Source organism: Lactuca saligna, chromosome 2 (genome assembly GCF_052625555.1).
Source record: "Lactuca saligna cultivar CGN05327 chromosome 2, ASM5262555v1, whole genome shotgun sequence".
NCBI lineage: Eukaryota > Viridiplantae > Streptophyta > Magnoliopsida > Asterales > Asteraceae > Lactuca > Lactuca saligna.
In genome coordinates this window covers 154201788-154273876 of record NC_136418.1, presented here as the reverse complement: position 1 = coordinate 154273876, position 72089 = coordinate 154201788, and the positions used below count along the sequence as shown (strand labels likewise).

At 36.4% G+C, this 72089-nt stretch overlaps 5 protein-coding genes across 12 annotated transcripts; 2 read left to right on the top strand and 3 right to left on the bottom strand.

Annotated features, from left to right (window-relative positions):
• The first annotated feature begins 15949 nt into the window (after positions 1–15949).
• BARD1 (breast cancer associated RING 1) lies at positions 15950–19428 on the top strand. Its single transcript, XM_078980948.1, has 12 exons — positions 15950–16198; positions 16299–16352; positions 16447–16517; positions 16855–16950; positions 17030–17538; positions 17634–17734; positions 17848–18034; positions 18124–18206; positions 18321–18411; positions 18501–18666; positions 18754–18872; positions 18945–19428. Exons 1-12 carry the CDS (start codon positions 16119–16121, stop codon positions 19296–19298), a joined length of 1911 nt encoding a protein of 636 aa, XP_078837074.1. The 5' UTR covers positions 15950–16118; the 3' UTR covers positions 19299–19428.
• Positions 19429–28311: 8883 nt separating this feature from the next.
• LOC145032214 (BRCA1-associated RING domain protein 1-like) lies at positions 28312–36663 on the top strand. 8 transcript variants are annotated; one of them, XM_078980950.1, is made up of 12 exons: positions 28312–28444; positions 28615–28682; positions 29141–29294; positions 29407–29595; positions 29868–30191; positions 30282–30382; positions 30465–30648; positions 30724–30815; positions 30879–30969; positions 31051–31216; positions 31288–31406; positions 36006–36663. In XM_078980950.1, exons 4-12 carry the CDS (start codon positions 29422–29424, stop codon positions 36375–36377), a joined length of 1623 nt encoding a protein of 540 aa, XP_078837076.1. In that variant the 5' UTR covers positions 28312–28444; positions 28615–28682; positions 29141–29294; positions 29407–29421; the 3' UTR covers positions 36378–36663. The 8 variants fall into 8 exon arrangements, with proteins under 8 accessions (XP_078837076.1, XP_078837079.1, XP_078837075.1 ...); XM_078980953.1 differs by lacking the exon at positions 29141–29294; XM_078980949.1 differs by having other exon boundaries at positions 29141–29595.
• A 2118-nt stretch (positions 36664–38781) lies between these two features.
• On the bottom strand, positions 38782–40885 carry LOC145032211 (UDP-glycosyltransferase 85C2-like). Its single transcript, XM_078980947.1, has 2 exons — positions 40323–40885; positions 38782–39852 (listed from the first exon to the last, which is right to left on the bottom strand). The coding sequence occupies exons 1-2, from the start codon at positions 40879–40881 to the stop codon at positions 38906–38908; spliced, it is 1506 nt and encodes a 501-aa protein (XP_078837073.1). The 5' UTR covers positions 40882–40885; the 3' UTR covers positions 38782–38905.
• A 12387-nt stretch (positions 40886–53272) lies between these two features.
• LOC145032210 (cyclin-B1-2-like) lies at positions 53273–55062 on the bottom strand. Its single transcript, XM_078980946.1, has 4 exons — positions 54848–55062; positions 54664–54764; positions 53639–53736; positions 53273–53552 (listed from the first exon to the last, which is right to left on the bottom strand). Exons 1-4 carry the CDS (start codon positions 54971–54973, stop codon positions 53452–53454), a joined length of 426 nt encoding a protein of 141 aa, XP_078837072.1. The 5' UTR covers positions 54974–55062; the 3' UTR covers positions 53273–53451.
• Positions 55063–56199: 1137 nt separating this feature from the next.
• GMII (golgi alpha-mannosidase II) lies at positions 56200–60620 on the bottom strand. Its single transcript, XM_078980945.1, has 4 exons — positions 59818–60620; positions 59554–59703; positions 59359–59391; positions 56200–59263 (listed from the first exon to the last, which is right to left on the bottom strand). The coding sequence occupies exons 1-4, from the start codon at positions 60424–60426 to the stop codon at positions 56531–56533; spliced, it is 3525 nt and encodes a 1174-aa protein (XP_078837071.1). The 5' UTR covers positions 60427–60620; the 3' UTR covers positions 56200–56530.
• Positions 60621–72089: the final 11469 nt, after the last annotated feature.

Genomic DNA, 72089 nt, shown 5'->3' with positions numbered 1-72089 from the left:
GTTTTTTGTTATAAGTTGAACATTTTGGAAAATTAAGTGTGGATAGTGGACCCGACGAGTCCCATGAGTGGACTCGGCGAGTAGGGTCATTTGGTGATGAACTCGACGAGTCCAATATCCAACTCGACGAGTTGGATCACTTGTTTGCAATTTTTTGGGTTATTTTTTTACTAGAATTGGATTAGGATCATTGCCTTAAACTATTTTGTATCATAAAATATGATTTTTCTGAAATGGTAGTGTTTATCCTCATCCAATTAAATAATAAATGTCAAATTTTAAGATAATTACTTTGATTTTGTGAAAAAAAAACTAATTGTTTGTAGAATTTGAATCATTTAGCTACATGAGTTAATATTAGGTCAAGTTGGTAAAAGATAAAGTTATATGATTATTTTATTAGTTTAAATTTGATCTAAATGTTTCCTTAAGAGTTTCATAATTTGTCCGAAATATGAAAAGTCTCATTCATGAAATATTAACTCCTTAAGTTATGGAATTCAAGAGGTTTTGAAGAGTTTCAAAACTTGACCTCAAGTTTTGGAATTTGAAATGTTTGATTAAAAGGTTTTAATTTAAAATATTAAATTCTAAAACCCTAGTAATTTGAAAAGGTTAAAAAATGCACGTCTTGGTTTTATAACTTAAAATTTAATTAAAAAGCTTTAATTGTGAAATATTAAATGTAGAACCTTGATGTTTTGAATAGTTTGAGTTACACCCTTATGGAGTTTATTAAACTAATTAAGTATTTAATTAAAAGAAATAATAAATAAACCCATAATAACATGGTTTAAATTTAATTAAATTAAAAGTCTAATTTATAGTTTAAACCACCTAGTATTTTAAATGTATAAAATACAACCTTATACTATATAAAATTAAAAGTCTAATATATTATATATGTATAAGTTAAAAGTCAGTCTTACCATTAGTAGACATCATTCATGAAGTTGGTCTGTAGGGGGTGTTTAAGGAAGCGGCATGTAAAATGACCGCCATTGGGTATCCATTCTTACCCACCGCACTTTTGACTAGTGGAGGGTCGTTAGTCGAACAGGTTTGATATGATATGTAAATCCTCATTAAAACTATAATGAACATATAAAGTAACTAAACCTTTTATAAATTCCCAATCTTAATTAATTTAGGTAAAATGTGAATTTGATGCTAACCCACGAAATTACACATTGCACCTTATTGGTCGTTAGTGGAGCGTGTGTGGATAACCGACACACTAATATGGGACTAATGTAGGATGGCAATGGAAAGCTCGGAGATTATCATATATCAATGAAACGTGAGTAGTTAACCGGCACATTGATTAGGTGATAGATGTCCTTGAGAGGACCAGGCTAATTTGCATGGTTATTCACACCTTGTTTGTGATCCTGGGTATCCCAGTCACAAACTTGAAGGTCATAATCAATATTAAACATGTCATTGAAAAGGTTCAATGAATCTCAAAAAATCTAGGAGTTTCATTTAAAAAAAAACCTAATTCATTAAAAAAATTATTTTTCGCGGTGAAAATTGGTAAATCGTCACTTACCTACCTTCGAATATTTTAAAATTGGATTACAACATCCATCTTCCGAATTGTAGAATATTGTGTTGGGTCCTAGCCTTAATATTTCATTTGGATGTTATATTAAGGACTTAAATCAACTAATTTGATTTTCTCCCTTGTAGATGTCTAATTCTGACAACTATGGTCTTCCCGAATCCTTTGAAAATAGTTTCCCTAATGAAGATGATGTTCCACGCTTCGATCATGAAAATGGAAATAATTATTCACTTCCTCCACCTCCTCCATTTATTCTCCCTAACCCATATGTTCGTCGACTTGAAAAGTTCAAGATCACTCAAGCCCTATTTGGCAAGCAAACATAAAGATGGAAAGTCTATATGTGCTCACATCTTGGACATAAAGTTGCATATTGACAGGCTGAGAATGTTGGGTGTCATGTTCCCAAGGAAGTTGGTTGTTGACTTGGTTCTTCATTCACTTCCTAAGTCATATAGTGAGTTCGTTAAATACTACTATGTGACAGACCACGATGTGACCTTTATCGATCTTACTTATTTGCTTATTGCTGCTGAATCTTCAATGATTTGACGCACTTGTAAAACAAACTCGATTGGAATATATCCTTCCCAATTTTCCATGGACATTGATAATGGCGACATTGGAAGTCCATAAAAGTTTTCTCTTCCCAGTGTAAAAGGATTGGCCAAGGTCAACCCGTTTGACCAAATGGTAAAGAGAAAGGCTAAGTATGTGAGTGTCTCGTGTACCATTCCAGGAGAGTCTGTTTGTTTCTATTGCCAAGACAAGGGGAATTGGTTGCAAAGCTGCCCTAACTACCTGAGAGAGCTAAGATATGGTAAAATCAAATTGTATGGTTCTATTTCAGGTAAGTTCACTATCTAACTATATTAAATTCCTACTTACAGATTCTTAATAACATTATGTGATAAGATTGCATTTTGATGTTTTGTAGGATCGAATAAGAGAAAGGAAACTTAAAGGAAGAGTAAGTTGAGTCTGATCATGAAGAGATGGATTTCGATCGCATGGTTCGATGATCAGATTTTTGAGCTGCTATGATGGATTGCTTATGAATAGATAGCAACACAATTTTCATTTGTAATTGCATTGTAAGGACAAGTTTTTCCGCACCTTTTATAAATAAATAAAATTTTATTTCATATTATTTTATGTTTCCTTGCAATGACATTTGTGAAATTTATTATTTATGTGTGTTTCCATTATTAGCAATGTTGAAAATGGTTTTATTCTTAGCTATATCAATTGTGGTAGTGTCATAATTTTATAAGTAGGAAAAGATTCTCATCGCCCAAGTTTCAATTTGACAGAAACCTGGAATCATATGACTTGAATCATGTGACGTATGAAAATCTTGATACTTAGGAAATTGGGACTAATACTTTGTTTACATAAGTATATAAGTCAAGTGAAAGATAAAAGGATCTAGTACATATTGATTTGAAGTGTTCAGATCCACCGCAAAGAATAATAAAGGCTATTCATCATGATTTTATAATGGTTAAGTAAATATGGTTATGCTTACAAGGTTAAGTGTAATTTTGATACATTGAAAAAAATTAAAAGTATAGCAGAATGAATAAGAAGAATCAAATTAGGAAGAAAGATAAAAAAAAACATTTCTCCAATTTGAAAGGAAAGGATAATACTTTAGTATCGTGTTTTATAATCATTCTATTGATTATGGAACCATGTCACAATTGATGCTCTAAGGACACCTTGGTGCATTTATATGGTTAAGAAGAGGAATCGTGAATTTTTGAAATGGTTAAATCAAATAGATGACTCATACTTCGTTCCAATATCAAGTTTTATAGTTATACCCCAAGACTATGCCTTGAGTGACATAATCTTAAGTAGGTTTATAACATATCATGAGATGTGAAGTTGAAATATTTCTTACTCTTTCACATTTGAAATTGGTAATTTGTGATGTTTTGGACAAAACAAAGATCAACTAAGACCAATTACATGAAGTGTTTTCTTGATAGGATCCCATACTAACTCTTGAATATTTGTTTGCCAACGAATGTTTCTTGACAAGAGAATCTTATATGCCAAGAGGTCAGTGGGGGTCTTAAAGATCTTGAAAAGTTGCAAGAAATAATCAAGAATAAAACCTATTGTTTATCACTAGCACACGACTTGAGGTTTATAACCTATCGTGTTGACAGATTCATGTTTATGTGCATATTCCAGGTAGCTTGACTATGCATGTGAGTTCTATGAGTTTTCATTTGAACACATAAGGAAAAGCACCTTGATCAATGGATAGTACATTGATATGTGGGGGTAAGCTGCTCAAATAACTTGGAAGCAATGGTAGGACCCTTCTGCTACCAGATAGCAAGAAATTAAGATTAAATAAGCTCAGTCCATATGAGTTTATATTTGTCATTAACATTGTCTTATGATAGTGGTTGGGAATGACAAATTTATATGGATAGGAACACATACACCATAAAATCTAAGTGGCAAAAGGGTTATCTCTGCTTCATGAAATGATTGTGAGGAAACGCTTTCACTAAGTAGATTTAAAGAGTTAGTAGTTGTGTTAATTACATTCTCAAACTCGATTATGATTACGACATCATTCTTCATAGTTTGAATTGTGAGAAATGACAAATGGTTTGAACATTCGGGACTTACTGATGTAAGTTCTAAAATTGTTAGACACACATATGAGTTTTCTAATGAAAGGTGTATGAGATTGAAAATCCTAGATAAGGTCTTATTAAAGCATCTTATATCAGAAATCTAAACTTTGGAAAGAAAGTCAATAAGTATTGATTTTTAGAAGTCCAATTGATTTTTGGGTACATATCAAAACTAGTGGGAGCATAAGTGTTGTACTTGTAAGAATGTAATTATTATGCTAGTGGGAGCACAATTATTAGATTAAGTATTGCGAGTTAGCAATGCTAATTATAGAAAACAAAAGTTTGCAAAGTTGCACGGTTTAAAAGAAAATTGTTTTGGTAAGGGAGAGGATGCTTATACTTTATTTCAAATCTAAATGTTTAGATTGAAGTATTAATCAAACTTAGTCATGAGTATATATGAATATCATGTTGAAATGTTTCAACATTGAAAATTCTATATGGAAATATTATAGCAAGGGACTGGTCAAATATCATATCTTTATGTAAGACATTATGAATCGTATCTCATATGTTTCGTGTATAGGATTGGTTGCATATGCTATAATATTCATGTGTTCTAATTTTCCAAACGCCTAAGGTATTAAGAGGGAAAAAGGACTATAACCGGATATGACTAAAGTGGTTAAACAACTGTCAAGGACGATCTAAGGTTCGCTGAGGATGGGTTGCTTATGGGCAGTTGAAAGTATAATAATGGATGGACCATATTGACATTATTACGAATAGATATGATTCTATGAGTTGTCATATGGCAAGTATGAAAATGTTTCAATAATGGGAGATGAATATTAAGAATCTATATGTAAGTTAGAAACTTTTATGCAAGAAGGATGTTCAAAGGAATGTACTATGAATGTGAGATTTCGCATCTATGGAATTGTCTTGTAACAATCTCTGATTTGTAATGTCGTTGGTAAAGTCTTTGTAACTTTGGTACCTCAACATTACAAAAAGGGTACATTGCATGACAGTTTGGAATCTTTCACTTGTGATAAAGATTTCGAATTGTGAAATAGGCATCATTGGAAATGTTTTCAATTGATCTATTTCACAAAGTAAGGACCATAGGTAAACATAGTGTGCATGCTTAGAGCATGGGATGACTAGTGTTTTAATTCAAGTGTTAAGTTGATTAGTCGAAAGATTATGAATGATGTGTAATCAATATGGTGATTAACTAATAAGTGTTTTATTTATATTCAATAGTTTTTGAAACCATATTAGATTCAATTATTCTTGTTTTTCACTTTGCATGTTTTACTTCCCGAATAACTAGGTTATTTAAACATCCATAGTCAATCACACTTTGGAAGTAAGTAATGAGGTAAGACTGTCGTGAACTCGACTGTAGATGGTCTAAGTGTTTAGACATAGCACAAGTTTGTTGCAGTGTTCATGAGTACTCCTGTAATAAGATTTGAGTATTGGATTAAACCCATGCTTATGTAAATCACTTCATGAATTTATCACAAGTGTTTGTGAGACGATAATATATTGTATTCTTGAAACAAAGAGATATGAGTTATGGTTTACAAGTCGGTTGCACATCGATGATGTGTAAATGCACCAGTAACTTGGTGTTATAAAACGTATTGTTATGTGTGGTTTGATGAGTAAATAGAGCAAACATATGAGTCGAAGTTTATCTGTTCCTTTTACCCTAAGAGGGTTAAAAGCGATATATGTGCGCCCCTCAATGATTTAGTGATGACACCCTAAGCGCTTGGCCAAGCCTGTGGATTTGATTTGTTCAATTAGTCAATCGTCATAAATCGGAAATCGGGAAACAACACATGAATAGAGAGAATGATTATAATCCATGTCTCAGTTCATACGATATCTTTTAGAATCGAGGAATATATGATCCTTTATCTAATGGACGCGTCAGAGTTCGACAACGGCTTTTGAAAGCTACGATTACTAATCGGATTATGAAGATACATTGGCAGTTATAGTTATTAGACTTATCCAAGTGGGAGACTATTGGATTAAGTGTCTAAGCCGATAATTATGATTGGTATGTACTTGACCCGATAGAAGCATGGTCCATTTTGGGTTGCCTTCACCAGAGTAATTTGATAGGAAGGATTTTTTAGAAAGAGTTATTTGTGATTTATTAATATATTATAAGTATAATATATTAATTGAAAAATCATATTATTTAATTAGTATTGATCAATAATCAATTTGGAATTAATTTACTTATCAAAAGAGACTGATTAAATTAACGACGACTGATTAGGTAAATCAGTAATATTTATAGTTTGGGCTAATGATCCATATTGACTAGGATGGACTAATTCGATGTGGGAATCCATGAAGAGTTAGTCCAAATGGATTATCATATGGATTACTGGATTAAAGGCCCAATGAAGTGAATTAGGGTTTACAAGTTAGACCCTAGGAATTCCACACTATAAAAGTAAACCCTAGACTCCCAAAAATCGGCACTTGTGATCATATATGAAACCCTAGCCGAATTTGGAGCTTCATAACCTCTCTCTCAAAGTCCTCCTCTTGCTTTTGGTGTCTGTGAACCATTTGAGGCATCACACTTGAGGTGCTGAGCTCTTGAAAGGCCAAGTTCAACAAGCTACATAAAAGAGGTATTCATCTAACTAGTTATTTTTTTGTTGTATATCTATAATTGCATGTTAGCTAGGGTATATGCTTTGGATAACATGAAGTTGCATGTATAATTAGAGAAGGCTTAGATCCAAGGCATTAGGGTTGTATGTGCACCATAGAAGTGTTATATTACATAAAACCCAGCAATTCCAACCTGATGGTTGATTGGACCCATAGTATGTTGTTATTTGTTGGTATATGTTATTTGTTTGTGTGGTGGTATTTTGGTGGAACTAACTAAGCTTCGTTCTTACAGTTTTGGTTTATGGTTTCAGGTACTTCAGTTGACCGTGGCAAGGAAAAGGCGTGACCGTACACATCATTGATTTACAACTGATTAGATACTGGAAGACTATGATTTTAATTAATGTTTTGGAAATAATAGTTTGTAAACACTTTTACTAAAAAATGGGTCATTTTTGAAAGGTTTAAATTTGTTTAAATTTATGGGATGTTACATTAGCCCAACCTAGTCGGAGAAAAGCTAAGTGGCACACGAGATAAACTAGTCACAAGAGTAATCCCGTGACATGTGGTATCAAGGGTTTCACAGACCAAGTTTTTGGAAGTCTTAACAACCATCTAGAGAACGCTGGAACAATAGAGAATACTTCATGAGTCTCCAGAGAGATCAACTATGCTCTACAAAATTTTAAAAGACGCGGGAATATTATAGAAGTATCTGGAATACGATGGAACGATACATAGTCATTGAGAAGACGCTAGATGAAGCTATAAAGACTTGGCGAGTTTGGAACGATCCGAAACACAGTATATCATGTTGGAACGTCCTTGAAATCTCTAGATCATCGAAGTTAGCATAACTTAGTCGGAGAAAAGCTAAATGACACATGAGATAGACTGGTTGTAGGGGTTATCTTGTGGCATTCATCTTAAAATTGTCAAAATCCATTTTAATGTTATTTTCGCAAGTAAAAAACTACAATATTGAACTTGTTTTTATTGTGAAAAAAAGTTTTGACCCAATAACTGATTCCTCATGGCCCACTAAGGCCCCAAAGCTAAAGAGTCCAAAGTTTGGCCTAAACCAAGGCCCAAAAGTCATGAAGTCCAACTTAGTGAGTACGCATGACGTACTCCTCGGTACGCTAAGCGTACAGGCTGTATGACTTGTACGCCTCATGTACTACCCTATTAAGCTATATTCCTTACAAGTGCTTAATCCTTCAACGCCTTACGTCCAAATTACAGATCTGAGTCCGATAACATTTATTAACTCATAAAGTCAATTACTTGGTGGCTTGCAACCCACCAAATGAGTCCAAACTTGGAATATAACAACTAACTTCCATGGAAATGACCAAAACTCATGCATGGTCACAAAAGGACCTTAAAGATCGAAACTTTACTGCTTATGGGACTCATACATCACTAAGGGTGACAACCCTAGGCTTAGAAACGAATTTGAGTCATAAAGATCCATTATTGGGACTAAAAAGGTCCAAAACATCATTACACTAGATATAAGGATACTTGAGGAAAGTTGTGAACTTTATACCTTCAAAGAGTCCTAAATGATGATGCTATCCCGGATCTATGAGCTTAAGATACTCAAGTTCCCCTTCACTAGCTTCTCCTTTCTTCTTTCAGGATTTTAAGCTCCAAAACAAGTTTCACAAGGCCAAACACACACAAGAATGAGAAAAGATAGGCTATCTAGGGTTTATGAGGCTAATGGGCTGATAAGGAGGCTAAGGTTTGAGCCATAATGTTGTATTTATATGACTTAAACCCTAACAATTAGGGTTTGGAGTCTGCTTGCGTAAGCTATGCGTACACCTTGGTACGTGTGCGTAAACACCCCCGCCCCCGCATCCAACGAAGCTCTACTCCCCTCGTACGCCAAGCTTAAGCCCAGAGTACGTATTCGGGTAGCCCAATCCTATCGGCCCACTTGCTTAATCCCATTCAATAATCCATTACTTATTCCATGGTCCAAACAAATAAACTGCAATTATTTTAATATATATATATATATATATATATATATATATATATATATATATATATATATATATATATATATATATATATATATATATATATATTACCTCAAATGACGGACGTTACATAGGGTCGTTAGGAGAAACTGATTAATTTATTTATTAGTTTCCTGTGATTTTTTTGTTAAAAAATTATGGGACTAAATCGTTAATTTTTTTTTTTTTTAAATATTGAAACATTTATGCAGAAAACCTTAATAATAATAATATATAACTTAAAAAATCTTAAATGAATGTAATAAAAAGTTTAGAGAAGGATTGTTGAGGTTTTAAAGTAATATGATACAACAATGATAAGTTTTTTTTAAGAAAAAACATCATAAATGGAATATGCTTTCAAAACTTTTGATGTTTAGTCCTTTTTGCTAACTCCGTTAGCTTTTCACGGTTAAATGAATGGTATTTTTATCATTTAACTATCAATGGACCTTTTATGAGGTTTTCTTTTCTTTTATTTTTTAAAATTAAATTTAATATCCAATCTCTCTCTCTCTCTCTCTCTCTCTCTCTCTCTTTCTCTCTCTTTCTTTCTTTCTCCTCTCTCTCTCTCTCTCTCTCTCTCTCTCTCTCTCTCTCTTTCTCTCTCTCTCTTTCTCGATAAACACATACATACACTAGATCCCCACTCCTATTCTTCCCCAACCTAACCATTCACCTTCATCGATCCTTGCTTCCTAATCTAATCATCCATTGATTGACTGTTGGTGAACCAAACCTCCCACCATTGGCGTTTCCGGTTCCCACCTCCTCCGATAACTCCATTTCCTTTGATGTCCGGTGGCCTCGTCTGAAAACATCACCACTTCCCCGTTATTGCTCGCTTGATATCATAGCATCACCAAAAATCTCTCTTCATCCTCACCACATTTCAATTCGAAAGCCTCTCGTCATTCCACTAGATTACAATCTGGAAACCATTTAAGCTTTCTTCATCCCCACTAGAAAAACCTCCTAAGATACCAATGTTGATGTGGCGGTTGTTCTTTCTGGTGGTGTTGTGAATTCGATGGCTAATGACATCGATGGTAGGGGGTTTATGGTTGTTCGATATGTGTAAATGTTGGAAACCCTAGCATTTTATTTCGGGAAAACTTCTTTGGCGGCTTCCAAACAGGTTTAATCGATTTCATTAACCGGGGTTTTTGCCTAATTTCGTTTTCGACTTGTTGAAGCAATGATCTCCGATTTCTTACTGTTTTTGCATCTGATAATTTTGAAGGTCCAAGTTTTAGTGTAGTTGATGGACTTTTGATTGGTTTAATGAGTGGGATGGTTGTTTTTGCTCATTATTGATTGGGTACTCACATGGGAGAAAAAATGAACAATTTTCAATGAAAAAGATGAAGAATACGATATTAGTAAAGATAATGGCGGTCGTCAAGGGTATGTGGTGGTTTGGTAGGTAGAAGTAACGATAGCTATGGTGTTTTGTAGTGCTATAATGGAGAAACAAGGGTGGTGATTTTGGTCTAATGATGGTAGTGGTGATTGTCACACCCCAAAACCGAGAATGACGAAAACCTTTTGGGGCGGAGGACGTCATGTAATGTATCACAACAATGTAAAGTAGTAAACTAGCAACAACATCATCCATTGCATTAATAGTATAATTTTAATTACAAGTGTATTCTTTCATAGTATAAGACAACATAATGAACAATCAAAATAAAAGAGGAGTCTTGATTTCTCCGTCTTCACAAAACCTGGTCGTCGTACCTGTCTATTTGTGACTTGAGAATACAAGTTATTTTGAAAGCGAGTATCAGCAATAAAACTGGTGAATTCATAAGTATTATTGTGTCTTTGATTTGTAAAACTGGAAAGTAAAGACTTGTAAACATTTGGAGAAAAGTTTGTATAAGTATGAACTGTTTGAAAGTAGTTGAAAACGTTTGAACACCCTATCAAATCTCTATGATTTCTATTAGTATAAAGAGTAGTATTCTACCAAGACCTAACTGTTTTGAAAGTAGCCTTCTACCAAGACTAGACTGTTTTGAAAGTAGCCTTCTATCAAGACTAGACTGTTTTGAAAGTAGCCTTCTACCAAGACTAGATTGTTTTGAAAGTAGCCTTCTACCAAGACTAGACTGTTTTGAAAGTAGCCTTCTACCAAGACTAGACTATTTTGAAAGTAGTCTTCTACCAAGACTAGACTGTACGCCTATTGATATTATTTTCTACCTCATCGATTATGCGAATGTGGCACATGGTAAAGGTATTAATAATATATTACTCGAATTGTTAACCCGTTTGCAATTATCATATACAAAGTGTAAGTACTGTAGTATTTGTAATAAGTGACTACTTTGTACTAATTTGCCTTAATTGAGGGTTAAGGTATAATGTGATGGCTAGAACGCGTACTATACGCTCTCTATCAGGAGATTATGGGAACTAAACACGAACCTGACTTTCTACAAGCCGTGAGCATCCACATTACTATGATCATGTATACCCAATATAATAATCACAATGCAGAGTGATTCATTGGTATAGTTAGATCATGTACTTGTTCCATGCTATAACACTATGTTATGTTCGATATGTTATTGTGTATTTGTAAGTGTAATCGTGTAAGCATATCTATGTAAGCGTATTCATGTAAGCGTATCTATGTAAACGTATTCATGTAGCGTATGTATGTAAACATATCCATGTAAGCGTATCTATGTAAACGTATTCATGTAAGCGTATCTATGCTAGTTTCCAAGGCTTAGAAGGGACTAGTGTAACATACACGTTCTGAAATTGTGTATTGTTATTATTAAAAGTGAATAAAATTGAGTGTTGAGTTCTAACAAGATGGTTTTTACTAGAAATGAAGTAAAACTATGTTTAGAATCACTCATAAAATATTGGAAGTCTTATGAGATCCCAATTAAAAGCCAAATAGTGAAATTTAGAGAAAATATAAAATTTTAAATAAGTAAACTTTTATTATTTGATGTTGTAAATCATCTCGTTAGAAACTTGTAGGCGAAAACCTCGTTGAAATCCGAGTTATAGCGAAGAAGTTATGACCAACCGAAGATCCGCGACAAAATCGGCACGGCGCCGAATGACGTAAAAAAAGTGAGTTTTCGATATACTACTTTTTAGACTTAGAAATCTAAATGAAAGTCTTAGTATTCGTTAAACCGAGAAATTCAATAAAAAGAACGCCAAAATCTGACTTCGTATGAGGAAGTTATGATTTTTCGAAGTTTCAACTTAGCAGTAGACAGCTAAAAACTCGAATTTTAGATCGAACGATATTTGACCAATACATCCTAAACGAGAATCTAAGGTCTCGTCAATTGTAGTACAACGGTAAAAAGTCTGACGAAAACGGATGTCGGATGAAGAAGTTATGAATTTTTAACGGATTTTCCTGTTCAGGTATGTTAAAATTAATAATATTAAAAATATAGTCAAAATTAGCTGAAGAAGTCTAAAAAAAAGTTGTAGAGCGTAATTTTAGCTACGCGTGCATATAAAGAACATAAAAAACGGAGCTCGTATGCGAAAGTTATGGATTTTAGAAGTTCGGAGCTCGAAATCCGAGAATTTCGCATGAACAATACTAACCACCGGAGACCCTCGTCGCTGCCACGTCACCTCGCACGGAGCAGGTGCGTCACCGAGTCATGTCATGTCCGAATTGCCGACACGCCTCGCGCTCCTGTCGCATTCCGAGTGGACCGAAGCACCGGGCCAATCCGAATCCGACGCGTGTAACTTCGCTGTCCGACGCGTGCTTACCTGCGAGCCGAGCCACCGAGCTGCTTCGTCACCGCTTCCTGTCCGAGCCTTGCATGCGCGCCGGCTCCCCTCTGCTCGCTTCGTGGCCTTCGCTCCAGCAGCCGTGTGTCCCTTCTGCCAGCACATCTCCGAACCTCGCCCCTATAAATAGGAGGGTGCAAACCCTCCCGGCTAAAATTTGAATTTTGCCATTTTTCACCCCTAAATCCATATTTTCACTATTTTGACTTTTCCCGAAGCCCCGATATCAATTTTAGCACCCGAAACACGCCCCGAGACCCCCGAGAAGCCCGGAAATTTTATCTTTTCGGTTTTGAAGCCCTACCTTCGTAGAGCCCGGTTTTCAGTTAAGCTCCCGGTTTTCAACATAGAAAGTCATATTTAAAGCCGAAGTGTTGTCCAAATTACTATTTTAACCCCCGGTTAACTTAAGGTGAGTTCAATATATAGGAACAATTATATGTTATGTGTTATATGTGTTGTGTGCTTCTCAGTGTTATTATTCTGAGTTATTTTCTTGTGTTATTTTATTCGCTATGTTTATAGCAAATGTAATACCTTTGACCATGTGATCAGTGAAAGGACTTAGATTCACATGGGTACTGGTACGTAGCCTCTGGCCATGTAGTGCATGTCTCAGTAAGAGAATAACTTCTATTCTATGGTATTGGCAGAAAGTTAGATAGGAATGGTATGTAGCCTCCGACCATGTAGAGCATAACTCCGTAAGGGAATGAACTCTATTCTATGATATTGGCAGATTGTTAAACAGGGCATGAAAACCTGAAATCTACCGAAATGCTAAACAGGGAGTGAAAACCTTAAATCTATAATATTGATAATCAGAAATTATATGTCTTATGTGCCATTTGGGCCAAAGCTTTATTGATGCATATCAAGTATTGAAATCGTTATGTCTCATTGAAAAGTATATAGTTGAATAAAGTCTTTGATTGATATGAACGTTTGTCACATGATCTCACATATGTCTTGTTACTCTTCTTTGCCTTTGCCACATTGAAGTATATATATGACATAACATTATATTGTATCTATTATTGAACTCACTAAGCGTCACCGCTTACCCTATCAATGTTTAACCATTGCAGGTGATAAGTAACTAGTATGTTCACATACTATTGCAAGATTTACAATAATTTGTAATAGTACTTTTGTACTACAGTTTATGTTCGTATAAATTACAATATCCTGGGTAGTTATGTAATATATATAACACTTTGTAATAGACGATTTGTATCAAATAGTTTGTAATTCCCTTTATCAATTGAAGATCATTGGGAGAGAAATCGGGTTTTCTCTAGTTGAAATGGGAGAAATGAAGGAAAAATGGCTAAGTGCCATATATATGTATATAGTCCATGGAGTTTACGGTCTAAATGCCATTTGGGCTGTAAACTCCAAACTCTTGGAGTTTTTGGAACATTATTGATGCACAACAACTCTAGAGTATATGCCCTATGTTTACCTCTTGAAGGGTTAAAGCTCATAATTGCTCAAACGGTCACCAAACGTGCTAAAAGATAACAGAAATGAATTTGACTTTCTTTGGAGTGTTTGACTGTACATGATAGAAAATTTCAGGTTGTCACAGTGATGGTGGACGGTGGTGTCGATGGTGGTGGTAATGGCAGACAAAGAGTAGGATAGGGGGAGTATGGCTATGGTGTGTGTGTGTGTGTGTGAGAGAGAGAGAGAAAGATTAAATTTAATTTAAAAAAATGATAAAAGAAAAGAAAACCTCATAAAAGATATCTGGATAATTAAATGACGGAAATACTATTCATTTAATGGTGGAAAGATAACAAAGTTAATGAAAAAGGACTAAACATAGTTTTTTTTTGAAAGTACAAGAACCATCTGTTAGGTTTTTAAACCACGAGGATTAAACTTCATATTTTAATACACAGGGACCATTTATGATGTTTTTTCTTTTTTAAATGAACTTATAAAAATAATTAAAATATTCAAATAATTATAAACATGGAAAAAAAGACAAAATAATATTTTCAAGACACAGAGCCACAAACAATTAGGGTGCGTTTAGTTGCGGAAAAATGAGTCGTTTTCTGGAAAAAATTTCCAAGAAAAATGAGAATTTTGAAAACACGTTTAGTTAGTCTATTTTTCTAAATTTTTCATTGAAAATGAAAATTTTCCGTTTTCTAAAATTACAAAGAAGTTGGAAAATTTTGGAAAACTGATAATCATTGTTTTCCACATTTTTCTAATTTCAAAATTTTTCTATAAACACACACCCACTCCACCTCATTCACCTATACCTACCCTACCTTAACATCCCCCCACACACACATACCCACCCGCACACACACACATACATACCCACTCACACACACACACACACCAACTCACACACACATACATACCCACACACACACACACCAACCCACCCACACACACATACATACCCATCCACACACACACACCCACAAACACACACATCCACACGCCCACCCACAAACACACACATATACACACACATACATACCCACCCTCGCACACACATACATACCCACCCATACACACACACCCCCACACACACATACACTAACCCACACACACACATACATACCCACCCACATACACACACACCCACACCTATCCCCACCTCCACCCTCACAAACACACACACCACATACACACAAACCTACACCTACCCCCACATACACACACTCACACCGCCACCAACCCAACACCACCATGACAATCACTGAACTACCATCACCACCACCACCACCATTAATTTGTCACTAGCACCACCACCACCGCTCCCGCCACCATCACCACCACTGACACAATTACCACCGCCACCACCACCATCGCCTGTCATCACCACCACCGCCGCCGACCTGCTACCGTCACTGCCCCCATCCACACCCTACCACCGCTACCGTTTTTTAAAAATGAAAATCGATAGAAAAATACACATCTAAACACGTTTTCTAATTTTCTAAAACTGAAAATAAAAAATGAATAAGTTTAACTAAACGCGTTTTCCAAATTTTTCAATGAAAAATGAAAACGGAAAACGAAAATCAAAAAGGAAAAACAAAAAACGGAAAATAAAAATTGTTTTTCCATAACTAAACGCAACCTTAAAGTTTCACTGTTTGAGGTTAAGGTGTAATTTGTTTGGATCGAATTTAGAAAAATAGAAACTGAAATACCATAAAAACCAAAATTCTAAATTATCAAGTTATTTTCACAAATTGGACTTGGGAGTACCTGGCGGGATTTTGGTATCTAAAAAGATGGTGGAACAAAAACTTGAAAATAGGCGCCTCGTTTCAACCCCTCGGCGGCAGCTATCCCGCTATTTTTCACCCCCAAAAAATCAGCTGATGCCACACCCTAAACCCCAATATATTTAAACTGCCCTAATTTTCTATCTCCTCCTCAAATCACATCACTATCATTACCTGCAGAAATTTACAGTAGAGCTATAGCAAGATGGAAGAAGCTCAGAGGTTGCTCAATCCATGGGTGCTTCATCTCCAAAAACTCGGCCTCGAGCTTAAATGCCCCCTTTGGTCCGTTTCATTTCCGTATACCTTAGTTAGATCGATGTTTCTTTAAGGCTACGGAATGCTAACTTTTGATACTGCAATGTCTGCGACTGTTGTTTTGCAGCCTTCAGTTGTTTAATCGACCGGTGTTACTACCTTGCAATCACATTTTCTGCAAGTTAGTTTACATTCTTTTTATTTTAACACTTGTTTCTCATAGCTCATAGGGCAAGACTACTAATTTTATTGGCTCATTGTCGTTTTGAAAACAGTTCGTGTATGCCGAAAGCAGTGGAGACTGGGTCCGAGTGTCCATCTTGTAAACATCAGTATATCGATCGAGGTATGTAGGGTAAAAAGGAAAACTTGGTCTGTCGCGTGCCTATTTCTGTTTTCTTCTTTTTTCCGTTTTAATCCCAAATCATGGACTGCAATTTTCTTAGAAAAAACCTTGTTGTTTATACACAAATCGAATTTGAAGCTGGATGGAGATTCTAAATGGACATCTCTCAAAATGCTTCATTAATACTGAACCGAATGCTGAACGTGCTAATTACTTTGATCTTTATAAAGCAAATCACAAAAAGTCAGCGCATTTGTTGACATTAGGATGAAAAAATTTAGTGCTTGTTTTCTGATTGGTTTAATATGATTGTCCCTTTCATTGTATCATCATGCAGAGGTAAAGCCTGCGTCTTTCATGGAGAACATTGTAAACATCTATAGGGATATTGATCGTACTTTCAATGCAAATCTTTTTCGTCCTGTTCAATCTGGTAAGAAAAAACCCTAGTAATTTACTTTTTTTCGTTCAATATTGAATTGGATTTACTTGATTTTTTTTTCTTCCTGCAGATGTTACTCGGGTATCAGCACAGTCCCCTGCTTCTGTTAAGATCGATGTTAACAGTGATTCAAGAAATGAGAATGTTGAGATTGTACAATCAGGGAATTCTAGCAATGGGCAATCTACAACTTCACAAACTGTTAAACCCACTTTATTAAATACTCCTGCTGAAGAATTGGCCACTAGGGTTTTTAAAAAATGTGTTACCCCAGAAAGTGGACAGAAACAAAAGTTCAACATCACTGTTGATGATAAACCAAGTCTTTCTGATTCAACAGGACATGTGGCGACTGAGAAGCAAATGAACACTGTAAGACATTCACCAAAAAGACCAGTTGAAAATGATTCTTATGGGACAAATCTTGAGTCAAACCCTAGATCCACCTCAGGAGCTAAAAGTCAAACTATTGAAGTCAAAAGACAAAAGAAAACAAGCGATGGGATAAATGACACATCTGTTGTTTTGGATTCAAAAAGAAGTCCTTGTGCCTTTTGTAATTCTTCTGAAGAAACAGACGTGAGCTCTCAAGCAAAACTATTCACTTTTCTAAAAGAGATAAAATCAAAATCTTGAAAGGTAAAACTTATGTTATTTTTTTATATTTTTTGTAGGGGAGTGGACCATTGGTGTCTTATGCCAGAGGGAAGGAAGTAGTGGGTAATGTGGCTAACTTCTCTAAGGTCACCCATGTTCATGAAAAATGTATCGAATGGTATGTTATTGACTTTTGAGTACTATAATCTCTACAACCTTCAACTAAATATTTCTAGTTGGAAAATTACATAGGAGTATTTACATTTGTCATTTGATCTTTTACAATTTCAGGGCTCCTAGGATTTACTTTAAGAATGAAACTATTCATAATTTAGAATCAGAAGTGGCAAGGGCTAGCAAGCTGAAATGTGACAGCTGTGGTAAAAAAGGAGCTGTTCTTGGCTGCTATATGAAGTCATGTAAAAGAACTTACCATGTGCCATGTGCATATTACAATTTTGATTGCAGATGGGATCAGGTAAGATACCATTTATACACATTTGGTTAAACTTGAATTTGGTGTTATAATTCTATCATAAGTTTTTTTAATTTTATCCCTTTTTTTAGGTTGCCTTTTTGATGCTTTGTCCAAATCATACGCATATCAAATTTCCACATGAAAAGAAAATGAAGAAAAACACTGAAAAAGGGTATTGGTTTTATTATTATACATTATTGTTACTACTTTCTAACTTACTTATATGTATATGTGGTATTCTTACTCCTTTTTATCTATTTTTCTGTTTTTTTTGTTATGATTGCAGAATATCTACTCATATGAATCCTTGCACAACACAAGTGAAAGCTAAACATAATTTGGTATTTTGTGGTTCAGCTCTTTCTCCAGAAGAAAAGGTTGGTATAAAAAGCTGTTTTTATTTTTGCCAAAGATGTATTTTTTTTTTTTTTTTTGTATCTACTAATCTATAACTTTGAAAATGCAGTCATCTTTGATTGAATTTGCAAGAAGTAATGATTCAATAGTGTTGAGATACTGGAGACCAAATGTGACTCATGTCATTGCTGCCATAGATTCAAATGGGGCATGTACAAGAACATTGAAAGTCCTTATGGCCATTTTGAATGGGAAATGGATTGTTACAGTAGAATGTAAGGTTTCCAATCTTGACCATTTTACCCCTGGTGGTTGATGTTCTTGCTCTTGTGGTTTTTATTGGTATCTTGTTATGTTTTCAGGGGTAAAAGCATGTGTGGAAGCTGGATGTCTTGTGAATGAAGAACCATATGAAGTCCATCTAGACACCCATGGGTGTTCTGGTGGGCCCAAAGCTGGAAGGCTAAGAGTAAAAAATAATGTAAGACCATTTTTACAGTTTTACCCTTTTACATTCATGGTGTAAGGAGCTGATTATGATATCTTGTTGCAGGGTCCAAAGCTTTTCAACAACTTGAAGTTTTACTTTGTTGGGGATTTTGTAAAAGCTTTCAAGAGTGATCTTTTAAACTTGGTGGCAACTGCTGGTGGCATGGTTGTTGAGGCAAAGGATCAGTTGTTGTCAGGTAGTAATGGTGGAGATGAAGATGTGAAGTGGGAATGTTTGGTTGTTTACAATGCTGACCTTTCAGATCACTCTGAGTTTGATGATGAGGATTCTGTTAAGTTTCAAAGAATAGCTGTAGCTCAAGACATTGCTCAAGAATCTTGTTCTCAGATTGTTGGGCATACTTGGATTTTGGAGTCAATTGCTGGATGCTGTTTATTGCCTTTTACAAAGGTCTAATTTAGTTTTTTTGAGGTGTTTAAAAGTCATTTGCATACATGTTTTGTGGCCTATGTTTTTTGGTCACTATTTATTGTGTAGCATAGACTAGTGTTAAAATTATAAAAAAAGCCAATTGGGTTTTGATTTTTTTTTTTTTGTTTTTAATTATGTTTGAGGTTTTTAACCCTTTGGTTTGTTGAATAAAATGAACCAATAAAGGAATAAAATGAAAAAACAAAGGATTATGCTATTATCTTTCTCACAACTTGTTTTGCTATTTGGTTGAACGGCTGATTATGTTTTAGTTTGCCATTGAATGTTTTGTGCATTATATTTGAATGGACTCTATACTTCAAACTATAAATATTTCACAGCTTATTCTAAGAGCATTGGTGTTTGATTCATTGTTGTAAGTAGGATTTAGAAATATATTTAAGATGTTCTATGGAAAATTAAGGTGTTCTATAAGAATGTAGATACTATTAGCCTATTAGGTGGAGTGGTGAAGATCCTTGTTTCAGCTATGTTGAAGATTAGTGATGGCCATGAGGTCAAGATAAAGGCTCTTGTGGTGAGGAGCTAAGCTTTTTAGTTGACGGTCGGGGAGGCTTGAACAATGCCAGATGTTGTCATTGATATGTATGTTTATTATATCTTTATTGCTTTTATTGTTTATGTTTATGTTTTATTTAATAATGTATATGGACGTTTTTAATCAAGGGTATGATTGTTTATGTTCTGTTTGATTTGGGTGTTACCTGATCTTTTGTATCTGTTGTGCTTAGTAAGAAGTTTAGTGATACTTCGGGAGCTTTGGATTATCCTGTAGAGGTAGAGATTGTAGACGATCGTATTGTGAGTGCTTTGAGTGTTCAACATGGTTGTGTTCTCGACTTTTTATGGAAGAAGTGATCTAGTCCCTATTCCTCTGCGAGGGATTAAGATTATTGTAGGTATGAACCTGTTGAGCCAGGATGGAGTTATGTTAGATTCCAAGCATTAGCTGGTGAGAGTTCGACCCCTAAGTGCGGAGAACGGATTATTCATGGTGATGACACTCGGCAAGTACCAACCTTCATTTTAGTTGTGAGGACTAGAAGATATTTGCATCATGGATGCTCCGGTTTTGGGGCTTATGTTATGGATACACTGGTTGTGGATAAGAAGACAATGACTGATGTCCCTATTGTTCGAGATTTTCCAGATGTGTAGACGTGTTTCTCGAGGATTTTCTGGGGGTTCCTCTTGAGAGGCAAGTTGAGTTTAGGACTGATCTGATTCCGAGTGCGACACCAATAGCCAGAACGACCTATCACCTAGCACCACCGAAGATGCACAAGTTGTTTACACAACTTCAAGGGTTGTTAGACAAGGGGTTCATCAGGTTGAGCAGTTTACTGTGGGGAACACCGATTCTGTTCGTGGAAAAAAGGATGGATTGCACAAGATGTGTATTGATTATCGAGAGTTGAAGATGACGATGAAGATTCGTTATCCACTTTTAAGGATTGATGATTCATTCGACCAACTTTAGGGCGTGTCTTGGTTCTCCAAGATTGATTTGAGATCGAGTTATCATCAGATGAGGGTCAAAGATGAGGATGTGCAGAAGACGGCCTTCAAGACTCGTTATAGTCATTACAAGTTTGTGGTGATGCCATTCGGGCTCACCAATGCACCGACAACATTCACAGATTACTGAAATAGGTGTGCAGGCCGATGTTGGATCGGTCAGTGATAGTGTTTATTGATGCAATCTTGGTCTACTCTAAGACCATGGAGCAGCATGCAGGGCACATGCAATAGGTTTTGGAGACTTAGAGGAGTGACAGACTTTATGCCAAGGTTTCCAAATTAGAGTTTTGGTTGCTTGAGGTGCAATTTTTAGGGAACGTTGTCAACCAGAATGGTATATTGGTCGATCCAGCCAAGATTGAAGCAATGATGCAGTGGGAGGTTCCGAAGACACCATCTAAGGTTTGTAGTTTCCTTGGTTTAGTAGGTTATATTACCTGAGATTCATTCAGAATTTCTTCAAGATTGTTGTTCCTTTGACCTAATTGACAAAGAAGAATGTTATTTTTCGGTGGGGTCCTGAGCAACAGACAACATTCGAGACCATGAGACAAAGATTATGTGAGGCTCCGATTCTGACCCTTCCTGATGGGTATAGATGACTTTGTGGTTTATTGTGATGCATCAATTTTGGGTCTAGACATAGTGCTTATGTAGAGGGGCATGTGACTGTTTATGCATCGAGGCAGTTGAAGCCTTACAAGACGAATTACCCTACAAATGATCTGGAGCTGGGGGCTGTGGTTTTTGCCCTTAAGACTTTAAGACATTATTTGTATGGGGTCAGATGCACTATTTACACGGATCATAAGAGTCTGAGGTATCTGATGGATCAGTTGAACTTAGAACATGAGACAACATAGATGGTTAGACATGGTGAAGGATTACGACTGTGAGATTATGTACCATCATGGAAGACCAATGTTGTGGCCAATGTCTTGCGTCGCAAGGCAGCAAGTGCACCCATTAAAGATGTTTGTTTGAGGATGGTTGTTGTTTCACCACAGTTGGACTTGATCAAGAAAGCACAAGTAGAGGGTTAAAGAGGGAGAATTGGAAGGAAGGGAGAATCAGGGGTTGAGTTATGTTATTTGTGAGGGATAGTTGTGGGTTATTAACTAAGTGCGACAGGGTATGGGTTTCGGTTGCTGGCGGGACTCAACATAACTTCTCTGAGGGATATTAAAGACAATAATCAAAAGAAGGCGAGTTTCGAAATATACCTGCTAGGTTCGGGGAGTTACAGGTTAGGGATCCCATCACTAGTCGACGCTGAGTGACAGACATGGAGAATACCCAACGCATGAGCTTTTGCCCCGAGGCGGAAAAGGTGTGATTTGCATCTTGTATGTTGAGGGATTGAGTACGAGATTGGTGGGAGGACGTGACCTGCGAGGTGGGATCCGCGGGTGTGGCTAAGATGTCTTGGGAGGAGTTTGTGATGAGGTTTGATCAGGAGTTTGCACCGTCCATCGAGGTGCAACGTTTGGTGAGAGAGTTCCAGTATCTACAATATTCTACCGAGACTGTGCCGGAGATCACCACCAAGTTTCGGGAGAGGGCACTATTGGTTTCGCAGTATGCTGCGGATGAAGAGATGAAAAAGACGAGGTATCATTCCATGCTGAGGGATGATATCTGTGAGTTTGTGGGCTTTTCGGGGGTGCAAGACCTTGAATGAGATGGTGGAGAAGGCCCGTGGATGGGAAATTGAGTTAGAGCTCCGCACGAAGCGGAAACCGGAGCAGGTTCAGATAGTAGTGGGTCAGGCCAAGAAGCCTAAGACCCCCAATCCTCCCAGCAGGGGCAAGTAGGGCCGTGTTCGTTGTGCCAAGTGTGGTAAGCCGCACAGTGGAGCCTGTCGAGCAGCGGGCTTAGCATGTTATGCATGTGGCTAGCTGAGTCACATGAGTCGTGATTGCCCCAAGAACGGCTTGATTTGTTTCCACTGCAAACAGATCGGTCATAAAAGGGCGATTGTCCGAGGTTGGTTAGATGAGGAGGAGCAGTCACGACGTGCATTCTCCAGTGATTTCATTTTTTGCTTTCGTATTCTGAACTTTAAAATAATATGGCTATGCAATAGGATTTTTGGACATCTTGTGGTTGATATTTATGAAATTAAAAGTTAAAAATTTTCTATAAAATTTGGGCTGTTTCAGAACCAATAGAATCTATGGAAAGAACAATAAGATCATACATGTTTCTTTGAATCATAGTGGGTTTAAGTTCAATTAGCCCAAGACATGCCTTTAAACGGAAGCTAGAACCTCTGACGACAGCTGGATCGAGAACCCAAGGCTTACCCAACCGAGTTGCTACTCTAATGGCGACTTTCATGGCCGACAACCAATTTGGGGTGAGGGTTTCGATTTTTATAACGACAGATGTTGTATGAGGAGTGAAATCTGGGATTTCGAGAATCGAATGCACCTCTTGATTCGTTCTTGAGCCAGTTGTGAAATCTAGATTAAAATAAGGAAGAACTAAGAAAATCAAACCCACCATCACCACCACCATCATTCATGAGTGGCAAAGAATCTGGTAGCCGAAGAGCCACACCACCTCCACCATTATTCAGATAGCCACCAGATCAGTATGTTGGAGAGCCTTAACATGACCACCATCAGTGATTTGGTTGTATTTTAGACGAATTGAAGCTTTTAAGGTAAGTTTTGTTGGTTTTTTGACAAATCGATTCTTAATGTGTGTGGGTGTTTTTGATCAGGTTGCAGGTTAGAGGTGGTAGTCCCCAATGGGTTTTTTTTATTTGGGTTTTCTGACGAAGAAATAGGGATGGAGGAATGGTGGGTTGGAATGAAGCTTACACTCAATCTTGAAGTGGGTTTGTGTTTTTTGGAGGTTATAAAGAAAAAGATAAATAGATATAGAATGTATGGTGGAGTGGGGGTGGGGTAGTGGTGGGGTGTATATTTTTTGTATTTATATATTTCCTTTCATTTGTAATTACAAAACATTAAAAAAGGTAAAAATAATGTAAAACAAAAAATAAAAGGGAAAAAACATCTATTTAGGTTTGCCAAGGACAAAAACCATGGGAATATCTTAGTTTTGAGATCAAAACCACAGAAAATTCTTGATTTTGTACCTTTCATGCAAGTCATAAACTTTTTGAACCTCATCCACTGTTGTTATTATTATTTGTTTGTTTGTTTGTTTTTTTGTTGCAAACCACAAGGGCCAAATTTGCAGTTTTGTCCCAGTCCAAAACATAACGAGATGCCCATCTCTTAGACCTATTGCAAAATTGGTAATTATTGGGATAATTTCTTTAAATCGAGGCTGATTTTGTAAAAACATCTTTAAAATTGGGCCATCTCCAATGCAATTAATTCATATGAGTTCAATGAATTATCACATGTGCATACCACCCACTATACAATTTTACTATTAAACTCTACATTCCATTAAACTTCATACAATTTAATGGATTGCCGTATCATTTATGTGTATATGTGTGTGAAGAGAGAGTGTAGAGTTCAATGGGGATTCAACTCCATACTCTATTGAGTGTCATGTCATTAACCCACAATGAGGATTTTGAGTTTAATGAGATTAAACTCCCCATACAACTATTAGGCCCGACCTTGACATTTCGGAGGCCTTGTGAAAAAACTAAAGTGAGGCCCCATAATTTTTTTTTGTAAATATTATTAACTATATTTGCTACCACTAATTCAGAACATAAAGTTGCTAACAAACATCTCATAAATTCACTACCACAAAATAATGTTTTCACTCATTAGTAATCAAATGAATCTATTACAAAGATTTTTTCAAAAAAAAAGAAAAAAAACAACGCATTACTATTTAGCATTTTTAGAAGCAAATTCATCTATAAGACTTTTATAATCAATATTCTCAAGAAACTCGTTCTCAATCGAAATCAATGCCAAAGCGTTTAATCTCTCTTGAGACATGGTCGAACGCAAACAAGATTTTAAAGCTTTAGTTTTGAAAAGCTTATTTTCGCTGATACATCTGTAATTGGAACAATCAACAATATTTTGTATGCTAGACAAGAAACTGGATAAGTGTTCATCATTTTTAAGAAATTTAGTATTCTGTTAGTTGTATTGTGTCCAACTAGTAAACGTTTTTGTAACAAATCCAGCTCATATCAATGTATGAGATATGACCATTTTGCAACCTCTTTTCTAGATTTCTGCAACTTGCCTTTAACTCACTAGTATTCATTGACTTCAACTTTTCTGTTGTGAATATGAAACCAAAAATGGCTTCATATTGTTTGTATTGTTCAAAACTTCGCTCCAATAAACCAATAGCTTGATTTACTATACAAAATATTGAATCCTAAATGACTCTTGAGGTGAAAGTTCATGTACCGACTTTGATGACCCAACGTCATTCTCATGAAAACGTCTTTTTTGAACAAATTTTCTTTTATTGTTTTTTTCAACAAACACTGAATCAATTTCCAAATCAAAATTTATAGCTGTCGTAGAGTCCAAAGCCTTCTCAAACTCATTCTCTCGATAGTCTTTATAAAACTCAATAAGTGCTCCTACACTACTCATTACCTCATCAATACACATAGTCTTAGACTAAAGTTGTTTGTTTAGGTTATTTACTTTTGCCAATATATGATAACATATAACCATACCTGTTATAAAGTTAAATATTCCAAGTTCATACTTTATGTCTGTCTCTTCTTTAACAAGTTTATGCAGAGCTTTTACTATTTTAGGAGCTTGAATAACTATTGCTTTCACACTTTCGATCCTACTTTCCCACCTTATAGTTGACAATGATTTTAAAGTGAGACTTCCTTTTGGTGAAGTGTCGTTTAAAATTTTCCACATTTTTGTCGAATCAGCAAACAATGTATAAATAAGTTGAACAACTCCAAAAAACTTTACTACATTTTCAAGAGTTTGCCATATACGAGAATGTCAAGTTAAGAGAACTGAAGCACACGAGGTGTAAAATGCTTTAGGATTAATATCAAAAAGTTTCCTTTGTACACCCTTATGTTTTCCCTTAATGTTTGATCAAGTGTCATAACTTTGGCCTATGATATTATCGATGTCAAGATCAAGATCTTGTAGTAAGCTTTGCAATGAGTCAAATAGCCCCTGCACTATGGTGTCACAAACAATTTAAAATTGCAAAAATTATTCTTCAACCTTTATAGGTGTGGAAGATACATCAACACACATGAATATCAGTGTCATTTGTTATTGTTTGCTAATATATGGAGTACAATCCAATATTACTGCATAGTACTTTGGTTCCTTAACTCTTTTCACGATTGTATCTTTAATTTCAGAAGTGAGCAAAAAAATTAACTCGTTTTGTATCTTGTGACTCAAATAATGATAATGATCTCATTATTTTGTATCCTTTGAATATGCTCAACCAATATTGAATCCTACTCTGCGATCATTTCAACTAAAGCCATAAAGTTGCCATTATTTTCATCATATAACTTCTCATTACTTCCACTGAATGCCAAACTTTATTTGATAAAAAATTCACTAATGCAATCAACCTTCTTAATACCTTCCTCCAATATTTGGTATTTTTCTTGATTTTGTATTGAAAAGTTTTATCAATAACTTTGTTAGTTTCTAGCCTTACACGTAAGTCAAACCAAAGAGACATCTAATAAATATGCTATGCACTACTTTCATGCATCTTCAACGTACGAGAAAGATGCCCCTAATCGTTTATCCCATCATGTGCTAGAGTACTTGTTTGTGGTTTCTTCATAAACAACTTACAAGAGAAACAAAATACTTTATCAAGATCCTTAGAGTACACAAGTCAATCTCTATGATGCTTCTCCCTATTTAGTAAGTATTTATCGTAAAAGTTAGCACAAAAACGTATATTTTTCCCCATCTTTACGACCTTTGCTTGTTAATATATCTCTTATAGGACCATTTTTCACTAGTAAATCTCTTCATTTAGTATCAAGGATGTCCCAGTTTCTAGGATCATAAATATTCACTGGAATATCTTCTTTGTCATCATCATTGCCGTTCAAGGTGTCTATGTCTTCATCTACACAAGGTATATTTTATGGCACTTGCAGTTCAATTTCTTCTTCTTTAGGTTCTTCCACAATATTGTGAAGTTCTTCTATAGGTTCTTCTAAAGTTTCATATCATCTATATTTTCTGGCACATGCAATTCAATTTCTTCTTTTTCTTTATGTTCTCCCATAACTGATTCTTTACTGCCATGATATTCCAACACTTTTTTTGATAATAAATGGATCCATAAATCATCTTTGACTATCAATAAATCGCGCTTCTTTCTGTTTTATTTTATGTTTAGAAGAGCACGATTCAAATTTTCTAATGAAACCATGTTTTTCTTAAATAAATAAAAAAAATCTATATTAATAACTTTACAATATATGTTTGTAATATTTATTAAAAATTTAATGTTTAAAACAATTGCCAGTGTTAATAACCAATCCATTAATATGATTTAAATACTATGATTTAAATACTATGTTTTAAATACTAAAATTATAAGTCTATGATATTCAAAGGATTATTCTTTATATACAAATTCAGAAACTGTAATATTTAAATAAATTATGCTAATAATAGTGGAATTAAAAAATACTCAATGTTTTTCATATATTATAATAATATATTAAAAGCCATGCCCAACCATCCCCAAATTTGTTCATGCATTATTGCCGTGCTTTTGACCATTGTGACCTGTTGCCCTATATATTAAAAAGCTAAAAAGCCTAAAACAATAAACAATAAAATATAGATAGATCATAGATGAAGGAACCCTATCAAGCCGATACATGGAGGAACCCTATCAAACAGCGCAATAATGCATGGACGAACCCTATCAAACATATTCATAAAAGAATAAATCAATAACATTTAGTTTCTCAGTTTCATTATTCATTGATTAACTTTGTGGATCATTAAACACGAAAAGAAAGAGAGAAGACACTAAGCAATCAAGCGACAATCATAGTTGGAAAACTAAAGGAGATGAGATACTAACCTTAATCTATAGTAAGCAATCAACGAAATACTCAAATCAACAAAAGACGAGCAATACAATTACTAGGTTTCTTAGAGTTTAATTTTTTTCTTTACTTTTGATGAGTTTATAAAATACAAAAACTTTTGCTAAAATTTATATAAAAAATCAGATTTGTATTTTTTAGATAAAGATATTTTCCTTAAATTGTTTGATAAATTTTAAATTTATAAATAAACTTTTTTTTTTGTTAGATTTTTTTTATAATTAAAATACATCTAAATTGGAACCAAATGTTACCCGGCCAATTTTATTCAGTGATAAAACTTAAAAATGTCATTTTTTTTTTTGAGACAACATTAATAATTTAAGACCAACAATTTTTTTTTTTTTTTTTACAGAACGGCGACCTGCCTGGTAAATTTCGAAGTCCGGTCCAAACAACGGCAGATATGGTAGCTTCCCTGGCCCATAGACCAAGCCCCAAGGATCCAGTCTTTAATCTATGTTTATCCTTTTAGACAAATATGCGACAAAAATGAGCACCAGACCAGGACTCTCCTCCAATGTCGACAAGAAAGCCCAAGGTAATTTGCTAAATTCAATTCTATTACGGTTTTGATCCTCCTCTTTAGGTTAGATGTTCTGCTTTCCTAATCCTCGTGATATGTATGATCAATTCACTATAATTTGTATATAGAAGTTTTGATTGGTGTGCCTGAGCAAATTTGCATCTGTTACTGTTACTGTTCTGTAGATCTGTTAACGAGAACGAACCTCAAGGATCAGAGAGTCTCTGTTTCAGCGAGCAGTGTTACGGAATTTGTAAGAATCATCTGCACTCTTTTCGGTACCCTAGATGCTGTGTGCTCATGCAAATTTGGTTCATTCGTTAGCGATTGCTTATGAAAAATTGACCATTGTTGTTTTAAGTTTTGAATTCTAGCAACTTGCATTGCTAAATATTTTAAGATACATACCTTTCACTTCAGTAATCTCATTCTGCTGTTTATTAAGACGAACGTTAACATTTGACTACATCTATAAACGTATTTCCTCTTTCTTGGCCCATTGTGGTCTGTGTAGAATCATACTTCACTCCACACGCTTCTAGTAAATGTTTCTTGCATGTTTACTTATTTAGTTACAAGGTCACAGTGATTCTAGTTTACACTTTACACTTTACAAGCATACCTCTTATAAGTGTGTAGCAAAATGTAGTAACGACTACTTTTATTTACACCTTAGTTATCTTTTAATTCTATCTTTCATTCTTTATCCAGTAAGGCAAAATCTTATGCCTCTCCTGCACACAGTGGGGTCCTACCTTGCAATGGCGGCCCCACACGGGAACACCCTGCCACCTAGTGAGGCCACACAACATCACGGGAACACCTCTCTCTTTTCTGTTATTTTTCTTTTTTGACAGTTGAAAAAGTATTTTTCTTTTTTTCTTTTTCAATTACTCTAAATACTCATTACCCCTCCAAATTTGTTACACAAACATAATTTAACTCTCTGTTTCTAAAAAAATTGTTTATCATATAAGTTTAAGAATTGAAAGATGGAATCATCTTCATCATCATCGGATGATTGGTCGAAGGATTGTAGCACAATTTTTCTCACAACAATTGTAGGAGCAGCAAGCCTCATTTTGGCTGCTGAAGCTGAAATTTCACTTTCAAGAACAGGAAGAGCGGCTTTAAACAGAGATCGTGAAGCTGCACACGATAGTCTAGTAAGAATGCAGCTTTAGTAAGTATTATTTCTATTAAAAAATAAAAAAACAGGGATAAGTTATAAAACAAACCGTTACACATTGAAAGATGGGAATAAATAACACATTGCCTAGGTCATATTCTTGATTTGAATGTCTAATATGTATACATACTTTTGCATAAGATAAATTTTGATTGGAATATAATCATTGTTTTTATGAATCATACTGAAACATGTTTTTGTATAGTCGTCATAATATTGTAACAAACATTAGTTGGTGATCCCTTTCAGAATACTGTAAGATCTTCACCAAAGAGACCAGTTGAGAATGATGCTAATGGGATGAATCTAGAGTCAAACACTAGATCCACATCTGGAGCCAAAAGTCAAACCATTGGAGCCAAAAGGCAAAGGAAAACAAACGAAGGGTCAAAAGATACGGGTTTGCAAATAAATGGTCATCCTCAGACAAATGTCTTGGCTTCTGAAAATTTAGCTACAGTCAATTCTAAATTGGAGACTGAGATTGAAAAATCTCTTTCTAGTGAGCAGCAGGATGCATTGAATTCAAAAAAACGTCCTTGTGCCTTTTGTCATTCTTCTAGTCAGACAGAGGTGAGTTTTAGAATTTAGAGACAAATTCTTTCGTCTGTGTAAAAAAAGATGACATAAGAATCTTGATAGGTTATTTTGTATATTGTATAGGGAAGTGGACCATTTGTGTCTTTTGCCCAAGGGAAGGAAGTAGTGGGGTCATTGGCTAACTTCTCTAAGGTTACACATGTTCACAGAAATTGTATTCAGTGGTATGCTATATTGTTATTGAGCTTACAAGATTGAAAGAAGTCTTTGTTGTGTGAAGATTACAAATGATATTTACAATCGCAGGGCTCCTCGGATTTACTATAAGGATGGAATTATTCAGAATTTAGAATCAGAAGTGTCAAGGGCTAACAAGCTTAAATGCAGCAGCTGTGGTAAAAAGGGAGCTGGTCTTGGCTGCTATATGGAGACATGCCAAAGAAGTTATCATGTGCCTTGTGCATATTACATTCCTGAGTGCAGATGGGATGTAAGCCACTATTTATGCACACTTATTGCTGTTATAATTCTCATTACAAGGTTTCTAATTTTATGCCTTTTATAGGACACCTATTTAATGTTGTGTCCAAAGCATAGAAAAATGAAATTTCCAAGCGAAATGGAGGCAGATGATGGGAAGCAAGACATTGAGAAAAGGTATCAGTTTTTTTATATAACTTTTCTGTGTAGTTTTGTTTATGTTTGTCATTCTGATTACAGAACATCTACACATCTGAATCCCTGCACAACACCGTTGGATGATGGACAAAATTTGGTGTTTTGTGGTTCGGATCTTTCTACAGAAGAAAAGGTTGGGATAAAAAGCTGTTCTTGTTAGAATCAATGTGTGTTCATCGTGGGTCCCGTTTAATCCACAGCTTTGAAATTGCAGTGTTTGCTGGTTGATTTTGCAAGCAATAATCAGGGAGTAGTGTTCAGATACTGGAAACCTAATGTTACCCATGTCATTGCTGCCACAGATTCAAATGGTGCATGCACAAGGACATATAAAGTTCTGATGGCCATTTTGAATGGAGTATGGATTGTTACTGTAGAATGTAAGGTTTTTGATATTGATGTCTTTTGGTTGATGGTTTTTAGTTTTTAATGATATTTGTAATGTTTTCAGGGGTAAAAGCTTGTATGGAAGCTGGGTGTCTTGTGAATGAAGAACCATATGAGGTTCATCTAGATACCCATGGCTGTACTGGTGGTCCCAAAGCTGGGAGGCTAAGAGTTCTAAATAATGTAAGGCCAATCTTTCCCCTTTAAAATTAATGGATGATCATGGAAGTTATATCCTCCAATTTGTTTAGGAAATCATCATTAGTAATCAATGTTGCAAAGGTTGCTAGGCTTGGGTCGGTTGGTAAACTAGGGACTAGTTGGCCTATCTAAGTTGTATCACAATTAATTTTAAAAGATTTGAATATAGCCAATACATTAGCTTAATAAGTTGATAATAAGCTAAAAATTAAACCTAATCAAGTGTACAACACCATAGCAGTGTAATAAATTATGTTACAAAAGGTAAAGGGAAATCTGCATAAAATCCTTATATTTTGGTTCTATTGACAATAAAGCAACCCTTGATTTTTTTTAACCATTGGAATCGGCTATTTCCAGGGAACCGCTAACAATAGTAAGCTTCGATGGTTAAATTGTAAACAAAAGATTTTAAGGGTGACTTTTTTGTTAATAGGCCAAAATATAGGTATTTTTTTGTTAATGCATAATAATTTTTAACCTTAACTCTTATATATTTTAAGATTAAATTATAATCTATTTTTGCTGACACAATAATTACAATTTGTTTGATTTTTGATATATGATAATAAATAAATACAATTTTTTTAAGTATAATTCTATTTAATAAATTCCTAAAACCAATTAAAATGTAAAAATATATTGTTATGAAATACATTGTCACTTTTTTAATGATGGAACTAAACAAAATTTAATACGAAATACATCCATATACCAAGTACTTGTTTGAAAATTTTTCATATAGGTTGTTATATAATCACGATTAAAAGGAAGATGATTTGTAAATGAAAATTTCTTGCGTGTTGCATAAATAGGTTTTTAGACAAGTATGAAACCACTGTGACATTAGTAACTATTGTGAAAATTCAAGAGAAAAAGAAGACTATATAACGTTTGTTGTTTGGATTTTTAAAATCGTAGGCATATTGGTATCAACGTGGTATATTGTAATCTATATTGTATATAAATTAAGAATATTTATTGCTGAGTTGTCACAAGAATAATATGTCATGTAGACAAGACTGTTTTGCATCTGCTCTATCGATGTGTGGATGAATCACATGCATTGTTTTCAACTAAGTATTTGGTATGTGGATGCATATTTCATATCAAATTTTTATTTAGTTTCATCATCAAAAAGTGACGATACATTTCTTGGATTTTCATAATGGTTACCAATGTCAACAATGGTTTCATACTTGTCTAAAAACCTATTTATGCAATTGGCAAGAAATTTTTATCTGCAGATTTTTTAATCGTGATTATGATACACACCAACCCATATGAAGATTTTTCAACCAAGTACTTGGTATGTGGATATATTTGTATCAAATTTTGATTTAGCTCCATTATAAAAAAAGTGATGATACATTTCATAACAATATATTTTTACATTTTAGTTGGTTTTAATATTTTATTAAATGGAATTATAATTAAAAAAAAAATCATATTTATTTATTATCATATATTAAAAATCAAACAAATTGTTATGGTTGTGTCAGCAAAAATAGATTATAATTTAATCTTCAAATATATAAGAGTTGAGGTTAAAAATTATTTTGTATTGACAAAAAAGTATCTATATTTTGGCAACTTAACAAAAAAGCCACCTTTGATATTTTTTGTTTATAATTTAACTATTGAAACTTGCTATTATTACCTAGAAATAGCCGGTTCTAATGTTCAATTGCAAATAATAGCCGATTCCAATGGTTAAAAAAAAACAGGGGTGTTTTTAGTGGAGCCAAAATATAAGGATTTTTATGTATATTTTACAAAAGTAAAATACTCATGTTTAAATAGTAGGTTGGTTCCTATGGATTCAGTTCTTTCCTCAAAAAGTACTCTCGATATAGAACTTCTACAAGGATTTCGATTTTCATCAGCTTTTAAGGCTTCACTAACTCTTATGGCAATTTGGTCTCATTTAAAAGCAGTGTCATTGATATGCCTCATGGACTGCTAAAAACGCCCTCAACCTAAGACACTTGTGTCTCAAATGTAGGCTAAGACGATGACATGAGATTTTTTCCAGCCATGCCCAATAAAATACCCAAAATGCCCTTGAATTGTTCCAATGTCCAGATTGTGTCTGAGATGCCCACGTGTCTGAGATTCCCACACGTCTGAGATGCCTACGTGTCTGACATGGCTTTAGAGGGCCTTTTAGGATTTATTTGACCACTTTTCACTTTTTCTCTCACAAAAAGGCATCCACCCCACCAAATTTTTTGCAATTGTAGAACTAAAAAAACCACCATTTTTCATAGTTATTATTATTACTATTATTTTTGCAAAATTGTTCAATCAAACACCAAAATCACCTTATCTTTTGAAAGATACATAAAAAATTCCACATTTGGAGCTGATGTTGAAGTGAAGAAAACTTCGAGTTTCGAATTTTTGGAGCTTTCTTTCAAGTCTTGCACTTTCTCAATTACATCCATGATCCATCATCTATTTCATATGGTGACGACTGCCTCACAAGCATCAAGTAGTCGGGAACCACTGTCTGTACCGACCGAGGATGTGAGATATGAGCACTTCCACTAGCATTTAAATCGTGTTTGCCCGACACTTTGGGAGTTGACACACTATGTTGGTTGAGTATGGTGTTGAACGGGTTAGCTTTCTGGGTTATAACGTTGTGGAGGCTTTTGAGCGATACGGTTACGGAGGCGCCCTATATTTTGATCTTTACATGAATATACGTTGAGTTTTGAGCGATACTGTAGGGGAGGCGCCTTATATTTTGATCTTTACATGCATATACGTTGAGTTAGTGTGAGAGTGGATGCGGACGCTACACAAGGATGATTTAGAGAGCGGGTCAAAGGGAATAAGACTAATCGGCACAGTCAGAGACCATGAGATTGTTATGACCGTCCCAATGATCTGGGAGCACTTCCATGTTGACTTTGGGTTCTACTCCTACAATTTAGAGAACCTGCCCCCGGAGTACTTTTGCATAGATACTAAGGGGGCCTGCAGGTGTAGATTGGGATGATATTAGACGTGTTGTTTACACATGCATCGGTTTGTTGATTTGGTGCCGTTGGCAAAGGCGCTACATCAGATTGTCTTTCTAAATGTCAACCCGCGGGACAACGATGTCGAAACAATAATGACACACGACGCTGTGGTGCCCGACTCTATTCTTATTTCTTTTACGTAGGATGCCCTATGTAATATTTGGTGTAAATTCAAAAGATCAGGTGATGACTCCCTATATTTGCCTCATTTCTACGTTTGTTGTCTGTGAGCTAAGACATGAGATTCGTCACTTCCATGACCTTTATTTTTCATCACTAATGCGACGGGAGGGGGCATGAGAATAGTGTTGAACGAGAAAGCCCATGGAAGTTCCCGAATCCTATGTCCTAGTTCGCGGATCAGGAGTGCTGAAATGAGGCACGCATGTAGAGTGGTCACCCGGCCCTTGGTGTCAAATGTACACCAAATGTTGCATAAGCATAAGATATTGTATCTAAAAGAAATAAAGATCGAACTACTCATCAAAGCATACAACACCACATTGTCCCGTGTTCTCACTCCTCCGACATCGTTGTCCTACATGTTGACGTTTAGAAAGACTATATGCTATAGTGCCTTTGCCAACCACACCAAATCAACAAACTGATCCGTCCTTCGAGTCTATTCCGTGTAAATATCACATCTAATATCATCCTAATTTACACTCGTGCATTCCCCTCAAGTGTCTATGTAACGGTACTGCATGGGTAGATCATAGCAATATCATGACCTCTAATTGTACCAATCATTCTCATGCCCTTTGGTTCACCCTCTAAATCATCCATGCAGGGCGTCCACATCCATTCTCACACTAACGCGACACACATGCATGTATTTTCAAAATCTAAGACTCCTCCCCAGTTCTGTCATTCAAAAGTCTCCACAATGTTATATCCTCGAAAGCTAACCTGATCCACACCATACTCAACTAGTATATGCTCTATTGGGTGTGTTGCCTCCCAAAGTGCCGGACAATCACGATCTGAATGCTCGTGGAGGTGCTCATATCTCCCATCCTAGGTCAAGGTCAATGAATACCGGTCATGCCCGACTACTCGATGCTTTTGCGGTAATCGTCTCCGTTTTCTTTTACCTCTTTTCGGGTGTAGATGATAGATATAAATAAGAAAATGCAAGATTTAAAAGAAACCTTCAAAAAGTTGAAATCCTAAGTTTTCTTCAATTTAAAATCAACCCCAACTGTGGTATTTTTGTTTGTATCCTTGAAAATGTGGGTGATTTTGGTGTTTGAAAGATTTTGCAAAAAAAATGATGGTTTTGAGCTCCAAAATTGCAAAAATGGTGGTGGTGTGGCTGCCTTTTCATGAGAAAGAAAGTGGGGAAGGAGTGGTAAAATAAATCCTAAAACGCCTTCTAAAGCTAAGTCAGAATTCAAGGGACTTTTAGGTATTTTGCTGGGCAGGGCGTAGACATAGTAGATAAGCTGTCAAATGTAGTTGAATATCTAGTAAATCTTTCATCTTTGATGAATGATCACTTGTTTAAAATTTGCAGTGTAAGGAGCTGATTATGATATCTTTGTTGCAGGGTCCAAAACTTTTCAACAATTTGGAATTTTACTTTGTTGGGGATTATGTAGAAGCTCACAAGACTGATCTCAAGGAGTTGGTTACAACTGCTGGAGGCACAATTATCGAGGCCAGGGATCAATTACTGTCATCAAGTAGTGATGCAGATGCAGATGCAGATGAAGATGTGAAACAGGTATCTTTGGTTGTTTACAATGCTGACCTTTCAGATCACTCTGAGTTTGACGATGAAGATTCTATAAGATTCCAAAGATTAGCTACAGCTGAGGACATTGCTCAAGAATCTCGGTCTCAGATTATCCAACATATTTGGATTTTGGAATCAGTTGCTGCATGCCGTTTACTGCCTTTTACATCAGGGGTCCAGTAATGTCTTATTATAACCTCCATCTTGTGTACCTGTTGTGTTATGTGGCAGGTGTTTTTTGTCCCTCTAGTAATGTGTAGCATAGATACTCTTAGAACACTAAGAAAACTACTACATGGGTTTTGGTTGATTTCTTGTGTTGTGGTTATGCTTGTACCTCTTAACCCGTCATTCAGTTGTACAGATTGAAGCTATAGTGGAATAGAATGAAAAGGGCAGTGGATCATGCTATTATTTTTCTAGCAAATAATAGCATGTGTTTTTCTGTTTCGGATAACATTCACAAAAATAGCCAGATTAATTTGTAGTGAAATCTTCGGAAAAGTCTCAATATTTTACCTTAATCTACGAAAAAGTCTCTAACTAAAATTTGTTTACGAAAAAGTCTCAATTACCGGTAAAAGTGACGATTTGATCCGTTTTTTTTTCTTCAGTTTACTGTTTTCATTAATTACCTGGTTTTATTAAAGTCTCATCATTTTACCATAATTTACGAATAAGTTCCAAATTATGGGAAAATAATAGGATTTTAATGAAATTATGGTAAAGTAATGTGACTTTAATGAAACCGGGTGAGTACTGAAACCGATACACCAGAAAAAAAAGGGGGTCAAATCGTAATTTTTACCGGTAATTAAGATTTTTTCGTAAACAAATTTTATTTTGAGACTTCTTCATAAATTAGTATGAAATATTAAGATTTTTTTGGAAGTTTTCCTAATTTGTAAAAGCATTTTGATCTAATGCATAGTTTTTGGTTTTGGTGCATAAATATTTTATACCCAATCTAATTTGTTATTTTTAAGCATATGTAATATACAAAAACTTATAAAGTAATGAACAATAACATTAAGATAAAAAAGAATGCTACGTTAATACCCTTAAGTTCACTTTTAGGTGCATTAAAACCGAATGTTTTTTCGATTTTCTTTTCATATATATGTCATTTAGCAGGTTTTGAAGTCTATAGCCAGTTATCATACCATATGGCTGCTATGTTGGCAATTGTTTAATCTTAATGTTTGACGTTGTGCAACACTCAATTGAAAGAAGTAACATGGGCCGACGGGGATGATATTTTATCATTTAGGAAGCAACACGAGACAATTATCTCATGTTTCTTTGTGTGAGGTCTTGAAACCAGAAAGAAAGAGAGACATCAAAGGTTAGCCTTCTCCTTGAGGGGTGTGAATTGTTAGCCGGTGAGCCAAGAGCTCTCTTTGTTATCACATAAAAATCTATTAAGTAGTTTCAAGTCATCATAATTCAAATCAACATGTTACCTATTGTTATAATAAGTGTAGAATGTTTTAATAGAAATTAATTTGAAAGTACATGTTGTAATAACAAAATATGAAAGTATAAAGCTACAATAAGGGAAAAAAGAACATTTAATACTAAAACTCTAGTATTGATATCTCATTTCTGTAGTTTCTCAACAAATTTATTATTAGAAATAATCAGTTGTTTTTTCGATGAATTACAAATAAATTAACAATTTTAATTGGCTCAAACATCGGTGATACAAAAAAGATGACTTACAAATAGATTAACTCTTATCTTCGGTGCCTCTTCCTTTTTCATTTTAAGCTATTACGTTCTAAAATATCTATTTATGATTGACCAAGGGCTAAAATGAAAATTTTCTAAAAAACAACGGCAAATGGAGAACAAAAAAATATATTAGAGCTAAACGCAAACTCATACGTAAATATAGGGGTTAAATGCAAATTGAGAAACAAATTCACATCACCAAACCGACACGCCATTACGACTTGTTGGTGACATCGGTCCGGTAGATAAGAGTATTTAATAAACAACTTTCAACTATTAATATACACAATCCCCAATGCCCCAAATAGTGAATTAGAGTATTTAATAGAGATAATATCAGTGACGCACTATGAGATATTTTATTTTGGTTTAAAAGGTCATTGATGTTATTTTTTTGGCATTTTAGGGACATAAAGTCATTGTTGACCTGATAAAATGGGTATTAGATTCCAAACATTAGCTGCAAATTAGGACATTGCTCATGAATCTCGATCTCATATTGTTGAACATATTTGGATTTTGGAATTAATTACTGCATGCCGTTTATTGCCTTAATATCAAGGGCGTATAATGTTTCCTGTAGTCTTTGTGGTGCTCAAAAACCCATCTTATGTACCTGTTTTGGGGCGTGCTTTTTGTCACTCTTTAATGTTTAGCATAGACTACTATCAAAAGTACAAGAAAGCTACAATATAACATTAACTTAGTTAATTTTTTGTGTTGTGGTTATGTTTGAGCTAGATTAAATCAATAAAGGAAGTGTTTTGCTATCCCCGACTTTTTTTTTTTTTTTTTTTTTTTTTGAATATCTTATCATAACATAACATTTATATACATATGAACATTGAGAATGGGTATCTAATTCTAGACCTAGAATATAGGCTCCATTTATTAATTTTTAGGATCTAGTAACTAGGGATAAGCAAAAAACTGAAAACCAAACCACTTAAAACCACCAAAAACATATGAAACCATAACTAGTTTCTTGAAAACATATTAATGTCAGTGGCAAGTTTCTCAACATTCAAAGAAGATGAGCCCTTTGGACTTGTTGCAATCTCTGCAATTCTCTTCCATTCCTCAGCCTTGTTCCTCACTCGTTTACCCTCAACTCCTCCCATCAATTCCCTCACACGCTTCTCGACTTCATCCCTATTCACATTACTCCCAATCTCAATGCCAAGGTCCCATTCCTTGCACATTTGCCTACTGTTAGTGAATTGATCTGCATAAAAAGGCCAACATATCATGGGAACCCCAGCTGATAAGCTCTCAATGGTCGAACCCCAACCACAATGAGTCAAAAACCCACCAACCGAAGGGTGGTTCAACACCTTTTCCTGTGAACACCAACTTGCTATAAAACCTCTCTTTTTAATCACCTCTTTGAATTCTTGAGGCAAGATAGCAGACTCCCCAATAACCAAATCAGGCCTGATGATCCAAAGAAAAGAATAATTGCTATTCGCAAGTCCCCAACCAAACTCTAGCAACTCTTGTAAAGACATGACTGTTATGCTTCCAAAATTGACGTAAACCACAGAATTTGGTTCCTTCAACTGCAACCATTCCAGGCATTCGGTTTCTTCCTTCCATAGACTGGAGCCATTGATATCCAACTTGTTTGTTTCTTCCGAATTGGTTATCTGATTTAGATGTAACTGCAATGGTCCGATTGTGTAGACGTATGGATACATGGGTTTTAGGGCTTGGATGACAGTGGACTCTAATTCATCGAATGTATGGAGGATTATACGTGAAACCTTCCTAGTTGCCTTGACAGACTCCAAAACATAATTATAGCCTGCGTCATTTGGGTCTATGGTTCGAACATAACCAGGAAGATCCTTCAAAGTGAAAGCTTCCATTCCTGGAATCCAATCTGTTACTGTGTCGAGATACCCATCGGTGTAGCAACTTTCATCTAAAATAAGAGCAAATGAGTAATAATGATAATGAACAATAATATTTTTTCAAAAAGAAAAAAAGGATCCAGATTATTTCATGGTTATATTATATTACCGTACTCGATCTCAACAAAATGAGTATTCAACAAAATTGTATAGATATATTAATACTATAATTCAAGTTTTTAAATTTATCTTTGATTATTCACATAGATCTAAGTCTTACAAGTTTTACCAAGACCATTACAATGACATATTTTATTTAAAATGTATCATTGCTCTATGTTTTATGTTTGATATATATTAACAGTTATACTATTATATTAATGGATCCAAACGCATAAAAGTATAAAAGAAAATATTAAATTTGAAACACAAATTTAAAATATTATTGTTTTCGTTCGACATTTAATTTCCAGACAGCATCATATCGAAAAAGAAATTTTCTTGGGAAATAGAGTCATAGAGAGAGAGTAAAGAAACAAACCTTTAAGTGGGATAACTTCATTTTCAACAAGATGTGGACCTTGGTAAAACCCCATGAAAGCACTCGCAGCAACAGTCCAGAAATGAAAGATTGGTACTCTAAGCTTCTCAGCAGCCTCAACAGTGAAAGGCATGAACCCATCACCTATAATACAGGTAACTGGGTTCTCTAGCCTGGCGACAAGGTCAAGAAAGGGAGATAAGCAGTTGGTTCGAAGAGAGTTGCAGAGTTGACTCATGTCTTGAGTTGCATCGACGTTGCTGTGATCATAAAGAAGACCATCGGGAATGGTTTCGAACTGGAACCCTGGTGCACCCTCGAGACAGTCGGGTCCTCCGGACTTGAGGAATCGGTTGTGGTTATACACAGTGTTGACGAAGGTTATTTGCAGGCCCTTGTGGTGTAGTAACCTTGCTAGTTTCAGCATACACTTGATGTGGCTTTGTGCTGGAAATGGTATCAACGCCACATGTGGCTTGCTTTCAAATTTCTCGAATCCTGTTTCCATTTTCGTATGTGTGTGTGGGTGTGAAAGTTGTGGGTTATATAAAAAGGTCATTTGAGGCTTATTATATACAGAGATGAGTATATGATTAGAGCATCCGCTTGTGTGACACAATGTTGACCATGTTTATATTTGTTGAATAAAACAAAAAAACACAAAAAAAAAGAAAAAAAGAAAAAAGGACGATCCGCATCACCATGCAATAGATTTACAAAACCATGACGGCATGACCCAATAATTGAACATTTTTTTATTGGGTTTCATAAAATATTTACTTTCCATACGTTGAACATTTATTGGAAAGTTGAATATTAGATAAAATTAAAAATAATCAATAGCAAAATTTATAATAATAACAATAATAGTTATTATTGTAATGTATAATGCTCTACAAATAAAGTCTAATATCATGATGTTTTTATATACGTTTTTAAATATTCATTTATAGCATCTAATCTTTCTTACATTTGATTTCTATTATTCACTAATTTCTAACTTTGTTTCTTTTCAAAGACATGCTGATTTCATGGATTTTCTTTGGAATGCAATTGAAAGGGAAAATGATTTAAAAGGGTAACTACCTCTTATTATTGTTCACATATTGACAACTTTTTTTTTTTTGAATATATAAAATCAACCAAATTGTTTTATCTATTTAAATTACACTAATATTACCGATTAATATATGTTTTAACCGATAAATCAAATTAACTCATTAAAAGAAATTGTGTGGGATATGACGTGTCTATTACACCCTTTGCCCGGATTCGACATCATTTAATCAGGGTGAATCGACTTCATTTAATTAGGGTTTTGACAAATACTCCCAAATCGTTCCTAATTAATTATTTTTTCTCAGAAATCACTCGATCGAAGCAGTAGGAGGAACAATGAAGTTGGGAGTTGAAAGCGTCAACTGTATAGACACTACAATGGAATCACCTAACGGTACGTATGTCACTGTAAATTTTCACTACAACGAAATGTTTGCACCAAACCCGTTAGTGTACTTAGGTCCTATGAGAATGTCAGTTTATGATGTGGATTTTGGTGGCATGAACTATAGATAATTTATGTTGTGGGTTTAAAAGGTGACAAGATGAAGTTGTGATAATTTGTACTATTGTAGTACTCATGAAAGATTGGCAGAGGGTATTAGAATAATCGACAATGATGCTGATTATTTTGAGTTTATTGATGATGGTTACATGGCTAAGAACGAGCTAAGAATGAATGTCTACATTGACCACCAAAACGAACCTATTCTTGATTGAGCCGATAAGGAGATGTTAACAGGTGATGAAGTGTCTGAGTTGATAGAAGATGATGATATAGACTCACATATTTCAGATATAATGGAATGTGAGCACGAACCTGATGAAGAGGTGCATACTTTTGACAAAACAGTTGATGATGAATTTTAAACAAGTTGTGTGGTAAACCCATTCTTAATAGTAATCAAGAAGAAGTAAATGATGATGATGATGAAGTCAATGATAAAAATGATAAGGTTGTTTTCCCTGTCTTTGATAAGAATCAAGAATGGGATAAAATGGTCCCAGTTTTAGGTATGAAGTTTTCCAACCCTCTTGAATTGAAGCTATGTCTAACTAACTATGTCGTCAAGAATAGGTATGATTTATGGTATGAAAAAAAGGATCATCAAAAGTTGTTGGCAAAATGTTCTAAACATAAGAAGAATAAGAGTTTTCCTTTTAGGTTGTGGGCAACCTGGATGAAGAATAATAGGCCTTTTTAGATTAAGTCCTTAATTGATATGCATAGTTGTTCAAGAGTATTCAAATTTGGGTCCATTGTAAGCTATAAATGGATTGGAACTCATTTCATGAATGAGATATTACAGAAACCAAAGATAAGCATTAGGAAATTGAAAGCTAAGGTCAGTAAAAGGTTTAAGTTGATAGCAAGTGTCGGACAATTCAGAAATGCTAGGAAATATGCATTTCAGCAGATAGAAGGTACTTTAATAGAGCATTATGCCAAAACATGGAGCTATGGAGAAGAGCTAAAAAGGACAAATCCTGGATCAACAGTTAAAGATATAGGTGGATGTGATGCATGATGGAGAAACATACTTCTAAAAGTTTTAAATGTGTTTAAAGGGTTTGAAGGATGGGTGGATAGAGGGATGTAGGAGGGTAATTGGAGTAGATAGTTGTTTCTTAACGTGCATATACAGAGGTCAGTTGCTTGTAGCCATTGGGAGGGATGCAAACAACCACATATATCATATCGCATGGGATCTGGTTACAGTGGAAAATAAAGAAACATGGAAGTGGTTTCTTGATCTTCTGATTGATGACATTGGAATGGGAGTTGGTCATGGACTAACCATAATATCAGACCAACACAAAGTAATGTTCAAACTTCACTTATTGTTATTTTCCATACTTAATATGTTTTAGCTTATGCTTTGTATGTATTGATTATAGGGATTAATTGAAGCTGTGAAGGAAAGGGTTCCAGATGCAGAGCATAGGCAATGTGCTAGGCACATCTATGCTAATTTCCAGAAAATATTTAAGGGGAAAATATTTAGGAAGTTGTTTTGGAGAGCTGCTAGATCTACAATTCCATAAAAATTTGAGTACCATATGAATGAAATCAAGAAGCTGGAACCACTAGCTTATGAAATTTTGATGGAAAGGGACCCTAAAACCTGGTGTAAAGCATTTTTTCAGGTTGACATGAGTTGTGATGCATATGAAAATGGCGTTTCTGGAAGTTTTAACTCGGTGATTGAAGTTGCTAGGAAGAAACCACTCATTACCATGTTAGAAGAAATCCAGATTTATGTAATGGAAAGGTTGTGTATCTACAAGACCAAGGGTCAATCTTGGGATGTAAACATATGTCATTCCATAATGTTGAAGGTGAACAAGCTCAAGAATAACAAAGGTAAATTGTTATCCTCCCTAATAAATAAAGAACTTTTTTGCCACATGTCACACTCTTATTGATTTGGCCACATGTCATTTTGTAGTTATTTTCAATTAAATTTTTTCCACATGGCATTTTGTGGTTTTTTCCATTTTATTAAATTCCACATATTATTTAAATATAATAATTGCAATAAATGTAATAATAAATAGATATCAATTTTAATAATTGACTTTCCTTCTACTTTCAACATTTCTAAATTAAAACTTCATTAGTTTTCTTTGTTTATTTATTTAAATTATTTGTTTAGATTTAAAAGAGAAAAAAAAACACATTAATTTTTTCAATTCATTATTTTTCTAAATTTTCTTATAAATTCAAACTTTTTCAAATGTTTAGAATTTTCTTACTTTTTTTTTAAATGAGCCCATGTAATACATAGGTCTTATACCTAGTTGCTTATATGTTAGACATTTTTAATATTTTCTAATTTGTATATGATTATGGATAGGTTTTGGCAAGTGGTACCTTCTGGTTATATGCAATTTGAGGTGAGGGTAGGGACTGATGGATATGTTGTAGACCTTAATACCAGACAACATGGATGCAGGGCATGACAGTAAGCAGGGTATCCTTGTGTGCATGGATATGCTGCCATTTCAAGCCTCAATAGGGACCCTGAGGACTATGTATCAGAATGGTTTACTACATCAATGTATGCAAGTTGTTATAGGTATAACATTAGGCCACTAAATTGTAGTGCTATGTGGCCTGAAGTGGATTACACCAAACCATTGCCCCCTAAAAAAAGAAGGCTACCTAGAAGACCAATAATGAAAAAGAAAAGGGATTAGGTTGACAGAGAAGTTAAGAGAATAAGGCATATCGTCTCAAAAAAGGGAATGGTCGTGAGATGTACCATTTTTAGGGAAAGAGGTCATAAAAGATCAACATGTCCTTAAAAAAAAAGAAACCTAAGAAACAAGGTATGGTGTTAACTTATCTAATATATTACACTTGTGTTCCATTTCTGAACTTTTTCCCTCTTACAGGAAAAGTTGATGTTAAAGTAGACCTTGAAGCTGAATTGGAAGTGGAACATGCAATTATGTTTGAAAGTGAAAGTGATAGTGACTTTGAATATGAAAGTAGTGTGGAGGCTAACATTGAAGTGGAAGCTCTAAGTGGTTTGGTACCTAAAATGGAGGTTAACATTGAAGTTCCTGAAGTTGATGTGGATGCTAACATTGAAGTTCCTGAAGTTGATGTGGCAGCTAACATTGAAGTGCCCGAAATGGATGCTAACATTGAAGTTCCATTAGTTCAAGATAACATCGAAGAAGAGATTCAAGATGAAGTGGAACATGAAATTCAAGTTAACATTTAAGAACAAGTTCAAGATAATGTGGAACAAGAAATTCAAGACAATGCAGAAATTCAAGTTAGGAAGAGGACAAGAAAAGCTTCAGAAAGAATTACAAAGATTATGCTAGGGAATAACATAGGGAGGAAAGAGGGAAGAAGTAATGAACACCCACTAGAAATTTGAATTTAATGTCTTGTTTATATTTTTGCACAAGTTTTGGTATGCATGTTGTGGAATCTTAGGTCTTGTAATAGCTTTTGGCACAATGGGACAAACTTGACACATCTTTTGGAATGTTCGATACTTTAACATATTGGGTCTTGTATTTTGGGAATCTTTTGTAATGCATGTTTTCTGATGTATTTTGGGAATCTTTTGTATTATAAGGTGCTTTAGCATGTGTGTTGTAATGGCTTTTGTGATGTTTAACATCTTTATTTAAGTACATGTTTACTTGGATGTTTGTATACATTTTGGTAATGTCATTTGTGATGTTTATAATGCCATTTGTGTTCCTTGTCTTTATAATGCCATTTTTTGTTCCTTGTATTTAACTTAAACACATGATTTAGTCATAATACGTTCAACTTTCATTGCATACAAAACTTCATGAAGTACATGATTCAGTCAAAATACATCAAACAGGATACAAAGAACACATCAAACTTTACAAACTACATCTTTAACATACAAGAAAAATAACATAAAGCAACTTTATGAGTAAACAACTTCCACTTGACTTTGTCCAGTTCTTGTCTGAAAACCAAATCACAATTCTTCTATTTTCCAACTTTTTCTTGCATATACTAATTTTGTTTTCCAAATTTCCAAGCTTCAATGTTAGGTTGTAGATTTATCCCAAATCACTATTCTTCTCTACTTCATACTCATCCTCTTACAGCTATTCCCAGAAATTAAATTTTGGAGTTTTGCACTCTTAAGGAAAGGATAAAAAAGTTCAATTAAAGAGAAGATGAAGAAGAAGATTTAGTTAGGGATGATTAAAAAACATATTTACCAAAGACTTTTGACAAACTCGAATTTTTTTTTTCCGGAATTGTCGGGTGTTCTTGAAATCTTCACACGCAATGGCATGTTGCACTTACATGGATGATCAGCTTGCATTTCGACATTGTGTTTGGAAGAGGCAGATGGAGCAGAAGAAGAAGCCATTGTCGATATTTTCGATCTAGGGCTTTAACGTACAAACAAACCATATAACACTGTTCATATAATGAGGTGATGTGTACTATGCCACATATTATCTTGTGTATGCCACCCAAGCCTTGATTTAGCTACATCAGTTGAAACATGTATTAGCCGGTAATATTTATGTAATTTAAACAGGTAAAACAAGTTAGTTGCTTTTTTAGGAACAAAAAAGAAGAAGTTGCCAATATGTGAACACGGATAAGAGTTAATTACCCTCCCAAGTCAATTTCCACGATTTAAATTCTCATTTGTATTATTTTATTTATCCAATATGTGAACAAGGCACAAACCTCTACATCATCTCATGTATCAAGGCACATAAGTGTTTGCATAAGAAGAATCAAGCCTTCTTAGCCCACATCGTCGATAAGAAGAAGGAAGAAAGGAACATTAAGGACATCCCGGAGGTATGTAACTTCCCCGACGTATTTCCCGAAGACCTCCCGGGAGTACCCCCGAAAGACAAGTCGAATTTAGAACGACTTGATACCTGGAGCAACCCCAATCGCCAAGTCACCATACAGACTAGCTCCAGTGGAGATGCAAGAACTTTCTAGCCAACTAAGTGAATTACTAAACAAGGGGTTCATAAGGCCAAACTTCTCACCCTAGGGAGCTCCGGTCTTATTCGTAAAGAAGAAGGACGGATCGTTCCACATGTGCATCGATTACCGAGACCTGAACAAACTCACCGTAAAAAACTGATACCCTCTTCCCCGGATTGATGACCTATTCGACCAGCTACAAGGGTCAAGTTACTTTTCAAATATAGATCTAAGATCCGGGTAACACCAACTATAGGTCCGGGAGGAAGATATCCCCAAAACCGCATTCCGAACTCGCTACGGTCATTATGAATTCGTAGTAATGCCCTTCGGTCTAACATATGTGCTTGCATCATTCATGGACTTGATGAACCGGGTGTGCCGACCTTATCCAGACCAATTCATGATAGTATTCATCGATGACATACTAGTCTACTCATGAAGTGAAGAAGAGCACAGACAACACCTGTGACAAGTCTTGGAAACATTAAGGGTAGAGAAGCTGTGTGTTAAGTTCTCCAAATGAAAATTCTGGATCCGCAGAGTGGATTTCCTAGGGCACATGGTCAGCGAAGAGGGAATACACGTGCACCCTGCCAAATTCTGGATCCGCAGAGTGGATTTCCTACAAGAGGTTCATACATAATTTCTCCAAAATCGCTAAGCCTCTCACCGCCCTAACACGGAATGGTGTAACCTTCATCTGGGAGAGGAAACAGGAGACTTCTTTCCAAACCATGAAACAAGCTATATGCAGCGCCCAAGTCCTGTCTCTCCCGAAAGAGATAGAAGACTTCATGGTGTATTGTGATGCATCTAACCAAGGATTAGGTTGAGTACTCATGCAGCGATGTAAGGTCATAGTCTACGCGTCAAGACAACTAAAGACCCATGAGCTGAACTACACCACACATGACCTTGAGTTGGGAGCAATCATGTTTTCACTAAAGATTTGGAGGCACTACCTTTAAGGTACAAAGTGCACCATTTTCATGGATCACAAAATCCTCCAGGACATTCTAAACGAGAAAGAGATCAACATGAGGCAGCGATGATGGGTAGAAATACTGAACGACTACGGGTGCTAGATCCAATACCATCCGGGCAAAGCCAAAGTGGTAGCAGATGCTCTTAGCCGAAAAGAACACTTGGTTTGCCGAGTAAAATCACTAACAATGACCATCCATTCCCACATGTCTTCGCAAATCAAAGAGGCTCAGCTGGAAGCCTTTAAACCAGAGAATATCGCCAACGAAGCCTTGTGAGCGATGGATAAGAACCTTACAGTCAAATACAATGGAGCCTACTACCTCATGGATCAAATCTGGACACCAAAGTTCGGTGCGTACAGAGACGTTGTCATGAACGAAGCCCACAAAACAAAGGACTCCATCCATCAAGGTTTGGACAAAATGTACCTAGATCTCATGAAACTTTATTGGTGGCTAAACATGAAAGCCGAAATCGCTACCTACATAAGCAAGTGTCTGACTTGTGCCAAGGTCAAGGTAGAGTACTAGAAGCCCTCGGGTCTACTATAACAACCAGACATACCCGAGTGGAAGTGGGAGCGAATAACCATGGACTTCATAACCAAGTTTCCCAAGACAACGGGTGGACTTGAAACCATTTGGGTGATTGTTGACAGGTTAACCAAATCCGTCTACTTTATGCCAATAAAGGAGACTGACAAAATAGAAAAGCTAACCATGACATACATAAAAGAAATCGTGAGATTACACGGCGTGCCAATATCTATTTATCTGCGACAGAGATAGTAGATTTACCTCACGGTTTTAGCAGTCACTTCAGAAGTCCTTGGGAACCAAGCTCGATATGAGTACAACTTACCATCCTCAAACAGACGGGCAAAGTGAGAGGAATATCTAGACATTAGAGGATATGTTAAGAGCTTGTGTGATAGACTTTGGCAAGGCTTGGGATACCCATTTTCCACTCATTGAGTTCTCATACAATAACAGTTATCACACTAGCATCAAGGTCGCTCCATTTGAGGCTCTATATGGACGCAAATGTCGGTCTCCTATGTGTTGGGCTGAGGTGGGAGACACACAGCTAGAAAAAGGGCAAGTACCTGGCAACACTCTCACCGGCCCCGAAATCATCCTGGAGACAACTGAGAAGATCGTCCAAATTAGGGAACGACTAAAGGCGTCCAGAGACCGACAAAAGAACTACACGGATAAACGAAGAAAGCCCTTGGAATTTCAAGTCGGCGACCACGTGTTGTTGAAGGTCTCTCCTTAGAAAGGGATGATACACTTTGGAAAGCGTGGGAAACTGAATACAAGGTACATCAGACCGTTCGAGATCCTTGCCAATATCGTTCTAGTGGCTTACAAGCTACAGTTACCACAAGAGCTCAGCAATGTACATCCTGTCTTCCATGTGTCCAACCTAAAGAAATGCTTTCCTGATGAGACCCTAGTAGTCTCACTTAACGAGATTGAAATAAACGAGAACCTCCACTTCATCGAGGAACGTGTAGAGGTAATGGATAGAGAAGTCAAGAGGGCAAAGCAAAGTCGCATTCCCATTGTAAAGGTCCGATGGAGCGCCAAACGAGGACCTAAGTTCACCTGGGAACGCGAAGATCAAATGAAGCAGAAGTATCCACATCTCTTCCCTATAACTTGAGTGCCTACTCTAAACTAATTTCAAGACGAAATTCCCTCTAACGGGGGGATGATGTGACAACTAGCAAGCTTAGGTCGAGTAAAGCCTACAATGTAACCATGTGCAAATAAATTCACTATGTAACTTTGATGTAATAATATTTATTGAAAGCTAGGAGGACACCATTGTATGATTTAAGATAACATACACTTGAAAATCCATGTTGAAATAGCTCTTGAAGAGCTAATGCAAATCAAACAAGAATCAAATGGTGTTAACATGAAAGCATGTATTTGTGCCCTGACTTAGAACTTTTGATTTGTACGACCACAATCCTTGTGATTTCTATTACAAAGGACCAAAAACACCTTCATGGGCACACCCCAAGACTGAAATCACTAAGTTAGGACCACTCTAGAACCAAAAACCCTTTAGTTGGTGACACCTATGCCGAAAACTCCATAAATAAGCCCAATAAGGCCGAAAACCCTCCCATGCAAGGCATAGAAACCGAAAATCCCTCCCCCATGCAAAGAAAAAACCGAAAACTCCCCCTTAACTAAGTGAATTCGGTTTGGGTGTAACACCCAAGGTATTGACTTTATGAGTGACATCTCCTTTTTACCTCTCTTTGACCACCGAACTTCCATACCATACATACCAATATACACCATGTCTCCATACAAGACACATAAGTAACCAACATGTATCAAGAAAAGCCTCACCTTTTTCCCTCACTTGCGGCCGAGAGGGCCTTTTCCTCTCACCACCTTCACTTTTCTTCAAAACTTTCTCTAGAACAACCTCAAATTTCTCCAAGATCTTCATTTTCAAGTAGGTTTTAGAGGTTTTTGGTAAGTGATTGTTGTTCATCTAATGATTATACACGTCTTTATGATAGATTCATCCCTTTTACACACCTTATCTTGTGTTAAATTCTTAGGATAATCACACCTCCAAGAAGCTCACCAACTTTACTAAAGGAGCTAGGCTCAAAATCCTTGTCTTCTTCCTTCAAATCATCCACAAAATCAACTCAAGGTGAGCTTCATACCCCAATTTTTTGAGTTTTTCATGCTTGGGGGGGGGGGGGGTATAAGTCAAAAATAGTTTGTCTTATGGATATTTGCATGTTTCATCCTTATTATTTGAATAAGAAATAATATTTTCATGAGATGTAGCTATCACCACTTTTACACAAAAAAAATTGTGACATAAAATGTTTAATATGCAAGTTGATAAACACATCACTCATTATATGATACAAATATCAATGGGAAAAATATGAGATGTGAAACAACAAGGTTTTTGGTAATTTTAACTAAAAATAGTTTTTCTGGCAAAATAAAAATGGTTATATTTTAGTTATTTACGGTTTTGGTGGGTTCAACCCCAAAATATTATGTTTTGGTAACATATATCCACACAAGACAGGACTACAACTTGATATTTATACAAAGTTTATATAAATAGACTCAACAATACATACAAGATAAACTATAAATGGTATAGTTTGGGAGACACAAAACCACACTTTCATAATTTTTCAATAGTATAATTATTTCATTATACAAGAAAAAAAGAGTCGTAGTTCACGTAAATCTGTTAATGCTCTAGTGAGACATTCTCTTCACCGTACCTACCTAGCGTACATTTTAAGTCCTGCATTATAACCAGAGTCTTCTAGAGGGAGAGCGAGATAGTTGTGTATAGATCTATACGGGATTGACAACCCCACACTTCAGATGTTCGCTATAGTTAGACCGACAAGTCTAGGGTGACAGATACCAATTCCAACGCCTGAAGAATGTCGTTTAGGCATATCGGTCATATTAAGCATGATTATAATAACTCACATAGAGATTAACAATACTACTTGGTTTACGGGAAACTTTCACTTCATGAGTTATATATATATATATATATATATATATATATATATATATATATATATATATATAACTCCATACTACCTTTCAGTACGCTATTGTTTACATTTCTGGTCTTAGGGTTTAAGACTACAATTCACATATAAGAAAATATTGGATTTTCTGGAAAACATACATTATCATATTTACAAGGAAAAGATACAAAAGAGTTACCTACATTTTTAGTCTTGGATATAAGACGTAGAACCTATTTTTATAGAAAATGTCGGTTTTTCTTGAAGTATACAAAACCATTTTAAGCAAAATGATTACAAACCCTTTTCATTCAAAAATACTTATAAACTCACCAACTTAACTGTTAACACTTTTCAAAATCACTTGTATACTTAGGGAACCAGGAAACAGGTATCCAAATCTTTTGAGAACAGGAGTTGCAAAATCTTGGATTTCTACATTTCAGTTATTTGATGTTTATTTTTGAACAAACACAGTGTGTAAAAAAACAATGTAAACTTGTATTCTTAATGTATGATGTTTGGATCGCTATGATTCATTTATATTCAACTGTTATGATACCATACGATGACGTCATCCGTCCCCGGACATTTCTGTCGTCGTGGTTCGAGGGTGTGACACCTACCAACTTTTTTTAATTAAAAAAAACAAAATCCATGTGACATATTTAATGTGACGTTTGTTGTACAAGCTTATCATGCACATCATCCCTCATCACCATCAGTAAAGTGATTGGTGGGTTTCTATCAGCATTAATATAACGTTGGTAAATTCAGTACCATAGGTTGGTGTTCACTGCCGGTAGAGGCATCCACCTCAACTTACCACGGGTGTTGTTTGTATGATACCATTTAGCCTTATATGGAAATTATAACCGTTTTTGGAAGCAATTTTGAAAAGTCAATAGAAGCCTCTTGGCAACAACTTTCTTACGGGCTGTTGAAGCAGCTTCGACTAGAGGTGAGATCAGTAGCAGAACTGAACCGAAAGTAACAAATACCAAAAATACCAAAAGTAAGAAATGAATATTGAACAAAAGTATAGAGTACAATAGTGGTTTGATTCAGGAAAATACCCGAACTTAAATGACATAAAAGTAAGATTTAAATGGCGACTAACCATTATGAATTGCCATTTAGTTCCAGAAATGAAACGAACCGGTATATATTTTTGTGACAATTAATATTTTGGGTGTTCATACTTCATGGTCATATTTTGAAAAGTTGGTTGAACCTATCACTTCATTATTCCATAACACTATAACACAAAAAGTTTTATCATCTAAAGAAAACATCAACATCAGTTACCCTAAGAAAATACCTACCACTCCACCGCCCAAATATAATTTCCAATATCATTTCTTTTAGGATCGTAATTCTTAATGATGCATTTTTAGGTATTTTATACTTTAGACAATATAATATCAAATTTTAAACAAAATGATACGTCACTCTGATTTAACTCACCTTATTTTGGATGTCCTGAGTTTAATACATTTTAAACAATGCATTGTGGATGCTCTTATTGCTATAATATGTATATTTTTCAAAGTACAGTTATGTATAAAATAATTTTAAAAGTTCAATTCAATAACTAGAAAAAAAAAAAAAAAGATAGAATACAACGGCATATTAAAAAAGAAAATTAAAAAGTACATTTCAGTCTTGACAATTTCCTTAGTATCCCACGTCAGTTGCCAACAAAATTTCGAACTCTAAACATTACAAGTCTTATAAATCACGACTTGTTAGACACGATATCTTCAAATTCTCAAAAATTAGCAACATCAAATGTTGTAAATAATCACAACCCAAGTCGCCTATATAAATAAACCCATATCCACCCACACCCAGATTCTATCTTGCATGTAATACTACTAATTTGCAAAAGAAAACACATGACAATAATAATAAGCAAGTAAAAACATGTTCAAATACATCTAAAGAAACGAAAATATGCAAATTTAAGTTGATATTTAAAGTCAAACCACAAATGTCTGCAACACAACATCTGAAAATTATATAGATACTCTCAAGTAAAGAAAGTAGTACACCTCCCCTCACATGAAACTGGGATGAACTGGTCCCTTTGAGATCCCAACACGAACTTCCATTCCATGATGCATGTCCGGGACCCGCATTGTCTCAGTATCATGAACACCTTTACAAAAATCATCAACACAAACCTTAATACCATTTTCACAGCAAAATTACTCAAATCAGTAAATCAAGTAGTTAGTTAGTTACCTTGGAGGTAATCTTCAACACCAAAATCTTCCAAAGTTCCTGTAATTGACTCTAATCCAAGCATGGAGGATGGTATAAGTCCAGGAGGCCTTTGAAATCTGGAACCACAAAACACTATAAGAAAAAAGTAATATTTCATGAAAAACATATATACTTCTTGCAAACACACACTCAAATCATTAAAAAAAAAGATTCCACAAAAGTCAGTCCAGCAAACAATAAGGGAACAAAGTATGAAACTTAAATAAAAGAAAATAAAAATATCAGAAATCTACAGACCAGAACCAAAACCAGCATCAAAAAGACGAAAGCTATGCCATGACAAATTTTTTCAACCTACATTTTCTTTTATGTTCACATCTATTTGTTTATGTTATTAATTCTCTGGTTCTTTGAGAAAAGTTCAAGGAATCGATGGTTGTAAAATGAAAGAAGGAAATGGCCATGGGTTTGATGACTTGATTTTCCAACTTTTTCTAAGAGAAAAAGAAAAAACATTATGTATTTTACAGGCTAAAAAGATAACAGGTCAAAATAAGTTCCAATTTGGACAGAATTATTGGTTAATCCATTGTCTGGTCAAAGATCTAGCTGCAACAAACTTTGGCATGTGCCTTAGTTACCTTGAATGACCAAGATCCATCATAACATTATGAATATCGCTATGCCAAAAAATCAAGACACAAAATAACCAACTTTTTTGCTATATTGGCCATTTGAAGTTATCTTCCAGGCTAGGTATGAGCATCAGGTAGATGAAAAAGGGATGGCTAGTTTATTCTCTTCATCGTTACAGATGAGTACAGGTTAGAACGTGAATTCAAGTGCTCAAAGCACTGAGCTAAGCCTCTTACATTTATCTCGATTCATTAATTTAAGGGTCTCTAACGGACTAAAAAATCCACAGTAAGTAAAACCCTAGTTTTCTTCAAATTTCAGCTGACGAGAGTGCATCAGATATCACGAGCAGCATGTTGGTATAGATCGCTATAGGAAAAGAAATTTGAAAATAAACCAGTGAATACCTAGAAAGGATTTTTCGATCGAACTCCTGCTTTAACGGAAAAGCGGAGCCGTAGGTGTTTGCAAGCATTTTCCTCTTCATATCCTCTTCTCTCACGATTGCCTAAGAAATGGAAAATAAAATAAGCATTAGAGATCTTCTCCTAATAGCATTATGTACAGTCTAGCAAGATGAAGACTATGTACCGATTGAAAGGCGGATTCGAGGGGATGGGATCCGACGATGTCACTCTTGACACCTTGAAGTCCAAATCGAAGTGCATCATTCTTTAGACCTCCAATCTCGTGTTCGATTCTCTTAGATGATTCCATGGTTATTGATTTTTTCCTTTGTTCCTTCTTCGTTTCAAAGGAGAACGATGAACCCTGTAAATACCCAAAAGAAAACTTTGCACTCAAGAAACTCAGGGGTGAGTATAAATACATTGGGCCTTTAACGATAAAGCCCATTAACATAATGGAATTTTATTCTTTCGGTTCGGCATAATAAGTCCAAGGCCCAGGTAATGTAACCCAATAATGTAATAGCAGTGGAATACTGATGTGTACAATGCACCTGAATTTACATACGCCATTAACTTATCAAGCTATCATAGTTCTTAATACCAACTTTATCACAATTATATAGTTTCTAGTCTTAAAAAATGATGGATTCGTCTTTCATTACAATTAACATAGAGTTAATGACTTTTAAGTTATAAGAAAATTAAATGATTAAATAATATATGATGATGGAGCAACAAAATAATAAAATGGAGCTTTGCATCAATAGTTTGAAAAGAAATGGTTTTTTATAAACCATTCCCCATAAAGAGCATATTTACTTAAGGACTGTTAGTTGGGTCAGATTGAGTTAAAGAATAATTAAGTAAGATTCAACCTCTAATTAGATCCGATATAAGGTATATCAAAGGTTTCTAATTGTGGTATAAAACAATATGAATTGGACCGAATAAAACTCAACCTCTAATTAAACTCATTAAGAGGCATATCAAACAGCCCCTTGCAGTTTCCGAGTTGATTTTTAAAAGAGCCTATATTATGATCTGACCAATTACTTATAAATAAATAAAAAATATATATATAACTTTTAGTAGCCAAATCATTATTTAGTGATCAGGTCCGGCATTTGGTTAATATAGACCTACAACACGAAACGAAATTGAGACGAAACTGAAATTAGAATTCATGTTTGTGTTGTATTTGTGTCAACTGTAAAAAAACACAATGTCGTATCGTGTTTAAAATTTGACACGAAATTGACACGATTTAGCATTTATTTTTCGTGTTATGTGTGATTATTATTAATTAAATAAACTAATTGTTACATTATGTTATCTTTGTCGTGTCATGTCTTGTTTGTTGCTTTTTAATTGATTCGTATTCATATTAGTTAAAAAAAATATACAACATCGTGTCGTGTTACATAAAACCCTATCGTGTCGTGTCAAATAAAAACACGACACGATGGCCATATCTACCACCCCTAGGTTAACCATATAACTAAATCGAATCAAACAAACAAACAAAGGACCATCTAAACAATCCTTCTATTATTGATTTTATCATGTCATATGTTAATAAGTGTACAAAACAACACCAATCGTTCTCCTAAATACATTAAAAAAAAACAAAAAAGCAAAGAGATAAAACAAAGAACCAAGCTGCTACAACACTATCGTCTCTTCGACCTACAACTTCAAACTATGAAACAACCCCGAATGCTTCATTTCTTGGACAATTTAAAATTGTCTAGTAACTGTCACCAAAAAATAATACCCTTGAGGGTACTTTTGTGCTTTTGTCTCGCCTCATCAAAGATCAAAGATCAAAGCCATAATATTATATAGTTAAGTGGTAACTAAGAGGTCACTGATGAGGTCGTAAATCAAACTTATAAGCCTGGAGCTCCATGGGCGAGATGACGACCCGCCCATCTGTCAGCTGTTCACCATACCCAAGCATCTCCGTATCATCATGCAAAAGATTCAAAGAAGTACCTTTCACATTCAACACATCAAGACCCTGAAACATGTTCAACAGATTCAAATTTGCCATCTCATCATCCACTCTGGAACAATCCGACCTCCCTTTCCAACAATACGATGAATCCCAATGTCTCCTCTGCAAAATCAAAACAGTTCTAGGTTCTTCTAGAACCTGCTGCTGAGTATACTTTAACGGCCGTGGAACCTTAAAACTCACAACATGCAAATCACATGGGAACTGAGCCGTCAAAGGCGAGAAAGACCTCGGGGGAGGTTGAACCGATATTTCTTCCGCTTTCTTCGCAATGAACGCGTGCAACGGGTAGTTCAAGTGGGCCCCAACACGGTGTGAGAAAAGAGACGGACTTACGGGACCCGCATTTGGAATAAGATCGGGTGTTACAGAAACGTTGGATTCGAAAGTGAGATGGAAAATTATATTCATCGGATGGTTATCGGTGACTCCTTGACCGAGTCCACGCCCATCATCGCGTAACAACCGTCGATCTAACATGATCTCGAACCGTCCGTTTTTGGGGCTTGCCACACCCAATGACTGCCTCGTGTGCACGGAGAATCGCTGCCCTTCGGATTGCATGAAAGCAAGCGAGGGCATTGGGTAGTAATTTCCTTGTATAGGAATCTTGTCATATGTTTCTCTACGGCTCATTTGAAATCCGTTTAAATCCGAATAAAAGATTCTTTTGTTATCGATTTCTGTTTTGTATCTAACAACCAATTCTTTATCATTAAATTCACCCCCGAGAAGCTCCACATGGTATTCTTTTTCTATCAAATGTTCCTGAACGGACCCCTCACAGTTATAAATCCGGGTGCTATGGGACACGGGCGATTTCGTCCATGATGTTTTCGGATGCGAAAACACTTCTTGAACCAGAAACCCCTCGGAAATTACCATTTCGCCCCCGGACTCCGTAATCGGCGAGGCGTCACCGTTCGGTTTGAAAAGGTAGGCCCCACTCTCGGGGCTCGTGTACATCGCCAACTCTTCGTTAACAACATTCTGTGCGCCTTTCATTTCGGTTACTTTCTGTAACAAGCCAAAATTGGAATTAAACGTAAGAGATCGATGCCGGTTTCGAATCTGGACCGAATCGCCCTCCACCTTTGAGCAAGTATAAGGCGCAAGACAAGGGGTAGTGTCGGAAATTGAAGAAATTTTTAATTTTGCGGGTTTGGCCTTCTCGCATCCGACAAAACCATTCGCGATGTAATACGTTTGTAACCCCATGGCAGGAATCGAAGCTCTCCAAAACACTCTATGTCTTCCAGTAAACATTTTGACTTTATTATGCTGCAATTCAGGAGATATTTGACTTTTCACACACGTCCAATTTGAGTCCAAAATAGTCACATCGGGTCTTTCAACAACAAACATAACAACCTCGTTTCTCGTTTGTTCAATCGGATTGAAAAGGACCACGGTTTGCACGGTTCCTTGATTAGCACTAACCGGTCGGTGCACCGATTGGGCATCGTATTTGGACCGGATCAAAGCGGGCTCGAACCGAGACGGGTTTTGATCGTTTTTATCATGATGGATCCCTAAAAGAACCTCAATAGCTTTGGACATGAAGATTTGAAGATCTTGTAAAGAAGTATGCATTCGCATACCATAATCTTGAACCACATGATCTTTAGCAGTTCCAGTGACCCCATCATGATGTTGAAATAAAGCTAAGTTTCTTCTTGCTGCTGTTAACTTATGGGTAAAACCAGTAGGTAATTTTTCACATTGAGCCCTTTGACAATACCCTAGTAGAAACACCATAGTCATTTCAGTGGCACGTAAGGTTTGTTCAAGAACACGATCAACCGCTTTAAAAAAAGGGCGTGAAACATAATACCCAGACCAATAATCTTGTTGTCTATCAGCATAAGTAAAGAAATCACCCGATAAAGAAGGAAACCCGGAGATCTGACCCGACCCGATTTCACCGGGTCGTGAGTAATTTATTCTTTCGGATTCTTCACGTAGAGTCCGGAAGTAATCGTCTAAAGTTCCGAATTTAGCCTCGGTGTTCAACTCCGGGTTTGAATTTATGTAATCGAATAACATTTGGTAATTACGAAACTGGGCTTCTGCTTCATCGATGCTGATGTAGCGGAAATCGTCTCCAAGAGGGACAAGAAGGGTATTTGTCCGGTAGAGAGTTGACTTTTTCTTGTATTGGTCAAGAAGTGTAAGGGCTCTTTCCTTCATGTTTTCTTGGGTTGTTTCTTCCGGATGTTTCCCCCAGGGGCATCGCTCGTACATGAACCCGTGCATTCTTGCAAAGTCAAACTGGCAACATATTGCGGGCTCGGGCCCACAAGTGTGTGGGACATCATAGGAGTAAAATGGCATCATGTGGACAAAAATATCGGTTGTTTCATCTGTGTCCCAATTCTGTCTCCATATGTATTCAAGATTTTTATGTAAAGCCAGTTCCTTTTTGAGTTCATAATGAGTTCTTTGTATAAGCATGTTTTCAAAGCCCATACGCCGAAGAAGGTAAGCCATGGTGGATGAATAGCCGAATGGATCGATTGCCCATGCATTTTTTGGGATTATGCCAACAGTTTCATTTAACCACATGTTTCCCTCCATCATCTGATAAAATTGAAATGAAAAGATATTATGTAACATGAATGGATGCTTTAACCAGGAAACAATCTATATTGAGATGAATCAGGGATAAAAGATACCTGTTCGATGATGGCAAAATAATGTGAATTGGCCTGCAGGAGTCATTCAAAAATGAAGTTCAGTAAGGCTAAAGGCAAAATGAAAGTAGCCATGTCTTTCATCAAGGCAAAATTTAGCTACTTTATGTTTGAAGGCAAAAAACCATAGGAGCAAGTGAGAGTGAACAGATTTTTAGCTTGTTGAATCGACATTACCTCATCATTCATCACCCAACCTCCTCCAACAATTTCTAATTGCCCATTTTGCAGTAATTTGATCAAAGATTCTCTTTTAGCATCTGATGCATCCCTCCACCATCTCTCTAGGTAGGACATCTCTTCCCAGATAAACTTCCTCCGTTCATCCTAAAAGTAGCACAGCAAATCCATCCATTCGAAACGTTTCCATCGCATAAATAGATCAAGAATTAGCAGATCGAACATAGAAACAACAAGTTAACAGTGAAATTTAGTTCGTACCTTAGAAAGAGATTCGATAATTGTGTCGAGAATATGCCTAGACTGGCGATCATAGTACTCATCAACAGTAAGCTTCCAACCAGGATCATTATGTGAATGGGGTACAACAAATACTTTCAATTTCTCGTTGTTCCATTCGTCCCCTTTATAAGAAACCCTCCACCCCTGCGTCCAGGGTCCACCATCTTCGTCCTTGAATTCGATCTTATCATACAAATCCTTGGTGGTCAAATCAACAGAAGCAGCTCCTAAAGATAGATTAGAGTGATTCGACGATACATGCCCGGACGAAGAAGATTTAGATTTCCGATAAACTGGCTTACGTACCCTAAAGGCACGCGAATTGCCGATACGAAATTGCGAGGAGATAGGTTTTGGAACGCCGTAAAGGTAAACAACGAAAAAAAAGAAGAAGATAGATACGGCGAGTCCGATGGTAAAGAAATTGGCGAATAAGAAGTCTTTGACGGCAGCGCGTTTGCGAGATTTACGAATGTGTTTACCGGATTTGGTGGTTGATGATGTGAATGGGAGGAGAGAGCGGGTCCAACCGCCGCCAATTCCACGACGGACGTTGGAGTTGCCGGCGTGAGAAGAGGAGAAGGCCATGAGGAGGAGGATGAGATCGGCGGAGTAGCCGAAAGAGACGGTCCACTCAGTCGGGGCTTTGAGTCAATACAAGACCGTCTTAGACATCGGTTTTCGTTTAGCCATCAACTACTGGACGCAAAGGCCATGAAGTCGTCGTTTCTTCGTCAATTGCTCTTACGCAGTTTTATCATCAATTGAATCATAGGTTGTAACAAAATATCGCTACACATAATGTAATTTTGTTATTCTAAATTGTAATACTTAAAGTACTTAGAATATTTGATGATTTTCGATTATCTAAAAGGTTGTCAATTACAATAAGACTACATTATAAACAGAGAAAAATATAAAAATAGATACTTTCATGTATTTTCCCAAAAAGTAGACAAAAGTTGATGAATTTATGCCCGTAAGTCCAAAAGGCTACACGGAGTCGAATTCTCGACACATCCGAGTTGGCCTCCGTACACAGTGGCGAATCTAAAACAAAATACCACGTGATTCTCAAATTAAGTGAAGCCAATAAAAAAAATCAACAACACTTGTGAGGGGTCGAGTCATGTCGTGTACGTTTTAATAAAATAAAACTGAAAAAAAAAAAAAAAAAAAAAAAAAACGATCAGGCACCACCAATTAAAATTTTAAAAAATCGATTGAAATATGATTGAAAAAACTGAACGATTTAATGAAAAACTATTTGATTATTAGAATATTAGTGCATTAATGCATTATTGATTGATAAAAACTATATATTATATTTAACCTTATATATTTAAGAGCACAAATATCCCATGTCACTTGTTTTTTTCTCATTTTAAAATGGTTTTAAGATATTTTAAAAAAAAAACTAAAGGTATGTTATTTATTTTTTCTAAGATAGTTCCTAATTTTTGTGGTATCTATATTATAAATGAAATTCAAATTTTAGGTAGGTCCTTCTTACTTGTTAGATATGCTCCTATCGGTACATACTGCGCCACCCACTCGGTATGCCGAGTTCACTGGCCAAACTAGGTGAGTTTCTACCAATGATTCAGAACACAGATAATTTTCAAATTTAAAAAAAAAATGTACTTTTTTTAAGTGTTATCATTTTTTCTTTACAAAAAATCAACTTTTTACCAATTTTTTAACATATATAAATATCATTTAATGCCTTATTTTATATCAACTACAATATTCCATTTTTCACTCAAATATTCATCATATTTGTGAAAATGGCTTCCCCTCCTAATCCAAAAACTCCAAGAACTAGCAAGAAAAATACTTAAAACACAACTTCAATCTCACATTTATCACCTACCTTCATCCAAAATCAAAGTGGTCGCCCTATTTATTCACCTTTGCCTTGTTTTGAATCGTTTCCTAAATTGGGGCCATCACCAAAAGATCAGTTATCATAAGGCTTTGGACGTTTGGGAAAAAGGGGTTTAGACCCCCCTTTGGATGTGGATAATGTACATTAGGTTGTCCAAGAGTTCGGTCAGTGTTCTGGAGCCCAGGGGTATAACCATAAAGTGATGGTTCAGAGCTTTTATGAATTTTGGATTTAAGTTATGGAAGTTTTAAGTCAAAGGAGAGTTGATAGGTTTGTAGAGCTTCTCATTACCTTTATGTGGATATAACGATCATCAAAATCGGACTTAGAACGAAGAAGTTATAACCTACGGAAGTTTGGTGGTGTTAGGGTTAAGTCTAGTACGTTGGGCGTACAGGGAGTACGTGGGGAATACTAGGGTGGATGATCATGGATGGCTTTTGGAGTACGTTGGGCGTACCAGGAGTATACAGGGCGTACTCCAGTTAGGTGCAAACCCTAATTTAGTATCTTGGACCTTATTTAAAGGCCTTAACTTATGTCCAAACCCTATTATCTTCAGCCTCCATCAACCTTAACCCTAAAATCGAAACCCTAGCCTTCATTTGAGCATTCTTGGGGCTTTAAGTGATTTTGAGTGCTTTTGGTACACATTTAAGAGGAATGGGCTCATTGGAGAAATGTTGGTTAACTTGGAACTTGTGGATCCAACTTTGTGCATCTTCATCTATCTTCTGGAAGTATAAAGCTTCAAACTCTATGGTTCTTTAGTATAGATCTAACTATGGGTTTTAATAAGCATGTTTTGGTCTGATGGTTTGAGTTTATGAGTAGAAGTTACTCTAAAACCTTTAGACTTCATATCTTGTCATTTCAAAGCTTGTTAAGTGATAAAATTCGGATCTTTGGGGTTGAAGTTCGCCTATGAATGAGTTGTTGGCCATTTCATGAAATTAGAATGATAGATCTAGAATTTGGACCTCATGGAGCCATGTTATCGCTTAAAGTTATCAACTTTATAGATTAACACCTTAGCTAGAAGTAGATATGAGGTGTGGACATTGAGGTCTTAAGGGGTTAAGCTCCTTTAGTTGAGTTTTGGCACATTGATACGTACGTATGCATACGCTCAGCGTAATGCATGAAATCCCCATCTGTAGGCTTCAACGGGTTATACCTTGTGCATCATTGTGCAGTACGTGGGGCGTACCAACCATGTACGCAGGGGGTACTCCTGGAAAGCTTATTTTGGACCTTTTGAGCCTTGCATCTTTTAAGATTTGGGCCATGAGGTGTTGGGTCAGATAAGGGAAGGGTAAAATGGTCTTTTACCCATTGGAAGGATAGGATGTGAATTTGGACCTTGGATTTTGGAAATTTCCTTACTTGTTGATTAGGGATAATTTGGTTATGTTCAATGTGAGGATCCCGGTAGCAGCAACGCAATTGTTCGGTTATCTCGGATTGAGGTGAGTCTCCTCTCAGTGTTCGACGGGTTGAAGGCACCAATGTCGACCCATATATTATTGTTATTTGTATGCTAGTTGTATGTGTAACTCTTGTATGTATTGTATATGTTTCAAGCGGGGTCTGATGAGTGTATTAGGCGGGTCCATCGCATGTTACTGACATATTTGTACCGTGTGGGGCCCGATTGTAACATCCGGGGCTTTCAGGTATTTTTAAATCCTTCCTTTGGTTTTTAAATATGTCATGTTGGGTCCTTGGAGTATAAAGATGTGGCATTAAGAAGCCATAGTGGCAAAATGGTAATTTCTGGGAGTACGGGTAGTACATTGGGCGTACATGTGAGTACGCTAGGCGTACTAATGTCCGAGTGAAACCCTAAGTTTTAGGGTTTGAAGAGTATTTAAGCACCTTTATGGATCATTTCGCATCACTCTTTCAACCTCCAAGCCTTTGAGTCGTTCTTAGCAAACCCTAACCCCATAAGTGAGTGTTTTAAGCTTAAAATGTGTTATTTGTGTGCTTAAAGGAGAAGGAAGTGCATCAAGGAGTCAAGGAAGGAAAGCAAGCTTATAGATCTTGGATCATCATCTTCTTGGGAAGCTCCAGAAGGTAAAAAGTTGTTACCTTTATGTTTGGTTTGCTTAGATCTCATCTTGGAAGCTTTATGATGTTTTTTGTTCCTAAAAGTCTCATTGTTGTGCATGTTTTATTTTGGACATTTTGGGTTGTCGTTCCAGACCCTAGGAAGGGTCCTTAGTCATAAAAATGAGGTCCCAATGGCCAGAAGTGTCTCATGTATTTGGAAAAAAGGGTCTTAATAGATTAAGATCTTGCATTAAGAACTTATAGACGTGTAAAGTCATAAAGTTAGAGACTTTATGACTCTAGGGTGCATTTGGACCATGGATTTGTAACATGGGCTTAAGTGCTTGAGTCATTAAACACTTATTGGACTTTTGGATTTTTAAAGGTACGCCCCCGCGTAGGGAGGAGTATGCCCTGCGTACTCGGTTAGCCACCTCGATGGTGGTCAATTCGAGGCTCGCGTACGCCCTGTATACCTCCGGTGTAAGCCCAACGTACGTTGTATGTGGACTTTTGAGTTTGGGCTTCGAGTTTTGGGCCACCTTTTGGGCTTGAATTTCTTGGTCCCTCATTGGACTTTCTGAGTATGAGTGTTTTGGGCCAGTTGGAGAGTTGGACCTTAGGAGAAGGCCAAATAAGTGGTTGGGCCCAATTTGGAAAATTGGGCCAATTATGGGTCTTGAAGTAATTTGTGCCTTTTGGATCAAAGATTGGACTTGGGCCTTGGACCAAATGGGGAAAGGGTAAAGTGAAAATTTACACTAAGTATGGATCCTTAGTCAAGGATGGTAATCCAATTGTTAATTGGATTATTACTTTGTTGTGATAGTTCGGAATTTTTCGTGAGCCAACGGCCAGAGGTGTTCAGTGCGGTTCGACATTACGAGGTGAGTTTTCCTCACTTTACTTGCGGGTCAAAGGCACCAATGCCTGCCCCTTTGGATTTGAGATCTTTTTATGTATGCTATAGTGTTGTAGTGATCTAGATCAGTTTCTTTAGGATGTTGTTATGCTTAGTGAGCTGTAAGATTTGTCTGTTTGTTTGATGGTTGGTTATAGTAAGTTTATCTATATTATGTGCACATGATTGGTTAGTGGATGAGGCTTCACTGCTTTGTGTGTAAGCCAACATGCCAGGGCATTCCAACCCGATGGTTGATTGGACCCGTAGTATGTTGGCATTTCAACCCGATGGTTGAGGGGCCTGGGGTATTCCAACCCGATGGTTGATTGGACCCATAGTATGTTAGCATTCCAACCCGATGGTTGAGGAGCCTGGGGTATTCCAACCCGATGGTTGATTGGACCCATAGTATGTTTTTTTGTTATTTTTTATGTATTGGTATTTTGGAGGAACTCACTAAGCTTTGGGATTACAATTTTGGATTATGTTTCAGGTACCTCATGGGATTGCAGGAAGGCGAAGGTGTGATCGTGCACCTCCTCATATTTTACTTTATGATTTTGGGATTTCTATGATATTGGACTTATTTTGAAAACAAGATGTAAACAATGATGGTTTTTGGGTTGTTTAAAAAGTTCAAAATTTTCATGAATTTTGCGTATTCAATACCAGGCAATGCTCGATGGATGGATATATGTATGGTATGTGGTATTTTGGAGAACTCATTAAGCTTTGTGCTTACAGTTTTTATGGTTATGGTTTCAGGTACTTCCGGTTCGAAAGGGAAGGACTCAACTTGATCGCAACGCATCCACCCATGTTTCCATAACTTGATGATTTTGGGATTGTACTCTGATGATTGTTTTACTATTATATGTTTTTGAATGTTTGGAAAAAGATAATTGATGTTTCTAGTTAAACTAAAAGTGAAATTTTTACCTTATAATTTTTGGGATGTTTCAAATTGGTATCAGAGCCTTGGTTTGAGGGATTCGGGCACACTCTCGGGTGTGTCTGGACTCAAAATGATGGTTTGGTATATTTTTTTTCATAAAAAGGAATGTTTTATTAAATTATTTTTCTAATAGAATAAAGGGGTGTTGTGTGTGCAATCATTTGAGCGCAAGTAAGTGATTCCCAAAATACTCTCAGGTGAGAATTGGATACTAGTATTGGGCTAAGGATCTGCTCAGGATTTCATGACTAGGAGAGTTGCCTCTACATGTCTATTGTTTGAGCCTTTAGAATTGCATGATAGTATGGATGACAAATGATTGGGATATGATGGCTTAATTAGGTGATGTGCTAGTTAGTTTTCTAATGCAGGAATGTTGCTTGCTTTGTGCTTTATGGAACCCTTAGTGATGTGAGTTAACTAATGAGTGAATATGTTATGTCACATGCTGCAATGGTTAAATAATCTCAAAGTGACAGATTTGGCTCTATAGTGCAACTCTTGTTTGAGTCCAACCGTTGTAGGGATTGAGTCTTTTACTCGAAGGATTATTTAAGCTTGTTGCATGTGATTGTATTCATGAAGTAGTTATCTGACATTGGTGGGAGTTCTTCAACAGCTGGTGACAGGGTGAGGTTAGGAACCTGGGAGAGCCTAGGAAGTGCTTTAGTGGGTTGGTTGCGTTGTTTAGTAGGTACTTCGAGTACCGATTTGAAAAGGAGACTTAGAGGATTCAGGATAACACTTGAGGAAAGTATGGATAGGTGTGGAAGGTAGTATCGGGCCCATACTATTGGAAGCACATGATCCGTACTCGAATCAAGAATGGTCACGGAGAATCTAGGAAGCTTATGGGGTGAGGATCTATGAGTATGTTCTTATTATTTTTGGGCGATTTTTGAGAATGGTGATGAGCACTCTTGGAGGAGGTTCGGGTTCTGGTTCAGGCTCAGGTGCTGATGTTGAGCCGATTGATGAGTGGATGCGAGATTTCATCTCGTGATCACCCGTAGTATTTTGGAGCAGACTCCTATGATCTTTGGTACAATCAAGGAGGGGATTATGGAGATTATGCAGGAGTGTCGGGACGCATACTGGGTTTATGGATTTGTTGGATGAGCGACTCGGGACTTTTCGAGCCGAGATCGCGGCAGAATAGTTGGGAATACAAATTCCCTCATTTCGGGAGTTTAAGACTTGTGGAGCTCCAAATTTCCCTGGGGTGAAGGACCCCATCCCTAGCCACTTATGGATCACTATGATGGAGAATGTTCAGCGGATGAGCTTTTGCCCCGAGGGGGCGAAGGTGGGATTTGTATCTGGTCGTTTGAAAGACCAAGTCGTGATTGGTAGGATGAGTTTACACCGACGATAGAGGTGCAAAAGCTGGCGAGGGAATTTTAGGACCTTCTTCAGATGACTGAGACTGTGGCAGAGATCACTGACAAGTTTCGGGAAAGGATATTATTGGTTCCGCAGTATGCGGCGGACGAGGAGATGAAGAATGTAAGGTATCATGACATGCTGAGGGATGACAGCAGGGAGTTTATGAGGTTTTCTGGGTGCGAGACCTTGAATGCTATGATTGCTAGAACCCGAAAGCAGGATATCAACTTGGACCACCTCGGGAAGAGGAAGCCAAAGCAGATTCAGATCACATTGGGTTAGACGAAGAGGCTTATAACTAAGAATTTGCGTTTGGAAGGACATCAGGGTCGGGCCTGTTGTGCCAAGTGTAGGAGGACCCATGAGAGTGGCTTTCGAGAGATAGGAAGTAGATGTTTCAGTTGTGGTCAGATGGGCCATTTCAGTAGGGACAGCCCTCGTGGACCGATTCTGACATGTTTTCACTGCGAACAGGTGGGCCACAAGAAAGTCGGTTGTCCGAGGTTGATGGGTGGAGCAGTGAGTGCACCTGCTCCAGTTACTTTGATGATCACTGACGGTCGTGAGCGCAGGGCAGAAACCCCAGCAGTGAGGGGTTGGGCATTGCAACTTCAGTCGGAAGAGGCTAGAGTTTCATCAAATGCTATCACATATATGATATCTTTTGTTCTTCTAGTGCCTTAATGTTATATTTATTTGCTTTTGAATCACGTGCTTGCATGTGTAAGACATCACCTTCGGTTTATGTAACGTCCGTGTTTCTGGCTAAGCATTATTATTATGATGTGATAGTTAAGGTTAAAGATTGTAACCTATTTTGTAGTAGTGAAGAGAATTATTTGAGTATTATGTGATTTACCTGTAAATTATGTGCAATATACGTGCTTATAACGATATAATATAAAAAGAATAAAAAATGCATCTAAAATAAAATATTAATTAGACCCCCTATCTTTGAATAAAGTTGAAGTTGCTGTAACAAGGATTCTGGAGATATAACGAACGCCGAAATCTGACTTATAACGAAGAAGTTATGACCCGTTGAAGTTTCGCGATTAAACCGACACGACTCCGCGTATTGTAAAAAGTAGTAGACGTTAACTGAGAGTGTGCATATAGAGAACGTCCAAATCTGACTTCATTTTATGAAGTTATGATTTTTCGAAGATTCAACGTAGTAGTGTACAACTCGGAAATCGATATTTAAATCAATCGATTATTAGCCGACACAGTCTAAATATAATTGAAGATCTCGTTAATAGGAGCTCAACGATATAAAGACAATAAAAAAACGGACGACGGATGACAAAGTTATGAATATTTAACGGACTTTAACTGTCTAAGCTTATTAAAAATAAGTTAAAAATAAAATCAAAATTAGCCAACGGAGTCTAAACTAAAGCCGTAAATCTCGTTGATAGCTAAGCGTGGATATAGAGAACGTCAAAAATGGACCTCGTGTGCGAAAGTTATGAATTTTACAAGATAATTAATTTTCGGTTTAACCTCGGTGTGACACGTGTCGCGATCTGGCACACCCCTTCCTCCCAAAGGCTTGTGATCTGATGGTGACACCTGGCCCTTAGTATGCCTATCACAACTCACGTACACCCAACATACTGAGTACGCCCAGGAAAATTTTGAGTACGCCCAACATACTGGTTACTGGCCAACCTATATATAGAAGTCGAATTTCACTCGTTTCCTCACATAGTTCTATTCTATTCTCCCCCCCCCCCCCCTAAGGCCTCAATTCCTTTGTAGCACTTGGTTCCTGGTACGTATTCCTTGTAATTAATAATTTTTAATTCATGAATTTTGTCTTGGACTCGGCGAGTTGAAGGACCAACTCGCCGAGTAGGAGTGGGATGAGATGCAGGGTATGAGCCTCGGACTCGTCGAGTCGGATCCCCGACTCGGTGAGTAGGCCCTGTTTGGGCAAAAACCCTAACCCGAGTGTTTGCACCCTATTTAAGCACTCTAACTCGGCCTCCCTTTTCCCTAACACTTCCAGAGAGCTGTAGAGCGAAACCCTAGCCCCTATATTGTTCTTGTAAGTGATTTTTGCTTGGTGAAGGAAGTTTGGAGCTTAGAAGAAGAAGGTGGAAGTTGAAGAGTGCAAGGAGGGGAGTAGATCCGAAATCTACACTGTAAGAAGCTTCCATTCAGGTAGAAAAGTTCCTACCTTGATCACTAGTTCATTAAATACCATTTTTGTCCATAATTGGTGTTTTTCAAGTCCTAAAACATCAAACTCCATGTGTTTGTGCTTAATGATCCGGAAGGACTTCAGGTCTAGACCTTGTGGACGTATTAGAAGCATAAAGTTTCTATAGTTGAAGTGATTGAGGTCCCCATTGAGTGTATGACCTCATAAAGAGCTTAGATTTTCCTTTTAGAGCTTGTAGGGCCATGCATGCACGTAAAGTTTGCAACTTTACGTGATAAGCATGCCCTAGGAACATAGATCTATGGTTTTGAAGCGTTGCATGTCTCAGATTTGGTCTATATGGGAAATGGGTCAAGGGACTCGGCAACTCGGCGAGTTCTTTGAAGATGGCCTTAGACTCGGCGAGTTGGATGAACAACTCGGCGAGTCCTATGAAGATTGCCTGGTACTCGACGAGTTGTTCTTCAAACTTGGCGAGTCAGATGAACAGTTACTGTGTAAGAGGGGTTTAGATGTTGAAGGTCCAACTCTTCATATTTTCACGTGGAATTAGCAATCTAACGTGTTTCAATAGTCCTAGAAACTCAAATCCTCATAAAGGATGCTCTGGTGAGGATTTGGAAGCGAGTGGGAGGTCTGCTCGTATGGACTCGGCGAGTCGGATCGCGAGCCGGTTCTATCGTCCCAAGTAGTGAGTTAAGGGTGACTCGGTGAGTGGGAAAAGGGACTTGTAGAGTGGGATCGGGTTAGTGGGAGAAGGACTCGGCGAGTCGGTGGCATGACTCGGCGAGTCCAGTCAAGTGGAAGTTGACTTTGACCAAGGAGTTGACTTTGGACCAGGGGTGGGTCAGTCATCTGACCTAAGGGTGTGTATGAGTGGCTAATCTATGTTTATGATTTATAGCCAGAGGATTACCGATTCAGCAGTCAGGCGCTTAGCAAGCAGACTTTCAGCAGCTACTTTTCGAGGTGAGTTACCTTCCAGTAGCGGTGGGTCTAAGGCCACAATGCCGACCCACCAGTAGGAGACGTATGATAGATGATAGTCTTTGTGATATCATCTAGGTTTGTTACTACCTGATATGTTATATACTAGCATGATATGTTGTATGTGATAGTTGTAGAGTTTGGTTGTTAGGACCGAAGGGTAGTTAGACACCCCAGGTACGTCTAACAATATGTGATAATATGTTTGCATGTTGGCTTGCTATGTTAAATGCGATAGAGGTAGTAGGAGGGGACTAGTCCCCGAGTTCGGTTGTTAGGACCGAAAGGTAGTTCATGCACCCCATATATGTCTGATAATATGCTTGTGTTATGTTATATGTGATAGTAGTAGTAGGGGTGAAATAGTCCCCGAGGTTCAGTTGTTAGGACCGAAGGGTAGTCAGCACCCCAGAATGGCTTGACATGGGTAGGTCGGCACCCTAGAATGGTCGTACCGGGTAGGTCGGGCACCCCAGAAATGCCTGGCAGTATGTATGTGGTATGATTGTATGGTATGTGGTACGATGGGGGGAGTCACTAAGCTTCGTGCTTACAGTTTTCAGTTTTGGTTTCAGGTACCTCTTTAGCGAAGGGGATGGAGCTGGCACGGTAGCGGCACATCATACACACACACACATTGGATTTCCGCATTATGAGATGTTCTGGGATTGTACTCTGACGTTATTATGATTTTCACGTTTTGGGTTTTCAGACACGTTATATGTTTTATGAAATGATATGATCGGATGATGTTTTACTATAAATATTTTACAAACCACTATTTTAAATGAAATTTTTGGGCGTGAAAATTTGGTCGTTACATCCTTTCTCTAGAACTTCCTAAGTGTTAGTAGTAAAGATCCAAAGCGCCAGAAATCCCCGATAAAAAGACCTTTCGATTTAGAAGTTCTGCTCGCGTAGAGTCTGGTTTCTCGCTAAACCACCTGTAAGTTGAGTTATGCTTACCGTACTTTAAGTATAACTTATGTTTAATTTCATTATCGTTATTATGAACCCATGAACAAGATTTATCAGTGATTCCAAGTCATTATACCGATTGATCTACATACGGGAGAGGTATCTAAAATGGTCATGTTGGCTTGGTTGTTGGATTTCAGAAATGTTATACGCCGAAATGATCTTGCCTGTCAATTGTCCTGCCTGGTTGATCCTTACTTGCTAGATCTTGAAGTATACTTTTAATTAATGATGAATCTAGAATAATAATTATTCTCAATAAATATTAGACTAAGACTTAGTGATAATGATACTAGGTTACGTCAAAGGAAAAAACAGTTGCTAGATGCGAAGCGTTGTCCGAATTTCGAATCGTCACTTTAACAAGTGAGTGTATAGTTACTTTCAACTTACACATAGATATGAAGTATTTAATATAAATTGCATGCTATATGTTCCTATTATTTGTGTTTCTTATATCTATGTTGGATGAATGATTTATACATGTTTTACTTTATTTAAACTATATATGTATTTTGTACCTATAATTATGTTGGGTAAAAATGGGTAGATGAAAGATAATATAGATGATGAAAGATGAAAAATGAGATAAATGGTAAGAGGCCTTGACTTTAAAGATGATCCACTCATCTAACGAAGTATAGATAATGTTCACGGACTATTCTAGACAGTCCAGTGGAACGCTAGTAGGCTCGCAATCTGTAGGTGTTTTTGAACTAAGTGTTCATTAGGTGTACTCCATCCCCCTCATGGTTGCCTTACTAACATATATTTTTGAGGAATCCCCTAAGTATTATTGTATATCGCAAAGATAATCCTTGGTATAGGTACCTTTAATCAGATGCTTTAGGGACATAAAGTGAGGATAATTAGAACGGGTAATCGGGTTGAATGATTTGATGAAAATAAAAAATTTAATTATTATGGG

Bases quoted from the DNA above. Each gene is read 5' to 3' on its own strand.
- BARD1 (XM_078980948.1), top strand. From the start codon at position 16,119: ATGGAAGAAGCTCAGAGGTTGCTCAATCCATGGGTGCTTCATCTCCAA. The intron at 17,735-17,847 runs GTATGTTATTGA...TTACAATTTCAG, and splicing joins CATGAAAAATGTATCGAATG to GGCTCCTAGGATTTACTTTA. The intron at 18,035-18,123 runs GTAAGATACCAT...CCCTTTTTTTAG, and splicing joins TTGATTGCAGATGGGATCAG to GTTGCCTTTTTGATGCTTTG.
- LOC145032214 (XM_078980953.1), top strand. From the start codon at position 29,422: ATGGAATCATCTTCATCATCATCGGATGATTGGTCGAAGGATTGTAGC. The intron at 31,217-31,287 runs GTAAGGTTTTTG...TAATGTTTTCAG, and splicing joins ATGGATTGTTACTGTAGAAT to GGGTAAAAGCTTGTATGGAA. The intron at 31,407-36,005 runs GTAAGGCCAATC...TCTTTGTTGCAG, and splicing joins GGCTAAGAGTTCTAAATAAT to GGTCCAAAACTTTTCAACAA.
- LOC145032211 (XM_078980947.1), bottom strand. From the start codon at position 40,881: ATGACCTTTTTATATAACCCACAACTTTCACACCCACACACACATACG. The intron at 39,853-40,322 runs GTTTGTTTCTTT...CTCTTATTTTAG, and splicing joins TGAAGTTATCCCACTTAAAG to ATGAAAGTTGCTACACCGAT.
- LOC145032210 (XM_078980946.1), bottom strand. From the start codon at position 54,973: ATGGAATCATCTAAGAGAATCGAACACGAGATTGGAGGTCTAAAGAAT. The intron at 53,737-54,663 runs GTATTCACTGGT...TTGTGGTTCCAG, and splicing joins GATCGAAAAATCCTTTCTAG to ATTTCAAAGGCCTCCTGGAC. The intron at 53,553-53,638 runs GTAACTAACTAA...ATTTTTGTAAAG, and splicing joins TGTTGAAGATTACCTCCAAG to GTGTTCATGATACTGAGACA.
- GMII (XM_078980945.1), bottom strand. From the start codon at position 60,426: ATGGCCTTCTCCTCTTCTCACGCCGGCAACTCCAACGTCCGTCGTGGA. The intron at 59,392-59,553 runs GTAATGTCGATT...TGACTCCTGCAG, and splicing joins GTTGGGTGATGAATGATGAG to GCCAATTCACATTATTTTGC. The intron at 59,264-59,358 runs GTATCTTTTATC...CAATTTTATCAG, and splicing joins ATTTTGCCATCATCGAACAG to ATGATGGAGGGAAACATGTG.